At 37.3% G+C, this 72,089-nt stretch overlaps 2 protein-coding genes and 1 pseudogene across 5 annotated transcripts; all 3 read left to right on the top strand.

Moving 5' to 3' along the window:
• Positions 1-3,538: 3,538 nt before the first annotated feature.
• On the top strand, positions 3,539-5,955 carry LOC145795643 (protein FAR1-RELATED SEQUENCE 5-like). The gene is made up of 2 exons (XM_082880490.1): positions 3,539-3,671; positions 5,081-5,955. Exons 1-2 carry the CDS (start codon positions 3,539-3,541, stop codon positions 5,953-5,955), a joined length of 1,008 nt encoding a protein of 335 aa, XP_082736616.1.
• Positions 5,956-15,642: 9,687 nt separating this feature from the next.
• On the top strand, positions 15,643-23,586 carry LOC114308135 (mediator of RNA polymerase II transcription subunit 4 pseudogene; annotated as a pseudogene). Of its 3 annotated transcripts, none has more exons than XR_014335038.1 (4): positions 15,646-16,017; positions 16,113-16,210; positions 19,021-20,333; positions 23,486-23,586. The product of XR_014335038.1 is annotated as a mediator of RNA polymerase II transcription subunit 4 pseudogene, transcript variant X2 (transcript). The 3 variants fall into 3 exon arrangements; XR_014335037.1 differs by lacking the exon at positions 23,486-23,586 and adding an exon at positions 20,553-20,704; XR_014335039.1 differs by lacking the exon at positions 23,486-23,586 and having other exon boundaries at positions 15,643-16,017; positions 19,021-20,704.
• Positions 20,345-26,834, top strand: LOC114308190 (protein REVEILLE 8; the record flags this gene model as incomplete). The annotated part of the gene is made up of 8 exons (XM_082880489.1): positions 20,345-20,374; positions 22,987-23,110; positions 23,207-23,362; positions 23,476-23,601; positions 24,586-24,695; positions 25,742-25,801; positions 26,356-26,430; positions 26,551-26,834. Coding segments are annotated over 8 exons (744 nt in total), but the record flags the coding sequence as incomplete, so codon positions are not given.
• Positions 26,835-72,089: the final 45,255 nt, after the last annotated feature.

Genomic DNA, 72,089 nt, shown 5'->3' with positions numbered 1-72,089 from the left:
AAGGAAAAAGCTTGATGACAAAAGGGTGAAATGTGTTTCTCTCGGGGTTAATGAAGAATCTAAGGCATACAGATTGTATTATCCAATCACTAAGAATATAATTATAAGTCGTGATGTCATTTTTTATGAAGACCATGCACGGGACTGGAATGATACAAGGCAACAACAAATTTTAGTAAATGTTGATGGTGAAGAGACCGAAAAAGGGATTGATCAGTCTAAGAAGTGCTTTCTAATCCTTCTACAAGTGGTTCAAATGATGAACACCCACAAAATGCATTCAGTCCGCAAGTTTAACACCAAAAAAAAAAAAAAGCCAGCTTGGATGATTGACTATGTAAGTGGTGATGAGTTGTCTGATGATGATACCATTGCTTAGTTTGCCTTATTTGCAGATTGCGATTCAATTGCATTCGAAGTTACAGTGAAACACTCAAAATGGTACAAAGCTGTGGATACAAAAGTAAAGGCTATTGAGAAGAATGATACATGGGAGCAGTCTGATCTTCCACAAGGGTAGAAAACCATCGGTGTGAAGTGGGTTTATAAAACCAAATTGAATGAGAAATGAGAAGTAGACAAGTACAAAGCTCGATTAGTCGCAAAAGTTACAAGCAGGAGTTTGGGGTTGATTATAAAGAGGTCTTTACACCCATTGCCAGGCATGATACAATTCGATTGGTAGTATCTTTGGCAGCGCAAAACTCTTGGCCTATTTTCCAATTGGACGTGAAATTTGCCTTTCTTCATGGTGAGCTCCATAAACAAGTGTATGTCGATCAACCTCCTAGTTATGTGTAACAAGGTACTGAGAAGAAGGTGTACAAGTTGAGAAGGATTTATACGGACTGAAACAAGCACCTAGAGCTTGGTACAGTTGTATAGATGCTTATTTTTCCAAGGCAGACTTCCAAAAATGTTCATATGAGCATACTCTTTTCATTAAATCTGGACTCTTAGGGAAACTTCTTATTGTTTGTTTATATGTAGATGATTTGATCTACACAATGAATTATCAAGCCATGTTTGAAGATTTTAAACATTCCATGATAGCTGAATTTGAGATGACGTATGATGCACTATTTTCTTGGCATTGAAATAGTGCAATCTACAACGGGGATTTTCATTACTCAAAAGAAGTATGCTTTGGAGATTCTGTATAGATTTCAGATGATGAATTACAATCAAGTTGGCATCCCAACTGAACCAGAATTGAAGCTAACTAAGGATCTTGAAGGGAAGAAGGTTGATAGCACCTTATTTAAGCAAATTGTTGGAAGTTTGACGTACTTAACAGCCACTAGGCCAGATATTATGTATTCTGTTAGTCTCATTAGCAGATATATGGAATGTCTAACAGAGTATCATCTTCTTGCTGCAAAAAGGGTGTTACGTTACTTGAAAGGCACATTTTTATAAGAAATGAGTAGCTTCAGATCTCATTGGTTTCTGTGATAGTGATTATGCAGGTGATTTAGATGGGAAAAGAAGCATTTTTGGCTATGCTTTTATGATGAGTTCGAGAGTTGTATCATGGTCATCAAAGAAACAGCAAGTTATTACCTTGTCCACAACAGAAGTAGAGTTTATTGCAGCAGTTTCTTGTGCATGTCAAGCTATTTAGTTAAAAAGAATCATTGATGTGTTACACAAGAAACAACAGGGACATCTACAAATTTACTGTGATAACAACTCAACAATCAAACTCTCTAAGAATCTAGTTTTTCATAGAAGAAGCAAACACATAGATGTGAGGTACCACTTCCTTCATGACCTTGCTAAGAATGGAATCATTAAAATGATATATTGTCGAAGTGAAGATCAGATTGCAGATATGTTTACCAAGCCTCTCAAATTGGCTACATCTATGAAGTTGCGTGATTTTCTTGGCGTTTGTTCAATTTGTTCTTTAAACTGATTGCATGAATAGCATTCAGTTTAAGGGAGAGTGTTAAGATATTAGTTTGTTATTTTTAGCTAGCTGAATAATAGTGGTAGACCTATTCTTAAGGGAATAGGTTATTTGTTGACCATTTCTCTAGGAAAATCTCATAAGCTTATGAGCTGTTAGTTATGGATTAGTTGTTGCTTACTTTTAACAAAGTTTGTTTTTTGAATTGTTATTTATTCAGACTTTCAGTCAATAAAGAAAAGTACTTGAGTTATACATATTCTTTCAACTTTTACTTCAGTTTCTTTAACAATTGATTCACTTATTTTTATATAGTGGAATTGTAATTTCAACCTAAATTACGTAGAGTTAGGTTGGGTTAATTCTAATTTATGATTAGTTTGATCTAACTCAAAAACTTAAAACTAATCATAATTAAATTTGTTCTAAACCAAACTGATCTATGCGCATCACTAAACTCAATATTCAAATTTTGATTATATCTAAATTATGTAAAAAAAATTAACAACAATTACCCCGCCCTATTTTAAGAATAATTATCTATTATATAGTGTGTAGTGTTATAGTTGATTTGTTTATTAACACGTGTTATTTTATTATTGGCTAACAATATCATGATATATATTCCAAAAAATTAAATTAAGAAATAAATTCTACTACTGGGAGCCTCGATAGAGCCGATCACACAAATGTAGTGATTTTGTTACCTACGGATTATTTAGGATAAATTACCAATAGGTCCTACTTTTGGGACTTATTACCCATTAAGTTCTATTGATAAATTTATCAAGTGATAAATTAATCAGTCTCTTGTTTTTATGAATAAATTTATAGAGATAAATTTATCAGTATCTTTGTTTTTATGAATAAATTTATAGTGATAAATTTATCAGTCTCTTGTTTTATAGTGATAAATTTATCAGTTAGGATCTGTAGCTAAATAAGTCTAGTTAACAAGACTGATTGGTAAGTGCCCCTATTATTTACACATTTTATTTGTTTAATTTAACTTCGACTTCAGATTAACAAATCAAATTGAATTAAGCCATGAATCAAGTTGGATTATGTGACTTTTCATCCGTCATCCTTTCGAATTTAGGTGATTTGCAAAAAATCAATTTACATCTGTTTGTTAATTAGTAGATTCAGATTGAACGGGTCGTGTCATTTTTTGGGTGGATATGAATCGGTTGGGGGTTTTGGGTTATACTATTTTAGGTATTTTTTAAAGCTATTTTCCAGTATTACTTTACAATTTTTGGCCCAATTCCTTCCCTCCCAATTTTTATAATAAAAATAATGGCCTACCTTTCATATTTCATAAATAGCAACTATAATTATTAAATAAAATCTCATTTTTCAAACACACAAATCATAAAAGCATGACATCATTTTCTTAGGAGCGTTAGTGGATTGGGTTTGGTAGGGTTAGTCCAGATCCTCTTTAGCCAATTCCTCCGGTCAAGGGCTAGGATTTGGCTATATCACTTTGGACAGGATCCGTGGCTCAGATCAGATTAGTTTAAAAAAAAATAAAAAATTTGAATTTCATTAACACTGCAAAACAGAGCTTCCCTCCCATATATCCCATTCACTTTTTTCCTCAATTTTGAGCTTTGGTGAACGATGAATCCATCTTGTGACACCGACACTGGCGAGTCCAAGCCGGCGGTGAACATCGATGGCCTCTCCCTTTGTCCCTTTGTTGGTGAACGACGACTCCATCTCGTGACACTGATGGCGGCGGCGAACATCGACGGTCTCTCCCTTTGTCTTACTCCGAAGATTTTAGCTGTGATTTTAGCCGCGAACCAGAGTTAAGGTAATATGTTTTTTCCTGTTGTTTCCCCCAAATAATCTGCCATTTTCAAAACTTGAACAACGATGTGTGTTTCTTATAGTAAACTGTCATTTTTCTCGTTGTTTTCCCCAAATAATCTGCCATTTTCAGATGTTATTGATCTTGAATTTGTGTGCAAAGTGGTAAATGTAGCCATTCTTGTGTGATTAAACTGGAAAATAATTCCAATGGCAGGAATTTTTTTTTTCTCTTTTGTTTTGAGGTTTTGATCCTCCTATCCAAATATATCATCATTAACCTTTCCAATTAGTAATTAGGAGTGGTTTCTGTGTTAATAGTCAGTAGTCATAGTGGGCAATGTCACTAATAGAAGGGAAAAAAAAACTTATAACAAAGAAGTAATAGTGAAATGGTAGGCTTGTTTCCCCAATTCCAATGGCAGAAATTTTTTTTTTCCCCTTTTGTTTTAAGGTTTTGATCCTTCAATCCAAATATATCATCCTTAACCTTTCTAATTAGTAAGTAGGAGTGGTTTCTGTGTTAGTAGTCAGTAGTCACAATAGGTAATGTCACTTATAATAGGAAGAAAAAAAAAAAAAACCTTATAACAAGGAAGTAATAGTGAAATGGTAGGCTTGTTTCCTTTAAAAAAAAACCTATTATTATAGTGTATTGATATTTCTCCCATTTCATTGCCTTTATTTTTCAGTTGCGTTTTCATATGGATATGGAACCTGACAATGATTGTGGTTGGAAGCCAAAAGAAGGAATGACCTTTGATTCATAAGAAGGTGTGTATGATTTTTATAATGCATATGGAGGAAGAATGAGATTTAGCATAAGAAGAGAATATTGTAAGAAAAACAAGTTTACGAAACAAATTATTTCTAGAAATTTTGTTTGCAACAAGGAGGGATTTCGGAAGGTTGACAAGCAAGACCCATTGACAAAAACCCCTGGAGCTAAAATTAGGATTGGTTGTGAGGCCCAACTTCTTGTTAAATTGGATGTCAGTACTAGGAAATTTGTTGTGACTGATTTCAAAGAAAAACACAACCATGAACTTGTATCTCTTGATTGTGCCCATACGTTTCCATCGCACAAAAAGATATTAGCAACTCAAGCAATTTAGTTAGACTTAGCCTCAGAGTCTGGCCTTCGTTTAGGACAGTCTTTTAAACTCATGGGTAGGGAAGCTAGTGGGAGGCAGTTTCTTGGATTTATGAAATTAGATCAAAAAAATTACTTGAAAACCACAAGGCAAAAAAATTTAGCATGTGGGGAAGTAGGTAATGTGTTGCAATACTTTCAACAAAAATCCTTGGAGAATCCATATTTTTTTTTTTTTTTTTATGCTTTCCAATTAGATAATGTGGGACAAATAACGAATATGTTTTGGGCTAATGCACAAATGATCATGGATTATGCCCAATTTGGTAATGTAGTTACATTTGATACTACCTACAAATCAAACAAAGAGCATAGGCCATTTGCATCTTTTGTGGGATTTAATCATCATAGAGAAACAATTGTTTTTGGTGCTTCTTTGTTGTATGATGAGACTGCCAAAATATTTGTATGGTTATTTCAAACTTTTTGGAGGCTATGTCAAAAAAGGCACAAAAAACTTTGTTTACTGATCAAGATGCTGCAATGGCTAAGGCCATACCCATTGTCATGCCTGACACGAGTCACCGCTTGTGCACTTGGTATGCAAAATGCATTAAGGCTTGTTAATTGCCTCTTTCAAGATAAAGGGGTGGAAGGTGTATTAAATAGATTCATGTTTGATATTGAGGTTGAAAATGAATGGAAAATGAAGTGGAGAGAAATGCTTGATACATATGATGCTCATGATAATCATTGGTTGAAGTTGACTTTTGGGGTGAAGGAAAAATGGGGCTGGCCTTATGTCAGATCAACATGGGCTACGAGAATGAGTACAACACAACTCAGTGAATCTTTTAATGCATTTTTGAAGGATTACCTTCATTTTGATTTTAATTTAAATAAATTCTTCATGCATTTTGAAAGGGTATTTTGTGAGAAGTGGTACAAAGAGTTAAAAGCTGGATATGCTTTATACCATAGGTCGCTAAGGGTGAGAGCGCCATTCATAATGTTAAGTCAAATGGGTGATATGTATACTAAAAATATTTTTGAGAAGTTTCAAGATGAGTGTTTTCTTTCTGTTGAATCAGACATACAAGCAATTGAATACGGTGATGGTTGTAGCCTATGAATAATTGTTGATGCTATTGGGAAAAATTCAAGGAAAGTGAAGATGGAGATGGATGGCTCTTTGGTTTGTAATTGTACAAAGTTTGAAAGGAAATGGATTTTATGCAGTCACTGTTTGAAACGACAGATCTCAGCCGTTGCAAGGAGGATTGCAAGGAGGAGTTGCAAGGAGAGGATCCTGTCTTTTCGAAATTTCAATTAGATTGCATACCCATTCAATTCTATTAGTTATTTTATTTAATATATATATATATAGGAGAAAAAATAAAAAAGAGTAGATAGATAACCAATAAAATTATAAAAATATACCACATAGGATATGTGGCGGACCTGTGATAGTTTTTTTTTTCGTAAGACACTTGTTAGCAAAACCCAAAAGTTAAATAGACAATACAAAGAGTCAATTTATTCTCTTTATTTTTTTACACATTTTTCATAAAAATAAAAAAGAAAAGCTAAAATAATTCAGTTTGCAAATTTACCCTCAAAATATATATGCACATGTACTTGGGCCCTAATTCAAGACTCTACCTGAGCTCAAGAGAGAACACAAGTTTTTCAAGAGAAAGCAAGAAATCCGAAGCCCTTGAAATCGACTCCTTCAAATAGTCTTTATGATGGGGAACAAGAAGATGAAGCACAAAGAAACCCTAAGACGAATCAGATGAAGTCCAAACGCCCTAAACCCCACACACGAACCCTAATACGAAGTAAGCAGATGAACAAGACGAAGCTTCAGATTGCTCAAATCGTCTGAAAATTATCACGCATCTTCAAATCCAGGTTTTTATTTCTCTAAAATCATGTTTCTGATGATGGAAAATCGCTTAAAATTTGCTTCAAATTACTTGAGATTGCTTAAAATTTATTTGAAATTGCTTGGTAATTGTTGTTTTCAATCTTTTTTTTTTTGGGGTGAATTTTTTTAAAAAATATTATTTTTTGTTTGGGAAAGTTTTTGTTAGCAATGGCAGCTCCTTTGGCAGCCCAATGTGGATGCTCTAAAAACCCTAAATTTTTAAGAATTATTGTATTACATAGATCTAGAAGGATTATAAACAAAATTCAATGACCCATCTGAGAAACCTTATAAAATTGAGGAACACCATAGAATGCTAAAACTGTAGAGAAGAGTTTGCACTCAAAATTCAGAGACCCCACTTGAGGAAACCCTAGAATTTGAAGAGTAATTGCACATCTATAATTAGCGCTAGCCAGTGGATCCACCAGCCCGCCAAATCTGGCCGACCCGACCCGGCATCAAATGGGTGAATACGTGGCACCTGGCTGACGGGTGCGGGCCAAGATTTTACATGCTGGCGGGTTTGGGCAGGGTGACGGGTGGCCCGCCGTGCACCCCGACCCGCCGTTTGTCCCCAGATTTTATTTTTTAAAATTATTTTTTCGTACGCGCCCCCCCCGAGTTGGGATCTCCTCCTTGCAATCCTCCTTGCAATGGCTAAGATCAGCCGTTGCAGCATCCAACGGCTGATTTCAATTTCTTTATTTTATTTACTTATTTTTTATGGTCGTTTGATGTTGCAACGGCTAATCTTAGCCGTTGCATTGAGGATTCCAATGAGGAGTTGCAAGGAGAGGATCCCGTCTTTTCGAAATTTCAATTAGATTGCATACCCATTCAATTCTATTAGTTGTTTTATTTAATATATATATATATATATATAGGAGAAAAAATAAAAAAGAGTAGATAGATAACCAATAGAATTATAAAAATATACAACATAGGATATGTGGCGGACCTGTGATAGTTTTTTTTTTCGTAAGACACTTGTTAGCAAAACCCAAAAGTTAAATAGACAATACAAAAAGTCAATTTATTCTCTTTATTTTTTTACACATTTTTCATAAAAATAAAAAAGAAAAGCTAAAAAATTGAGTTTGCAAATTTACCCTCAAAATATATATGCACATAAACTTGGGTCCTAATTCAAGACTCTACCTGAGCTCAAGAGAGAACACAAGTTTTTCAAGAGAAAGCGAGAAACCCGAAGCCTTTGAAATCGACCCCTTCAAGTAGTCTTTATGATGGGGAACATGAAGACGAAGCACAAACAAACCCTAAGACAAATCAGATGAAGTCGAAACCCCTAAACAACACACACGAACCCTAATACGAAGCAAGCAGATGAACAAGACGAAGCTTCAGATTGCTCAAATCATCTGAAAATCCATCACGCATCTTCAAATCCAGGTTTTTATTTCTCTAAAATCATGTTTCTGATGATGGAGAATCGCTTAAAATTTGCTTCAAATTACTTGAGATTGCTTGAAATTTATTTGAAATTGCTTGGTAATTGTTGTTTTCAGTCTTTTTTTTTTGGGTGAATTTTGTTAAAAAATATTATTTTTTGTTTGGGAAAGTTTTTGTTGGCAATGACAGCTCCTTTGGCAGCCTAATGTGGATGCTCTAAAAATCCTAAATTTTTAAAAATTATTGTATTACATAAATCTAGAAGGATTATAAATAAAATTCAATGACCCATTTGAGAAACCTTATAAAATTGAGAAACAACATAGAATGCTAGAATTGTAAGAAAGAGTTTGTACTCAAAATTCAGAGACCCCACTTGAGGAAACCCTATAATTTGAAGAGTAATTGCACATTTATAATTAGCGTTGGTCAGCGGATCCACCGGTCTGCCAAATCTGGCCGACCCGACCCGGGTATCAAATGGGTGAATGCGTGGCACCTGGCGGACGGGTACGGGCCAAGATTTTACATGCTGGCGGGTTTGGGCCGGGTGACGGGTGGCCCGCCGTGCACCCCGACTCGCCGTTTGTCACCAGATTTTGTTTTTTAAAATTATTTTTTTGCACGCCCCCCTCCCCGAGTTGGGATCTCTTACTTGCAATCCTCCTTACAACGGCTAAGATCAGCCGTTGCAACATCCAACGACCATAAAAAATAAATAAAATAATGATATTGAAATCAGCGGTTGGATGTTGCAACGGCTGATCTCAGCCGTTGCAAGGAGGATTATAAGGAGGAATTGCAAGGAGAGGATCCTGTCTTTTCAAAATTTCAATTAGATTGCATACCCTTTCAATTCTATTTGTTGTTTTATTTAATATATATATATATATATATAGGAGAAAAAATAATAAAGAGTATATAGATAACCAATAAAATTATAAAAATATACCACATAGGATATGTTGTGGACCTGTGATAGTTTTTTTTTCGTAAGACATTTGTTAGCAAAACCCAAAAGTTCTATTGACAATACAAAAAGTCAATTTATTCTCTTTATTTTTTTACACATTTTTCATAAAAATAAAAAGGAAAAGCTAAAAAATAAAGTTTGCAAATTTACCCTCAAAATTTATATGCACATGTACTTGGGCCCTAATTCAAGACTCTAACTGAGCTGAAGAGAGAACCCAAGTTTTTCAAGAGAAAGCGAGAAACCCGAAGCTTTTGAAATCGACTCCTTCAAATCGTCTTTATGATGGGGAACATGAAGACAAAGCACAAACAAACCCTAAGACGAATCAGATGAAGTCGAAACCCCCTGAACCCCACATACGAACCCTAATACGAAGCAAGCAGATGAACAAGACGAAGCTTCAGATTGCTCAAATCGTCTGAAAATTCATCACGCATCTTCAAATCCAGTTTTTTATTTCTCTAAAATCATGTTTCTGATGACGGAGATTGCTTGAGATTTATTTGAAATTGCTTGGTAATTGTTGTTTTCAGTCTTTTTTTTTTTGGGTGAATTTTGTTAAAAAATATTATTTTTTGTTTGGGAAAGTTTTTGTTGGGAATGGCAGCACCTTTGGTAGCTCAATGTGGATGCTCTAAAAACCCTAAATTTTTAGGAATTGTTGTATTACATAGATCTAGAAGGATTATAAACAAAATGCAATGACCCATTTAAGAAACCTTATAAAATTGAGGAACAACATAGAATGCTAGAACTGTAGGGAAGAGTTTTCACTCAAAATGCAGAAACCCCACTTGAGGAAACCCTAGAATTTGAAGAGTAATTGCACATCTATAATTAGCACTGGTCAGCGGATCCACCGGGCTGCCAAATCTGGCCGACCCGACCCGACCCGACCTGGCATCAAATGGGTGAATGCGTGACACCTGGCGGACGGGTGCGGGCCAAGATTTTACATGCTGGCGAGTTTGGGCCAGGTGATGGGTGGCCCGTCGTGCGCCCCGACCCGCTGTTTGTCCCCAGATTTTGTTTTTTAAAATTATTTTTTTGTACGCCACCCCCCCGAGTTGGGATCCCCTCATTGCAATCCTCCTTGCAACGGCTGATATCAATCGTTCCAATTTCTTTATTTTATTTATTTATTTTTTATGGCCGTTGGATGTTGCAACGGCTGATCTCAGCCGTTGTGAGGAGGATTGCAAGGAGGAGTTGCAAGGAGAGGATCCTGTCTTTTCAAAATTTCAATTAGATTGCATACCCTTTCATTTCTATTAGTTGTTTTATTTAATATATATATATATATATAGGAGAAAAAACAAAAAAGAGTAGATAGATAACTAATAGAATTATAAAAATATACCACATAGGATATGTGGCGGACCTGTGATAGTTTTTTTTACGTAAGACACTTGTTAGCAAAACCCAAAAGTTAAATAGACAATACAAAAAGTCAATTTATTCTTTTTATTTTTTTACACATTTTTCATAAACATAGAAAAGAAAAGCTAAAAAATTCAGTTTGCAAATTTACCCTCAAAATATATATGCACATGTACTTGGGCCATAATTCAAGACTCTACCTGAGCTCAAAAGAGAACACAAGTTTTTCAAGAGAAAGCGAGAAACCCGAAGTCCTTGAAATCGACTCCTTCAAATTATCTTTATGATGGGGAACATGAAGACGAAACACCAACAAAACCTAAGACGAATCAGATGAAGTCGAAACCCTCTAAACCCTACACACGGACCCTAATACGAAGCAAGCAGATGAATAAGACGAAGTTTCAGATTGCTCAAATCGTCTGAAAATCCATTACCATCTTCAAATCCAGGTTTTTATTTCTTTAAAATCATGTTTCTGATTATGGAGAATCGCTTAAAATTTGCTTCAAATTACTTGAGATTGCTTGAAATTTATTTGAAATTGCTTGGTAATTGTTGTTTTCAGTCTCTTTTTTTTTGGGTGAATTTTTTTAAAAAATATTATTTTTTGTTTGGGAAAGTTTTTGTTGGCAATGGCAGCTCCTTTGGCAGCCAAATGTGGATACTCTAAAAATCCTAAATTTTTAAGAATTGTTGTATTACATAGATCTAGAAGGATTATAAACAAAATTCAATGACCTATTTGAGAAACCTTACCAAATTGATGAACAACATAGAATGCTAGAACTGTAGGGAAGAGTTTGCACTCAAAATTTAGAGACCCCACTTGAGGAAACCCTAGAATTTGAAGAGTAATTGCACACTTATAATTAGCGCTGGTCAGCGGATCCACCGGGCCGCCAAATCTGGCCGTGAATGCGTGGCACCTGGCGGACGGGTACGGGCCAAGATTTTACATGCTGGCAGGTTTGGGCCGGGTGACGGGTGGCCCGCCGTGCACCCCGACCCGCCATTTGTCCCCAGATTTTGTTTTTTAAAATTATTTTTTTGTACGCCCTCCCCGAGTTGGGATCCCCTCCTTGCAATCCTCCTTGCAACGGCCGAGATCAGCCGTTGCAATTTCTTTATTTTATTTATTTATTTTTTATGGCCATTGCATGTTGCAACGGCTGGTCTCAACTATTGGAAGGAGGATTGCAATGAGGAGTTACAAGGAAAGGATCCTGTCTTTTCGAAATTTCAATTAGATTGCATACCCTTTCAATTCTATTAGTTGTTTTATATATATATATATATATATAGGAGAAAAAATAAAAAAGAGTAGATAGATAACCAATAGAATTACAAAAATATACCACATAGGATATGTGGCGGACCTGTGATAGTTTTTTTTTTCGTAAGACACTTGTTAGCAAAACCCAAAAGTTAAATAGACAATACAAAAAGTCAATTTATTTTCTTTATTTTTTTACACATTTTTCATAAAAATAAAAAAGAAAAGCTAAAAAATTGAGTTTGCAAATTTACCCTCAAAATATATATGCACATAAACTTGGGCCCTAATTCAAGACTCTACCTGAGCTCAAGAGAGAACACAAGTTTTTCAAGAGAAAGTGAGAAACCCGAAGCCTTTGAAATTGACTCCTTCAAATCGTCTTTATGATGGGGAACATGAAGACAAAGCACAAACAAATCCTAAAACGAATCAGATGAAGTCAAAACCCCTAAACCCCACACACGAACCCTAATACGAAGCAAGCAGATGAACAAGGCGAAGTTTCAGATTGCTCAAATCGTCCGAAAATCCATCACGCATCTTCAAATCCAGGTTTTTATTTCTCTAAAATCATGTTTCTGATGATGGAGAATCGCTTAAAATTCTTCAAATTACTTGAGATTGCTTGAAATTTATTTGAAATTGCTTGGTAATTGTTGTTTTCAGTCTCTCTTTTTTTTGGGTGAATTTTGTTAAAAAATATATTTTTTTGTTTGGGAAAGTTTTTGTTGGCAATGACAGCTCCTTTGGCAGCCCAATGTGGATGCTCCAAAAACTCTAAATTTTTAGGAATTATTGTATTACATAGATCTAGAAGGATTATAAACAAAATGCAATGACGCATTTGAGAAACCTTATAAAATTAAGGAACAACATAGAACGCTAGAATTGTAGGGAATAGTTCGCACTCAAAATTCAGAGATCCCACTTGAGGAAATCCTAGAATTTGAAGAGTAATTGCACATCTATAATTAGCGTTGGTCAGTGGATCCACCGGCCCGCCAAATCTGGCCGACCCGACCTGACATCAAATGGGTGAATGCGTGGCACTTGGCGAACGGGTGCGGGCCAAGAATTTATATGCTGGCGGGTTTGGGCCGGGTGACGGGTGCCCCGCCGTGCACCCCGACCCGCTGCTTGTCCCCTGATTTTGTTTTTTAAAATTATTTTTTTGTACACCCCCCGAGTTGGGATACCCTCATTGCAATCCTCCTTGCAACGGCTGAGATCAGCCATTGCAATTTATTTATTTATTTATTTATGGCCGTTGGATATTGCAACAGCTGATCTCAGCCGTTGCAAGGAGAGGATCCTGTCTTTTCGAAATTTCAATTAGATTGCATACCATTTCAATTCTATTAGTTGTTTTCTTTAATATATATATATATATATATATAGAAGAAAAAATAAAAAGAGTAGATAGATAACCAATAGAATTATAAAAATATACCACATAGGATATGTTGCGGACCTGTGATAGTTTTTTTTCTGTAAGACAATGGTTAGCAAAACCTAAAAGTTCTATTGACAATACAAAAAGTCAATTTATTCTCTTTATTTTTTTACACATTTTTCATAAAAATAAAAAGGAAAAGCTAAAAAATTGAGTTTGCAAATTTACCCTCAAAATTTATATGCACATGTACTTGGGCCCTAATTCAAGACTCTACCTGAGCTCAAGAGAGAACACAAGTTTTTCAAGAGAAAGCGAGAAACCCGAAGCATTTGAAATCGACTCCTTCAAATCGTCTTTTTGATGGGGAACATGAAGACGAAGCACAAACAAACCCTAAGACGAATCAGATAAAGTCGAAACCCCCTAAGCCCTTGCAATCCTCCTTGTAAGATTTGAGATCAGCCGTTGCAACATCCAACAGTTGATTTCAATTTCTTTATTTTATTTATTTATTTTTTATGGCCGTTGGATGTTGCAACGGCTAATCTCAGCCGTTGCAAGGAGAATTGTAATGAGGAGTTGCAAGGTGAGAATCCCAACTCCCCCTACCCCCGGAATCAGGATCCTCTCTTTGAGGTTTCTACTTGCTGGGCCATTGGGTCCATTTTTAAGCCTAATTTTGATAATCTGAACCGTTTATATTTTAAGATTTTTTGAGTACATTATACAGGTAAAAAATTAAGTTGATTGGATATCAGAAAGTATGTGTTCGGAAAACTAACTAAAAACTATTTTTTTTAAAAAATTTAATAAACAGTTTTCCGAATACATGTTTTCTGATATTCGATCAACTTGATTTTTTACAGGTATGATATACTCAACACATCTTAAAATGTGAACGGTTCGGATTATCAAAATTAGGCCTAATAGTGAGCCCAATGACCCAGCAAGTAGGAAGTCAAGTAGGAACCTCAAGGAGAGGATTCTGATTCCCCCCGAATCAGGATCCTGACTCCCTCCCCGAATCAGGATCCTGACTCCCTCCCCGAATCAGGATCCTCTCCTTGAGGTTCCTACTTGCTGGGCCATTGGGCTCATTTTTAGGTGTAATTTTGATAATCCGAACCGTTCACATTTTAAGATTTTTTTAGTATATCATACATGTAAAAAATTAAGTTGATCGGATATCAGAACATATGTGTTCGGAAAACTAACTAAAAACTTTTTTTTTTTGAATTTAATAAACAGTTTTTCGAATACATATTTTTTGATATTCAATCAACTTGATTTTTCACAGGTATGATATACTCAACAAATCTTAAAATGTAAACGGTTCAGATTATCAAAATTAGGCCTAAAAGTGGGCCCAATGACCCAGCAAGTAGGAACCTCAAGGAGAGGATCCTGATTCCCCCGAATCAGGATCCTGGCTCCCCCGAATCAGGATCCTATCTTTGAGGTTCCTACTTGACTTCTTATTTGCTAGGCCATTAGGCCCATTTTTAGGCCTAATTTTGATAATCCGAACCGTTCACATTTTAAGATTTTTTGAGTACATCATACATGTAAAAAATTAAGTTGATTGGATATCAGAAAGTATGTGTTCGGAAAACTAACTAAAAATTATTCACTATGCTTGGTTATCATTTTTCAAAAATAATTTTTAGAAAATTTTACTTTCGTATTTTTCGTGTTTTTTTTGTTTTTACTGAATTTTTTTAATATTTTGAGCAAATTTTTTTTTATTTTTAGACATACCTAACATAAATATACCTAAAAAGTAAAAAAAATTGTAAAAAACTTTTTAAAAATTCACTAAATACTAAAAATACAAAAAAATACGAGAATTCAATACATTTTTTGTATTTTTATGTATTTATTACTTTTTAAAAATATTTGTTCACAATTTTTTTACTTTTTAGATACATCTAAGTAAGGTGCATCTAAAAAAATAAAAAAAATGTTTAAAATTTTAAAAATATTCACTAAACTAAAAAATTCAGTTTTCAAAAAACTTAATTCAAAAAATTCAAATCAAACACACTTTTTTTTAAAATTTTGATAAACGGTATTTTGAATACATATTTTCTGATATCCGATCAGCTTAATTTTTTATAGATATAATATATTCAATAAATTTTAAAATATAAATAATTTAAATTATCAAAATTAAACTTAAAATTAGACTTAGGCCTCGTTTGGGAACAGGCTAATTTAGTAACTTTTTGGCTATTTGGCTAAAAATGTAGGTACAAAAAACTTGTATGTTTAGGATGACTTTTTGGTTAATTACGAAAAGATGTGCAAAAAGTAGAGAGAAAAGAAAATCTTTAATTTTTTGGTATGAATTATTGACTTTTTGACTAATTTAATAACCTTTTGACTAATTGACTAAAAAAATAAATCTCCAAACGGGCCTTAATAACTCAACAAATAGGAAATAATGTAGGAACCTCGAGGGGAGGATCCCCGCCCTTTTTTTGATCTCATCATAAAAAAGACTCCCCCTCCCTCTTTTCTGATCATATCATGAAAAGACCTAGCCCATTTTCTTCTTCTTCGACAAACATCGTATTCTCTCTCGTATCTCGTCTCTCTATCTCTATCTCTCTTTCTCTCTCTCTACCCAAAACCCTACCCATCTACCGACTGCGACCTTCTCATCGTCCGACGATCTTCTCCATCGGCGATCGAAGATCTGCTTTTTTTTTTTTATTATTATTTTTTTAACTCCCTTTTCTGAGAATCTCAGCTTAAAACCTTAACGGTTAGGGCCTACCCCTTTCTTCGACTGAAAGAGGATCGCTGATCATAGTGGTGGTGAGTTCTGTTTTGTCTTCATCTTTCCTCTTCTTGTCTTCTTCTCCTGAATATCTAATCTGTTTTTTTTTTTAGTTTTTTTTGTTTTGTTGCAGTTCTGAAAGCAAAGTGGCGGTGAGATGAGATTAGAGTGAGGGTTCTACACACACAGAGAGAGAAGCTTACAGAGACTCAGAGAGTTAAAAAACCAGAGGTTTGTGATTTTGATTTTATATCTGTGTTTGTGATTTTATATGTGTCTGTTTGATTTCTATCTGTGTCTGTCTGTGATTTTATATCTGTGTTTGCTCTTCTTCTCTCCTCTTCTTCTCTTCTCCTCTTCTGTTTTTCGTTTCGTCTTTCATCTTATTCTCTTCTCCTGTTCTCTAGTATGTCACTCCACACTGTTCTCCGGTATTGGTTGATGAAATTTGTAATCATATCCAGTCTATTGGTTGATACTCCACGCAAATTGTTGATTACAAACTGGTTGAATACTCTTTAATTTATGGCCAAGCTATGAAACACAATACCCAATTTTTTGTTGAATATTTTGCTCTGGTATGTTAATGTATATGCATTATTATTTACCTCTTAAACTAATTTATGGTATGTTCATGATTTGAGCAATTTGTGTTATAAACTGATTTAGAACTGCTTGGGAAATGAATGCTTTAGGAACTACTTGGGAAATGAATGATTTGGGAACTACTTCAGAAATGAATGATTTTGGAACTGATTTAATAGTATTACAGTGCTTCCATACAAAATTTGTGTTTATAAATTGATTTAGGAACTGAAAATAAAAAGATTCATGACAGTTGCGAGAGGAGGGCATTTGAGATATTCAAAATGAAAATAATAGATTAATTTTTTGACAGCAACCTCTCAGACAGGTTTCTTAGATAGTTCATTGGTTACTTATGCATATTTATCATCTTTTTAATGTTTTAGTCCTTCATGTATTACTTATGTAAGGGCATGTTTGATTGGGTGGATTAGAGCATGGGATTAGGATTATTAATCCGTGGGCCCAATTATCTCATGTTTGTTTTAACATTTTGGTTTAGGATTATTAATCCAATGGATAATTAATCCAACAAATTTGTAGGATTATTAGTAATGAGGTAGGGGTGGGATTATTAATCCAATGGATATTAATCCAATGGATATTAATCCAATTGGATAGTGAATCCTACACTAATTTAATAGGATTATTAATACTTCACTATTAGTCTTTTGAATCAAACATGACCTAATAGTATTATGTAATAGTATTACTTGTTCATGTTTTTTTAATTGTTCATATTAGTCCTTCATGTATTGATTAATAAATACATGTGTTTTTTTTTTTTGTATGTTGAAAATTTGTAAAATTTCAAACCGCCAAACCGATTCGTATCTATCCGCCAATTCGCCAAATCCACATCTGCCGGATTGGCGGACGGATGCGGATTGATTTTCTCCAATCCGCCAATCTGGCGGACAGATGGGATGGTGGATTGGAGGTTTCGTGGCCGCAACCGATCCGCGCCCACCCCCTATCTATAATTGTATTTCAGTAAAAATAATGGTGAGATGAATGTTGATCTGTGCAGGCATTAGTGGGATGTGATGGTTCTTTTTCAAGATTGTAATTTTTTATCCCCCATTTGTAATTGACTGGTTTGCTTTGCTTTGAAAGGACTGAATAATGTAATTTGATGGCTTAGTGTCTATTTTGTTTGCTAGAGCGCGTTGTTTTCTATAACTTCATAAATGTTTTTTCTTGTCCCATTGTCATCTTGAGAATTTTTAAAATTTTGACTCTATATTAAATTTAGTTGTCACTATTGATCACATCATTTGGTGTTATTGCTGCTATTTCAGAATGAAATATAGGTCAGTTTCAATTTGGATTGCTTGGATTTTCAGCTTGGTTGAATAGGTCAAGATCACATTTTATTACAAGATCATGTATAATGTCATAAAAAAGGGTACTTCTTATCTTTGTTTGGTTTTGTTTTCAATATATGTTTTTTGAGAAAAAAAAAAAAACTAGTTTGCTGAAAAAAATGAGAAAATTCAAAAAATCATTATTTTCATATGGTTCTCTATTTTTGGGTGAAAATATATTGTTGCTGTTTATTTTCGTCAAACCAGTTTCTGTTTAAATAATAATAATAATAAAAAAAACGGAAAACATATTGTGAAAAATAAGTGAACAGAATTATTTGTTTCCCTTTTTTGGCTTGAAATGGAGTGTTTGCTTTCAAGGGGTTAACTAATCTGTACATCTTTCAAGATATTTTCACTCCATTATTGCACTAAATATTTTTTTGGTTGAAATAATAGATTAATTTATGGAAGTTCCTCTCTAGGGTTTTATTTTATGTATCATGAAAAAGAGTTATGTCAACCTTTGTACTTATTAGTAGGCTAGTAGTAGCCAACCTTGTTTCTATTTCTGCTTCATGGTCATGAATATATATGTTTTTATCACATTTTTGTAGAAAATAACAGTGCTGTTGTATTTTCTTCCTCTTTTTACCCTCTTTATGTTTGCATTTTAAAATCAATTATGTTGCCTGCATTCTTGTTGAGCCATTTTGTTGTGGCCTCCTGATCAATCTTTTCAACCTATATAGATAGTTTTATTGTGCCAATTATTCAAATGTAGTAACAGTTTAAGAACATATTAGTTAGATGAATTTGAAGATAATTCTATTCACTCTGAAGTAACTGAGTATACTATGAGCTTGTAGCTCTATTTTCATCTCTTTTTTTTTTTGTGTGGATAATTTCATCTTACTGGGTCATTAGTATATTTCTTACAAATGAAGCCTTGTATGTAATGATGATTTTTTTATGTTCCATGTGTATAGGAATTGTATGTGTCTGTTATGTTGCTGGGGAATGTCTGATGGAAAAAGCTCATTTATCTTTTCTACAATTATCATTGTTTTTGTGGGACGTTTTGATGTTTTTCATTAATATTTTCAGGTTGCATTGACCATCCTTTCCTCTTCTTAATTGTTGTTTTAGGTTTCTCTGAAAGGGAGTGGAAATTCAAAATGCTGCAAAATGTCCCACATCAAATTGTACAATCACCAGCCAGACTAGGCCTGCCAAACCCAAATTCACCCTCTTTACAAAACCCTACCCCGCCTAAATCCTCCTCCCAACTCCCACAGCCTCAGCTCCCCAATCAACAATCGAATTTGTCAAAAGCCACGACCACCTCCTCAACTCTTCTTCCTCTACTTCCGCCTCTCTCTAGAGCCCAATGTCTTCTCCTTCAAATGGCCTTCCTTGCATCTCGGCTCTTTGAGGTCTCGCCCAATAGGTCTCATTGGCTTAGTGCATTCCGTGGCTCCCTTCCTACCTTTCTATCATCACAAACCCAATCCACAACATCAGTTCAACCAGACTCCTCGCCTTCCACCACCAGAGAAATCCTCTCCCTTTTTACAACCCTTCAAACTCAGCTCTTCGAATCTGTTGCAGAACTTCAAGAAATTCTTGATCTTCAAGATGCTAAGCAGAAAGTTGCTCGTGAAATCAGGTCAAAAGATTCCGCAATGCTTTCCTTCGCTAACAAACTTAAAGAAGCCGAACGGATTCTTGACATTCTCGTCGATGATTATTCTGATTATCGCCGCCCCAAAAGATCAAAATCAGAAGATGATACGGATGATTCTTGTACCACAACTATTTCTGCTCAGCTGAATTTATCTGACATTCTATCATATGCCCACAGGATAAGCTACACAACATTTGCACCGCCGGAATTTGGTGCTGGGCAGGCACCTTTGCGTGGGGCACTACCACCTGCCCCACAGGAGGAGCAACTGCGCGCTTCTCAGTTGTATGCATTTGCTGATCTCGATGTTGGTTTACCTAAATCAGCAGAAAGCAAGGAGAAAACAATTGAGCCATTCATTGAAGCTCCTCCTGCACAACAGCCAGACTCGAATCCACTTGCTAATCTCACTGGAATTCAGGGTCTGATTCCTCCAAATTTTGTGATTCCATCTGGATGGAAGCCTGGGATGCCTGTGGAATTGCCTAGTGATTTACCGATGATGCCTCCACTTGGCTGGAAGCCTGGTGACCCAATTCCGCTGCCTCCATTGGATACTCTCCCTATTGCTGGTAGAATTGAGGAGCAACAACCACGACCCATTCCTGCTCAAGGAATACCCAAAGTACCTGAACCAATACAAGTTCGGCATGTTCAGCTTGATATTGATGATGATAGTAGTGATTATAGTAGTGACATGGGAAGCTCTGATGATGAAGATTGACAGTTGACCAGGTCTACTTTTGAGTTTTCTGATCTGTTTGAGGTACTTGAGGTAGGCACACTTGGAAGTTGGACTCGTTCTACCCTTGCAAGGTGTAACTAAATGTGCAATGTTTGCATTTTTTAGATCAATTTGCTGTTTAAAATATTTTGTATCTTACTGGGATTCTAGAATTGGAGTTTTTGTTTTGATTTTGGGTTACATAACTTGAATGCCTAAATTATGAGTTATGTGTTGAAGTTCTCATCCTCACTCGAGAAGTCTTCGTAGGTTTCTGTTTCAAGAAAAATATGATGCGAATATTTACTTGGTGTTCGTGACGTCCTATGTTTGATCAAGGTAGTGTAATATTCGATCCAGATTGCTAATATTTGCTTCTTGAAGTTCTAGCTGACAATGAATTGTTTGGTTTATTGATTTTAGGATGTGCTCTCTCGTCTTTGTGTGGTTTTGTTTTCAGTATTTTGAAATTTTAAATAGCAGTGCTTAATAAACCTCGATATCATGGATAACTCATGTATAATTATATGAAGAGGGACCTAATAAAAATCTTTAGTTGCATAGATTTGTTATATGGAAGCTCAAAGGAATGTTTTGTGAAATGATTGAAGTTTCACAAATTTGTTTTCATACTTGGCTTCTGTGGAAATAGAGCATGTTTTATTTTTATTTGTTTACTAGTGGTCTTTCCTACAATGCTGATTTATATGCTTATTTAGGCTTTGTTTTGGGAAGTTGGTTTTTAGTCATTTTTTTTGGTTTGTAGCAAAAGTCAAAAGTTGACTTTTTTGTATTTTTTTTCATTTGAGAAATTGGTTTTTAGCCAATGATGAAATTACAATTTTACCCCTCATGAGTCAAAATGTGTCACATGAGTGAAATTGTAAATATTTTAAACTAAATAGGGGTAGTTTGGTCATTGTATTATGATTTGACATCATCAACAAATATTAATCAAAAAAGCCAAAAGCAATTTTTTTATCAACTTCCCAAATCATTTGGCTAAAAAAAGCCAAAAGCTTGAAAAATTCTATTTCCACACATTTGATTAACTCAGGACACATATTTTTTCTAAATTTTTTTATTACATTTCTATCATTCTATCAAATTAGTAACCCACCCTCCCTTTCTCTCTCGCTCCCTCATTCCGGCCTCAAATCCACCCCTTCCACTCCCTCCTCCCACCCCATCCGCTCCCCAACCACCTCACGGCAGCGCCTCAACTCCCTCCGCCTCGTCCGCACCTCCACCGACGTCGAAACTCTCCCCAAAACCGACACTGCCCTTGTCGAGAAATCGATCAACACAATCCTTTGACTTGTGATTTATTTGAATGGTATCTTCTTTGGCTTGTGATTTATGTTTGTTTTTTTTTTTAATTTTTATTTTATTTTATTATTATTATGGATGATCTAGTCATTATTGAACTTCAATGCTTTTGGCATTTGTGATACAATGGTTTATGATTCATGAAATAGAATTTTGTATGTCATAATGTTTAAATTATAATTTGGGTGAGGTTTTCATGTTAAACTCCTATCCAATTTTTTTTTGAAAGTCACCATATTCGGCATCTGTTCCCGTGCTTATTAGAGAGTTGATTTGAAAGTCACCATATTTGAAAGTCACCATATTTGTTGATCATCCAATCAGTCAGTATAAAAACTGTTTGGATCTCATTTATCAGAATATTGATGAAGCTCATGACTCTTAGAAATGTTTTGGAATCAATTCTTTTTATTTATTTTTTATTTTTTGGGGAGGTTGGGTAATGGGTTAAATTCAATAGAATAGTATGTCTAACTGGCGTCAGCTTTTACTTCAATTTGATTTAAAATATATATTTTTTGGGACTTCCAAATTGGCACTTGGCATTTTCTTACACTAGCATTAGTTCATTTTTGTGCTTTAATGTAATGTGACAGTTTGTAATTTAGTTATTTATTGTACTACCAAGTTTTCTAAATGAATATTAGTTCTGCTCTCTTCTTCTGTTTCTTATTCCCCACACCATGCTTCCCTGCGCTTGCCCTTACTTGGATAGCAAGGCTTGAAGGCCCAGATCCTGTATAAAGGAGGTATAAATGAAAACGAAGAGGAAAACTTGAGATAATCATCTCATTTAAAAAGATCAAAAAAGAAGGCCGGTTAAGGAACCCTTGAGTACCCTTGCATGTTGCCCCTGGTGTAGCTAAGGTGTTTCCTGCCCTTTTTGGATAATAAATTGCTTCAGATGGAAAGGACCAACAAGCTGTGGTAGCCTAGCATTGCATGAGACTTCTAGAAAATGAAGTATAGTTGCCACCATCCTATGTTGTTTGGTTGAGAGTACTTTAGCACTCTTCTTGACACATTGACAGAGTTCCTTTCCCACAACTAGATGGTTCCTAGGTTGAAATTTTTAGTCTAAGAATCAACATGACCAAATGATTTGAAACTGCTTTTGGACCATTTGATTTGTTGAACTGGTCAAATCCCTAAAACTTCTTTACCCTAAAAAAATAGCATCATTTTTTTTCTACTTTTTTGTGGTTGGATTTATTGTTTTTACTGTTGTATTTTGTTCTTCATCATAGCTGGCACAACCACTTGTTTCTTTGTGTTAGCTTCTTTTTTTCTTTTTATAGATAATTCCAATTTGAACATCTGAACAATGTTCAGTACATGCTCTTTGTGTTACTTTGCTAAATAATTTCATTTGTAGATCCGGAGTCATGCCCAGAAATACTTTTTGAAGGTTCAAAAAAATGGGACAATAGCACATGTGCCTCCACCTCGCCCAAAGCGCAAAGCGTCTCATCCTTACCCACAAAAGGCACCGAAAAATGGTTTGTCCCATGATGACAATGAAAATACATTTGGAAGACTTCATTTAAACCTTTTTTCGTTATCCTGACATGCTATTACTTTTAAATTTTTGGTAGTTTTAGTGCCATTGCAAGCTTCCATGGCTAATCCTTCTTCATTGAATTTACTTGCACCTGTATATTCTCCATGGGATGACACTTCGATGCTTATACACACTCCTTTGGGTGGAATCATGCGATCCCAAGATGAATACAATCTTCACAGAGTTGAAGGCATGCTTAAGTTTTTATTTTTATATTTTTTACTTGTTCATAGATATTTATAGTATTCCTTATTTAAGGGAACTTTCTTGCACTTATTATGGCATACAACATTACTGATTCAGTTGATATTAGATCGAAGGGGGTCCCAAGGATTAGTAACAGCAGTATTGGTGCAATTGGAAGCTCAAGTAGAACACCACCAAGTTCTGAGTTACTGAAGCAAGGGAAACAAGATTCTTTGCTTCATGGTAATCTCCTTGATTGTATCTTTCTTTCTAATTTGATGATGGTTTAAAATAGCCAATCATGGTCAAGTTTTAGGCTTACAGCTGTAGGTGGCACAGCTTACTCTCTTCATATTCTGTCCTATGTTTTGCACCTTAGATACTTGATATCTGATTTGCATGTTATTACACTTCTATTGTACTTGGCCTATTTGTATTTTTGTAATGCAGCATGTGTCATAAAGCACTTTTGATTCAGCAAGGCACGATTTTAGGATTTGCCGTGAGATTTTCAGTTCTCAATGACCAATCATCCTGGATTATAGTGGGAAACCATTCAATCCCCAAGAGGTCATCTAAAACATATCATACTCATTGGGTGCTTATTTGGACGTGAATGCACACGAGGGTTGGTTTGGGATGTTCTAAAAAAGTGCACTTTTTGACTTATTGGCTTATATGGGTTGGGGTTGGGGTTGGGTTTGATGTGATGTGTTAGAGAGGTGATGTGATTTAAATAAGATGATGTGACTTAAATAGGATAGTGACTTTTTGACTTTTTGTATTATTTAGTTTATGCCAAACCAACCCTTACTTGTGATACAGTGCATGCCATTAATCACCATTCAGCTACTTGGAGTCGCACGTGATTAATCACTATTCCCCTTAACAACCTACCTAAATTTCAATCGTGAGGGCTGATAAAAACCTAAAATGGTTGTGAAGCAATTATATTTTTCATTTCTAAAACAATTATGAATTTCTCCTTCCTCACCATATTATGTTACATGGACTTGGTTTGGTTGCATATTCAGAAGTTACTTTTTCACAATATTTCATTATTTTGAAGTGGCTAGCAGGCATGCACATACCTGTTCCATATTTGGTTGAAGCAAAGGGTCAGATGCATTTACTTATTCAACAAATACTTGAAATTCATGAATAGAAATCTCATTTGTTGTTCCTCTCATAGGCTTTTGTTTTTCAATTTTAAAAATCGTTTTGCAGGTGTACCAGATTTTGCTGAAGTCTATACCTTTATTGGAAGTGTCTTTGGTCCAGACACTAAAGGTCACATGCAGAAGCTCAAGGGGATGGATCCTATTAACTTTGAAACTGTGAGTTAGTTGAAAATTTACCAGTTTCTATTGTCTACTTTTCAAGCACAAGATGCCTCTTAGTGATATGATGTGTGTTTAAAACTCTTTATTTTTATTTTTATATATATTAAATTACGAGTAATTGGTGATGGAACCTCTACATAAGTGACTGTTGGCTCACAAATATCTTATATGCAGTTGATAAGAACATAACTGATGTATCTATGAGGAGAGGGGGTGTTGAAGAGGACCTAGCTCTTGGTGTTTCATGAAATGGAGATATGCAGTTTGGATTATTGTGTTGTTTCCCCCCTTGCCGAATGTGGCGAAATATATTTTAAACTACTAGCAATATTGTGACATAGGATTTTGGGCTGTAAAGGGACAGTTTGTTGAAAATAGTGTTGCTAAAATGATTGAATGGTCGCATTACATGATCCCTCGATTCCGCTTGGCCTTGTTCTCGCTCCTCTTTATCGCACCCACCCCCCCTCCCTTGTGGGCAGTTCCAGTGGCCCCTGATGGATATCTTATAGCGTGTTGAAACATATCCTGGTTCTATGCTACTAGCCCTTGGTTCTTATAAAGATTAACCTAAGCTATAAGAGCTTTAACATAGTGACTTGTGCCAATTTGTAATACCTTGGCATGGTCATGATTTGATGCCTTTCCCCCCTCCCACTGTCAGGCAAGACATTAGTATTGAGAACAGCTCAATGAGATTCTGTAAAAATACTTTTGCCTTTGCACTGGAAAACCAAAATTCAATGTGGAAGAAGAAGAGAGTGTTGGTTGTTAGCAATGACATCTAAATTTACATGAGATTGAATGTTGTGGAGTTATTTAGTAAGTTTTGGTGGCATGCACTCACTCTTGTTGCTTGTATTTGCACAAAATCGCCTGACAAACTCTGTCGATCTTCAACATGAAATCCTAATCTTCTTGTCAATGTAATGTTCATATATCATGTTGCTGGCTGGGTCAATGCAATGTTCTACATTCTATTAGATGGATAATTTATTGGCAAGTGAAAGTCTTGATTTCTTGGTTCCCTGGATGTGTAGGTTTTGTTGCTGATGAGGAACCTCACCATCAACTTGTCTAGTCCTGATTTCGAGCCCATTGTAAGTTTTCTTTTTCTTCAATACTATGATGGATACTTCATTTGACACAGCTCTTTATTTATGGTGATGAATACATATTGTCATGTTGTCTATAATGCCCATAATTTTTTGGACTTGGCAGAGTTACAATACATTTTATGTTAATATTTTGTTCATTGCTCTTCTATAAAGTTGTAGCTTGCTGTGAACTTGCATTTTGGATGAGTCAAGTCGGAACAAACTTATGCCCTGGTCATTTGCAGGCCTACTAGTTTCTTCTCATGATGTTGGCATTTAAGACAATTTTGTGCAAATGTAATTATACAGGACACCGAATATGTAAAGAATTGGTGTGAGAAAAAAGAAAAGAAAAGAAAACAAAAGAAGAGAAAACAAAAGAAGATTGGCTTGCAAGTGAGTGAAGATACCATATAATTAAACAGGAACCAAATAGAGGATTTCAATATATGCCATTTTACTTTATTTTGTCCACAATCACATTCTTAAAAATTTATGAAACCTCTTAAATAAATTCTGCAGTTTTGACATGTAGATGATTTCATTGGCCGGTGCAGAGAAAGGTCTTGTCATCATATGATGTCAATACCAAAACTGTAGGAATTGCCGCAGGGCTTCTAAGTTGCCATGTAGTAAGTATTCCCCTTTACTCTGCACTACAACCAATCAAAAAATGGGGAAAATTTTCCATTTTATGGTCACTGGGCTAACATCTAACATCAATATCTGTGTTTCTATGTCAACATTTATAGGTGAGAAGACTGACAATTCTCAAGCGGCATGCTCTGAAATATACCGAGTTCAAGGATATATAAAAATGCTGCTACAGCTGGTACAACTGGAGAGAATTACCAGATGAAAAGAAAACATTCTCCATTCTAGTGATCTGGGTGTATGTATTTCTTGTAGGATCAGGTTGTGGCAATATTATCCTTGTTAAATAAATAAATGTCATTCTCAATTTTGTGCAGCATAACTTGTCAAGTCAATGTAGTAGATTGTATGTATTTCTTGTATGATATGAGTCTTTCTCCTAGCTGAATTATGGTGATTTGTATTTTGTTGACTCCATAAAGTGATTATTTTGTTTTTTTCTTTTTTGGTTGGGCTAGAAAAATAATAAAAAATAATAATAATTGTTTTTTTTTTTTTTTTTTTTTTTTAAATCAATCGGTAAGAGAATATTATAATAATTTTACAAATATCAAACACAATTACACCAAAGTAGTTTTGTATTTTATTTTTTAGTTGGGCTAGAAAAATAATAAAAACTACTTTTTTCTAATTTTTATCAGTTGATAGGGGAATGTTACATTTTTACAAATATCAAAGATAGTTGCACTAAACTAAACAATCTAACAGGACACTCCTAGCGGATGAAAACAAATTTCATAATAAAAAAGAGTACAATTTATTTTTGGCAAAGAATAACCATTCAGCCACTTGATTAAAAGTGTACAACAGTGATTCACTGCACGGTATTTTTTTCATAAATTTTTGAGATAATCTAGTTTGGGCTTGCTAACATAGTTGGTTTTAAGGTATTTGAGAATAAGTTAAAAAAAGTTAAAAAGTTAAGGCAAATATTAACTAGTGTTGACTGTGCATTGTGATGTGATGATAAAAAATATTTTGAAAATAATAAAAAAATTAAAAAAAAATGGTTCAAAGCAAGTAGAAAAAATGTTATAAAACTCATGAAAGTTGTATTGAATTCCGCATTTGTTAGTCTTTTTCTTGTGTCTTACAGCAAGGAGTTATCCTGTCTTTTCGAAATTTCAATTAGATTATATGCCTTTCAATTCTATTAGTTGTTTTATTTAATATATATATAGGAGAAAAATGAAAAAGAGTAGATAGATAACCGATCAATGTGTTTGGTTTGAGTTTTTTGGATTAAGTTTTTTGAAAATTAAATTTTTTGGTTTTCGTATTTTTTTATTTTTAGTGAATATTTTTAAAATTTTAAACATTTTTTTTTTTAATTTTTTAGATGCACCTTACTTAGATATATCTAAAAAGTAAAAAATTTGTGAAATATATTTAAAAAAATTAATAAATACATAAAAATAAAAAAATGTACTAAGTTCTTGTATTTTTTTGTAATTTTGATATTTAGTGAATATTTAAAAGGTTTTTTTCACAATTTTTTAACTTTTTAGGTATATTTATGTTAGATATGTCTAAAAATTAAAAAAATTACTTAAGATATTAAAAAAATTCGGTAAAAAGAAAAAAACACGGAAAACAAGAAAGCAGAATTTTATGAAAAGTGTTTTTGAAAAATGATAACCAAGCGAAGAGAATTATAAAAATATAGCACATAGGATATGTGGCGGACCTGTGATAGTTTTTTTTTTGTAAGACACTTGTTATAAAACCCAAAAGTTAAATTGACAATAAAAAAAGTCAATTTATTCTCTTTATTTTTTTATACATTTTTCATAAAAATAAATAAAAAAAAGCTAAAAAATTCAGTTTGCAAATTTACCCTCAAAATATATATGCACATGTACTTGGGTCCTAATTCAAGACTCTACCAGAGCTCAAGAGAGAACACAAGTTTATCAAGAGAAAGCGAGAAACCCGAAGCCCTTGAAATCGACTCTTTCAAATCGTCTTTATGATGGGGAATATGAAGACGAAGCATAAACAAACCCTAAGATGAATCAGATGAAGTCGAAACCCCCTAAACCCCACACACGAACCCTAATACGAAGCAAGCAGATGAACAAAACGAAGTTTCATATTGCTCAAATCGTTTGAAAATCCATCACGCATCTGAAAATCCAAGTTTTTATTTCTCTAAAATCATATTTCTGATGATGGAAAATCGCTTAAAATTTGCTTCAAATTACTTGAGATTGCTTGAAATTTATTTGAAATTGCTTGGTAATTGTTGTTTTCAGTCTTTTTTTTTTTTTTGGTGAATTTTGTTAAAAAATATTATTTTTTGTTTGGGAAAGTTTTTGTTGGCAATGGCAGCTCCTTTGGCAGCCCAATGTGGATGCTCTAAAAATCCTAAATTTTTAGGAATTATTGTATTACATAGATTTAGAAAGATTATAAACAAAATTCAATGATCCATTTGAGAAACCTTATAAAATTGAGGAACAACATAGAATGCTAGAACTGTAGGGAAGAGTTTGCACTCAAAATTCAGAAACCCCACTTGAGGAAACCCAAGAATTTGAAGAGTAATTGCACATCTATAATTAGCACTGGTCAGCGGATCTACCGGCCCGCCAAATCTGGCCGACCCGACTCGGCATCAAATGGGTGAATGCGTGGCACACCTGGCAGACGGGTGCGGGCCAAGATTTTACATGCTGGCGGGTTTGGGCCGGATAACGGGTGGCCCGCCATGCACCCTGTCCCGCCGTTTGTTCCCAGATTTTGTTTTTTAAAATTATTTTTTAGTACGCCCCCCCTCTCGAGTTGGGATCCCCTTCTTGCAATTCTCCTTGCAACGGCTGAGATTAGCCGTTGCAATATCCAATAGCTGATTTCAATTTCTTTATTTTATTTATTTATTTTTTATGGCTGTTGGATTTGCAACGGCTAATCTCAACCGTTGCAAGGAGGATTACAAGGAGGAGCTGCAAGGAGAGGATCCTGTCTATTCGAAATTTCAATTAGATTGTATACCCTTTCAATTCTATTAGTTGTTTTATTTAATATATATATATATATATATATATAGGAGAAAAAAATAAAAAAGTGTAGATAGATAACCAATAGAATTATAAAAATATACCACATAGGATATGTTGCGGACCTGTGATAGCTTTTTTTTCGTGAGACACTTGTTAGCAAAACCCAAAAGTTAAAAAGACAATACAAAAAGTCAATTTATTCTCTTTATTTTTTTACACATTTTTCATAAAAATAAAAAAGAAAAGCTAAAAAATTCAGTTTGCAAATTTACCCTCAAAATATATATGCACATATACTTGGGCCCTAATTCAAGACTCTACCTGAGCTCCAGAGAAAACACGAGTTTTTCAAGAGAAAGCGATAAACCCGAAGCCCTTGAAATCGACTCTTTCAAATCGTCTTTATGATGGGGAACATGAAGACGAAGCACAAACAAACCCTAAGACAAATCAGATGAAGTCGAAACCCCCTAAACCCCACACACGAACCCTAATACGAAGCAGGCAGATGAACAAAACGAAGCTTCAGATTGCTCAAATCGTTTGAAAATCCATCACGCATCTTCAAATCCAAGTTTTTATTTCTCTAAAATCATATTTCTGATGATGGAAAATCGCTTAAAATTTGCTTCAAATTACTTGAGATTGCTTGAAATTTATTTGAAATTGCTTGGTAATTGTTGTTTTCAGTCTTTTTTTTTTTTTGGTGAATTTTGTTAAAAAATATTATTTTTTGTTTGGGAAAGTTTTTGTTGGCAATGGCAGCTCCTTTGGCAGCCCAATGTGGATGCTCTAAAAACCCTAAATTTTTAGGAATTATTGTATTACATAGATTTAGAAGGATTATAAACAAAATTCAATGATCCATTTGAGAAACCTTATAAAATTGAGGAACAACATAGAATGCTAGAACTGTAGGGAAGAGTTTGCACTCAAAATTCAGAAACCCCACTTGAGGAAACCCAAGAATTTGAAGAGTAATTGCACATCTATAATTAGCGCTGGTCAGCGGATCCACCGGCCCGCCAAATCTGTCCGACCCGACCCGGCATCAAATGGGTGAATGCATGGCACTTGGCGGACGGGTGCGGGCCAATATTTTACATGCTAGCGGGTTTGGGCCGGGTGATGTGTGGCCCGCCGTGCACCTCGACCCGCCGTTTGTCCCCAGATTTTGTTTTTTAAAATTATTTTTTTGTACGCGCCCCCCCCCCCGAGTTGGGATCCCCTCCTTACAATTCTCCTTGCAACGGCTGAACATCCAACGGCTGATTTCAATTTCTTTATTTTATTTATTTATTTTTTATGGCCGTTGGATGTTGAAACGGCTAATCTCAGCCGTTGCAAGGAGGATTGCAAGGAGGAGTTGCAAGGAGAGGATCCTGTCTTTTCAATTTCTTTATTTTATTTATTTATTTTTTATGGCCGTTGGATGTGGAAACGGCTAATCTCAGCCGTTGCAAGGAGGATTGCATACTCTTTCAATTCTATTAGTTGTTTTATTTAATATATATATACGAGAAAAAATAAAAAAGAGTAGATAGATAAAAAATAGAATTATAAAAATATACCACATAGGATATGTAGCGGACCTGTGATAGTTTTTTTTTTTTCGTAAGACACTTGTTGGCAAAACCCAAAAGTTAAATAGACAATACAAAAAGTCAATTTATTCTCTTTATTTTTTTACACATTTTTCATAAAAATAAAAAAGAAAAGCTAAAAAATTCAGTTTGCAAATTTACCGTCAGAATATATATGTACATGTACTTGGGCCCTAATTCAAGACTCTACCTAATTCAAGAGAGAACACAAGTTTTTTAAAAGAAAGCAAGAAACCTGAAGCCCTTGAAATCGACTCCTTCAAATAGTCTTTATGATGTTAAAACAAAAGAGGGAAAAAAAATTTCCTGTCATTGGAATTGGAGAAGCAAGCCTACCATTTCACTTTTACTTCCCTGTTATAAGTTTTTTTCCTCCTATTATAAATGACATTGCCCACTGTGACTGTTGACTATTAACACAGAAACCACTCCTAATTATTAATTGGAAAGGTTAATGATGATATATTTGGATAGGAAGATCAAAACCTTAAAACAAAAGAAAAGAAAAAAGAAAATTACTGCCATTGGAATTGTTTTCCTGTTTAATCACACAAGAATGGCTCCATTTCGAGTCCCGGCAGTGGAATTTATGCGTTTTGTTATTGTGTCCAAGTTCTAGTAGTATTTTTAATTTTTTTAAAATAAATCACTAACTAATAATAAAATAACATATGAGTCAGTAAATCGTACATCTCTACGCCTTGTTTGTTTTGGTAAAAAATATTTTTTAAAAAATATTTTTCATATTTTCTCATGTATGGTATAATGAAAAAATGAAAATCTACAAAAAAATATTTTCCATGATCAATGGAAAACAAGCATATTTGGGCAAAAATATAATTTTCACTTTTAAAAGGTGAAAAACGTTTTTTGAACTAAAATTTTACCAATATCACCGCACTACTACCACTATCAATATCACCACGCTCACCGTCCCCGTCACCGTCACCATCACCGCCACCGTCACCCCACCACCACACCACCACCTCCACTTTCACCTTTATTCCACCACCACAACCAAATATAGAAAAATATTTTTTAAAAATAATTTTTTGTAAAAAATAATTTTTCTTAAAAAATATTTTCCACCCAACGGAGTCAACCCTTCATGGGGCACATTATTCACTTGCAAATTAATCTTTCAATAAAAAATAAAAAAAATTATTCCCAACCGTAAGTGGTATGTTAGAAATTAATAACATGACACTTGTGTGATATTGATCAGTTATAGAACTGCATACTAATATTACCCAAAAATGTATAATTTTAATTATAATTAAAAATTATCATAAATTTACCAGAAAACTGCATAACATTTACAGCAAAAATACGTACATACCAAAAAACTGTATAACAATGTACAAATAGTTTAAGAGGTGTGTCCGGAATATTTTCTTAAAAATTTGTTTATGAGCTTAAATTGATTTGTCATTTAAAAAAAAAAAAGATTAATTCTAGGTTTTTACAAAAAAAAAAAAAAAAAATTCACTTTGCTTATTTTTGGTTTTCCAAAAATATTTTTCAGAAAATTTTACTTTCTTATTTTCCGTGTTTTTATTTTTTTTATTTTTACTGATTTTTTTTTTAATTTTTAGACATACCTAACATAAATACACATAAAAGGTATAATTTTTGTGAAAAAATATTTTAAAAATTCACCAAATACCAAAAATATGAAAAAAATAAGAAAATTTAGTATATTTTTTTTATTTTTATGTATTTATTAATTTTTTAAAATATTTTTTCACATTTTTTTTTTACTTTTTAGATACATCTAAGTAAGGCGCATATAAAAAGTAAAAAAAATGCTTAAAATTTAAAAAATATTCACTAAAAACAAAAAATAAAAACTCAGTTTTCAAAAAGTTAAAAGGCAAATTACAGTGGTAGTTCCAATAGTTTACCCATTTTATCATTTTAGTCCATATTATTTCAATTTGATCAATATTGCCTCTGAATTTTATAGATTGTGTCATATTAGTTCAATAAATAACATCAATTAAGTTTGATAGACGAAAAATTAAATGATGTGTTAATTTGGTCATTGTAGTTTACAAGATGAGTCATTTGGTCCATGTTGTTTTGACTTTCCTATAAACTACATGGATCAAATTAACACATTCTATAAACTACATGGACCAAATTGACACATCATTTGATTTTTCGTCCATTAAACTTAATTGTCGTTATTTATTGGACTAATATGACACAATTCATAAAATTCCGATGCAAAGTTGATCAAATTAAAACAACATAGACCAAAATGATAGAAGGGGTAAATTATAGGACCATTTGCATAATTTGCTCAAAATTTAATCCAAAAAACTCAAACCAAACACACACATTAATATTTAATTAGTTTGTTTAATATGTTTCTAGTTTTTGGCATTTTTAATGATTTTTTTGGGTATGCAAAATTATTAGTTTTTTTTTTTTTTTTTTTTTTTTGGGCCAAGATGTAGAGGTTAGTTTGTTAATAAATTAAATTACAACTAAAGAAATTGTCGCTACTCTATCCACTCGAAATCTTATCATTTCTCTCATCACACCATAAGGTGTGACTACAAAGCCACTGGGCTAAATTCAATTCTTATTAGTTGATGTTTGATGAGGACTTTAATGTTGTATAGGAATTTTGTTCAATTCAACTTGGTTTATTAATCTCATATTGGATTTTAATTAAATAAATAAAATGTGTAGCGGAATTGATATTATTTCTAATATGATTGTGGATTCATGCTATACAATACTACACACACTATAAAAAGTCTTGAACATTAGGGATGCAATTCGGACAAATTCAAATAGGTTGAAAGGATGTTCAAATTTAGTCCAAGTTGTGTTAAAAGCTATCTAGGTTCGTCCAGACCTGAATTATAACCCAATGTCGTTTGTCTAAGCCTGACCCGAGTTATGTCTAAATTGCACATAAATTAGATTTTTTTTTTTTGGTTTAGTTAAGTTAATTAATTTGCTAAAATTAGAATCTATTTTTTTTTATAAAATTATTAATAATATCAACCAAATAATTTATATAATATGAAAGAGATAAGAATTGAAGAATCAATATGCCATTACCGTGGTCTTTACAATTTCTGAGTGAGAAAATAAAAATGTAAGCTTTTCTTATTTATATGTATATTTAATATTTATATATCTCATTTGCGTGGTGTCTTTGCCCAAGTTTACCCAAATTTAATTTGGACTATTAAATTTTTGTCCAAACTCACACCAAATTCAAATTCATTTGGTTCAAGCACTAAAAAATTCAGACTGAGCTCAGGTTGTGGGTGATTCTATTTACACCCAAAAAATCATTCAGTACACTCAATTTCTTAGTACTCCCTATTAAATTATTTAGAATTATAATTTACTCTTAATACACTCTATATTTTTTTCACAAATTACCCTTTCACATAAAATCATAATTTATGGTATACTCAAATAATCAACAAATCAATTCAAAAAATTCCTCCATCTCTTCTTAGCTATGGGTCTCTCTCTCCACCCCCTTCTGTATGTATATGTATATATCGTGAAAAATCTTAAATCCCCGAGATATTGAATTGTGATTATCAATTTTAACTAGTAAATAGCAATCCCAATCAAACAATCAAAGACAAATTCATACAACGATTTTACGTGAAAAAACCACAATTGGAACGCTTCCAAGTGTGATAAAAAAAATCATGGACCAAAGCCACAAAACAATCCACTAAGAAAACACAAAGATACACAAGTGTATTCTCAATTATCTAGCGAATCCATGCCCCGAATCGAACCGACCCCTATGTGTCTCTTCCAGCCCCATCTTCACCTCGAAATTGTCATGTCTAACGTTAAATCCACAATGCTGATGTCGAATCCATGACAATGAGTCACTCAAGAATCCACCAAAGTTTCAGGCTCAAGTTCCACGGAATATACCAAAGAACAACTCTCTCTTTTGTGAATAAAAAAAACTAAACAAACTCATTGATATAATCTACTCAATTCATAATTAAACTTTCACAGAAATCAAAGGAAAGAAGCAAAGAAACTCCAGATGAAAACCCTAATACCCAAGAAGAAGATCTGGAAGCCGTATTCTAAAACCTGACTGAATCGCAACTTTTATAGCAAACAGATCTGCGATCTTCGCTCGAGCGCAAGAATGGCAGCTCAAGTGGACTGACTAAAATGTGTGTTTCAGAGCACGAATCTACGCTTGAGCATAGGAAAAGCTGCTCCAGCGGAAAAAAACAAATCCTAGCACTTTTGAAGACAGTTCAAACTTCAGGAATCAAAGATTCTCCGCTCGAGTGCACAAATGACCGCTCGAGCGGTCAACCAACTTTGACTGGCAAACATGATAGGATTAAAATCACAAACTCCTCTGCATAGGCACAATTCGGATTAGATTCACATGTAAAAACTCATAGCTTCACTAAAATGAAAGAACGAATAAAATTACAACTGAAAGGAGATTTGTCAAACGGGATTGCTAAGAGCAAAAACCTAACATATCATATATATCATATATGGATTTCATTTGGGTCTCTTGAACTTAGTTGAGTAAGGTTTATTTTTCATCAAAAGGTTATGCTCTCTCTCCACAGTTGGATACTTGTTTTTTTCTTTTTTTTTTCCTTCTCTCTAGTGGGTTTTCCTAGTTTTTTTCCCTCATGATGATTCTAATGCTTTTTATGGCTTCATCGTTTCTAGATTGTTGTTTTGTGAAGTGGGTTTTCCATTGAGACATCAAAATGTTTCACTCTTTTTTGAAAATCTTATCATAAAGATTAGAGGATGACTGACCAAATTGTTCTAGGGTTATTTTTTGTGGATATAGTGGTGAGTTTTGGTGGGATAAATTGAAGTTTTGGTAAGAGGAAGGAGATGAAGTGAAAATAATTAAAATTTGGAGAAAAAGATGAAGAGACTTGAATATAGGGTGTACCATAAAAGAAAAAAAATATTTTAGGATTTAATGTGTATTGTCCTTATTAGTAAATTAGTATTAGGGTATCGTTGGAACTAAAATTTCAAAATTTTCATGGGGCATACTGAGTTATTATTTGGGTGCAAATAGAATACCCCTCAGGTTGCTCAAGTTGAGCCCGCCCAAGTTGCACTTGCACCCCTATCGAAATGTCAAAAAAAAGAATTTTAGTGACAATTTTGAAAATATCCCTAATACATGTACTTTTATAAACAAAAAAATTTTATACCAGAAAAAATTTTACTTTTTGAGATAAAAAAATTACGCCAAATATTTATTCTCTAAATTGTATCTCTAAAATCTTAATTTGTTGTAATGACTATATAATATATAATTTTTCTTAAAATAGGGCGAGGCAATTGCTGTTCAACTTTTTTTTTTTTTGCACATTTAAGATATAATTAAAAATTGAATATTGTACCATAAGTTTTACTATAACTGTGTTTAGTTTAGAACCAACCAAACCAAACAGAAAATATAGCTTGGTTGAAATTACAATTCCACTATACTAAGAATAAGTAAATCAATTAATAATGAATAGTTAAAATAAACAAATATTTAATATTTTACACAAGTAAACAATAAAATATTATTTAATACAAGCGAACAAATGTGAATATTACAGTGACGTTTAACTCAATCTTAAACACAGCTAATATAAATTAAATTTTGTAACATAGTCAATAAAATAAAATCAACTACTGTAAAGTTCAACACAAGCTTCCAGTGCTTTGTTCACTTCCCTTTGACCAATATGAAATCAACTGCAAATCAAAATAAATAATGGTACTAGACTAACGAAGTGCTTCGATTGAATACTATGGTTTAGCCCTAACTTTTCTTTTGTTTGAGAAATTATTACGTACGATGAAGTCGATCTTAATAATTGTAATAAGTTAATTAAATGGAAAGATATCAATACAAATAGAATTTTATCCTGAGAGTCACGGGGTTTGAGTTCTTTTTTCGAGCAAAAAATGACTGAGAGCTCTAAAAAAGGAGCTCTAGCGAGTTCTAATTGTGGTGGGTTTCACTGTGATGTGATGTTTATGCTCTTTTTTTTTTTACCTTGTCATATCATTTGAGCTCTCTTTAGAGCTCTTTTTTTAGATCTCTCTATCATAGTTGATTATATAATGGGCTAAAAGCCCAAAGAGTTAGAGCGTAGTCCAAGTAGGCTTTTATGACTTGGACTCTACCCTCTAAATTAGTTATTGGGTCAGCTAGGGCTAACACAGAATGGATCAGCCGGGCTTTGTCTAAATGGTTATAACTTATGTGCTATCCCAAACACGGTAAGCTTCACAATTATTTTAGGTAGTGTAAAAAAAGTTTGTTTATTTCACCTATTATGAAAAGATGCATAAAAACTTGAGAAATAATGTGATCTAATAAGCTAATAAATTGACTTTTTCGACACTTCTCAAAAGAGGATTGAGTCTAATCTAGTTTTAAAAGAATTTTTAAATCCAAAGTCGTTCACTTGATACATATGATTTTTTTTTTCTTTTTCTTTTTTATTATTTTTTGGACTTGGGAAGTTATTAAATTCATTGGACCTTTATAATAATTATTTAAATTAAAGTCATTAACAAAATCTAATAATGGGGGCTTTTTAAGAAATGTTTAAATTGACCTTCAAAAAATATTTGAGTTTAATGATATATATATCATAATTTTCTAGCTTGTTCTGTAATAAAATATTAAAAAATTAAAGTTAATATTTTATAAATAGGTTGATCGTGCCTAAATGGGGCTAAAATAATAAAATACTTCAAAAATTAAAATTAATATTTTATAAAATGGTTGGTTATGTGCTTAGATGAGTTTTAAATAAATGGAAGTTACGCGTAGATTCTAATAGATAGACTTATTATTCAATAGGTCATATGATAATTAATAATGTTTTTCATCAAACATAATTAAAAAAGTCACTAATTGTTAATTTTCAGTGATAGTTTAAAAATTTTATCACAAAAAATGTCACCAATTATAAGATTTAGCGACAGTTTAAAAAAAATCATTAGAAAAACGTCACTAATTTTTAACTTTCAGCGACAGTTTGAAAATTGTCACAGAAAAACATTGCTAATTGTAAGTTTTAGTGACAATTTATAAAAATTGTGATAAAAAAAAAATTACTAATTGTCAATTTTTAGCGACATGTGCAAAAAATGTTACAAAATTATTTTTAGCGACTATTTTAGTATGACTTATTTTTAATAGAATTTTATAGGAATTAAATCCAACTATTTTGACCTACTAGTAATTTATCTTTTAAATAAAATAGAAATTAAATTTAGAATAAAAAGTACTAGAAATAGATTTGCCAAAAATCAATTTATTTAATATAATTATAAAATTTTGGCATTTTTAATGGTTTTTGTGGGTATGGGAATTTTTTAGTTGGTGTTTGATGGGAGAAGTGGTATAGGAATTTTGTTCAATTCTATAGAGAAGTGGGAATTTAATAAGTGTCTATCTCACATCGTTCCGTAAGTAAACTACACTCCATTACATAAGTTGACTAATTAATGAGGAGTTGACTGCTTGTTGACTAATATCATCCCTCCGTGAGTAAATCACACTCCACTATATAAGTTAACTAATTAATGGTGGAGTGACTTCTTGTTGACTAATTTCTTCAAATTAGGACAAGGCATGGGGAGTTGACTACTTGTTGACTAATTCCTTCAAATTTGCCCAAGGGATTTTTCTAAGGGAAGAACAAAATCGTAAAGCCTTGTGCTAATTTGAAATAGTTAACCAACTTATATAGTGAAGTGTGGTTTACTTACGGAGTGAAGTGAGATAAACACCCATTGAGCTTCTACAAATTCTATTTGGTTTATCAATCTCAAGTTGAAATTTAATTAAATAAAGTAATAGGTTGTGTAAATAATAATTAATAATTCGCAGTAGCTAATAAAATTTTTCAATACATGGTTGCTCGGATCTCTCTTGAGGGTTCTGGGTTTGAGTCCCGGCAGAGGAATGGAATGTTTTGTCTTTTTGATTTTCGTGGTTTCATATTTAAAAAAATCTTATTAGACCAATTTTTGTTTGTTCTAATAAGTTTTTTTTTTTTTTTTTTTTTTCATATTTTTATTTTACAAAAAAAATATACGCTTTAGATGCATCTAAATACAATTGAAAACCCAAACAACATGTTGCCTTTAGTTATTTCTTTTCATATTTTAGTCAATTTTATAATTTTTGAAAAGTGAAATCAGACAGATTTTTTCCTAATTCAATTTTTTGTAGTATACATGCATTCACTTGTAAATTCCACTTACAATAATATCTATACGTATACTATAGATATACTACATATAAAGTGAAGCCTAAATATGATATAGATGCGATGGATTTTCTATTTTGAAAATACCCATAATAGTTTGAAAACTGTCACTCAAAAAAAAATTATTCTAATTTTTTATTTTCTCAATCACATGCATTTACATACGCATTGCATGTATACCAACCGACCATGATATCTATCTATCTATATATATATATTTCCGGCCATAAGTGGCATTGTTAGAAATTAATCACTTATCACATGTGTTATATTGATATGCTATAATACTGCACACTATATTGATAAGTTGTTTTTGGACGAATTACATTAATGATCTCTATAGTTTGAGATTTGTATCACTTTAATTCTTAACTTTTTAATTGTGATATATTGGATCTTAAATTTTGAAATTTGTTCTAAATAAGGACAATTGAAGAAATCATTACCTAATTTCAAAAACAAAATCGTCAATTTGATAAAATATAAATTAATTTGATAAAAATAAATGTCAAAAAAATATTTTTGAATTTTTAAAATTTATTTCTACTAACTAAAGATAAAATTATATAAAATTGATAAATCTTTTAGACATTTATTTATTTATTTTTGCCAAATTAATTTTTATTATGTATTTGGATAATGATCATGTAATAGATAGTTGTTTTTATTTTTATTAAATTAATTTATATTTTTTCAAAAGTTAAATATGGCGACAATTTTGATATCACTATTACACCAATCTATTAAATCAAAAAATTCAAAACTAAAAATATTTCATATATTAAATATATCAATTACACATTAAAATCTTAACAACCACTCACTACATGATCATTATCCAAACACATAATAAAAATTAATTTGGTAAAATAAATAAATAAATATATGTCTAAAAGATTTATCAATTTTACATAATTTCATATTTGGTGGATAGAAATAATTTTTAAAATTTTAAAAATGTTTGTTTGACATTTATTTTTGTCAAATTAATTTATATTTTATCAAATTGATGATTTTGTCCTTGAAATTAAGTAATAGTATCTTCAATTGTTCTTATTTAAAATAAAATTTAAAATTTAAAGTTAAATATATCATACAAAAATTAAAAATAATACGAATCCCAAACTATGGAGGCGATTAGCGTAATTGCCCCATTGTTCTTAGCTGAGTTTACTACCCATGGCATGTGCTTCGTACTCTTCAAGGTCCCCAATTATGGGCAAAAGCCCAATTAAGTGAATCTAGTTCTGTTAGACATTTATTTTTTATTATGACTTGGACTCTATCATCTGAGCTAATACTAAAGTAATTTGTTAATTTATTATGTTTCTAATTTTTGAAAAATTATATTCTTTATTTTTGGTATTTAAAATTATTAGTTGGTATTTAATGAGGACATTAGTTTGGTTAGAGTTGGGCAAACATCAATTGGACTGGTTAAAATTGAATGGGTTGAATCAATTTGTCATAAAATGGATGATTTCAATGATCTTAGACAAATGCAGATACATATTTTTTCAAAATGCCTAAGTTCAAATGGATGGTAGATGGGAAGCCACCCTACCTAGTGTCCAGATCCTCTCCAGCCAACCTCTCCAACCCTTCCTCCGGTCAAGGGGTAGGATTTGGCCACGTCACTTTGAAGAGGATTTACGACTTAGATCAAATTAGCTTTTAAAAAAAAAATAAAAAAATTGGATTTCATTTCATTACACAGCAAAACAGAGCTTCATTCCCATTCACTTTTTCCCTCCCTCTTCAGCTCTAGTGAACGACGACGCCATCTTGTGACACCGACGGTGGCGAGTCTAAGTCAGCGGCAAACATCGACGGTTTTCCCCTCTCTCCCTCTGTCTTACTTCGAAGATTTCAGCCGCGATTCCTCTTGAGCTTTGGTGAACGACGACTCCATCTCGTGACTTTGACAATGGCGAATCCAAATTGGCGGCGAACATCGACGGTCTCTCTCTCTCTCCCTTTGTCTTACTCTGAAGATTTCAGCCGCGAACCAAAGTTAAGGTAATATGTTTTTTCCCGTTGTTTTCCCAAAATAATCTGCCATTTTCAATTGTGGATCATCGGCATATTGGAGTCATGGGTGATTTTGGGTTAAAATGTTTAGTGAAATGGAGAATGTAGTTGAAGTGATGATGTTCTCAAATGCATCACTTGGTACATGAAACAGGCTATATTTTTGTTGTTTAGTGAAATGTTGGAGGATTACTCATAGTTCCTCCAATTTTTGATGTTCTCATTCTTTCAAAGCTATATTTTTGTTGTTCCTCCAAGCTATATTTTTGATATTTAGTGATGATGTTCTCAAATGCATCACTAGGTACATGAAACAGGCTATATTTTTGTTGTTTAGTGTAATGTTGGTACATGTTCATTTTGTAATTAAAATTTTATATTACTCATACGGAAGATTGGAGGAACTATATACCAAGTGAACTAGTACACGAAATAGGTCGTATAATAGTTAGTGAAATGTTTATATTTCTCATATAGAGATTGGAGGCCATATTTTTGTTGTTTTGCACTTATGGAGTCTATGAATAACAAATACTAACGTTAGAGGAACTATGTACTATTGGAAATAGAACTTCAATGGGCGGAGTTAGGCAAATTATAGGTGACAAAGTAGAAAACTAAGTTATGGATAATATTAAGATGTTATTGATCTTGAATTTGTATGCAAAATGGTAAATGTAGCCATTGTTGTGTGATGTTTTTTTATTTGATATACCTTAAATGGTCTATGTTGCCCCTTTTGGTTGGGCTGTGCACTTTTTTAGTGATGCTTCTATCCGTTTTGCATTCACCGAAGGTAGTTCTTTAGGTTAGAAAAAAAAATCTGAGATTGCAAAAGAAAAAAAGAAGCAAGAACATCTTTTTGATGGGTTAGACTCTCTAGAAAAAGTTGTGGAAATCTAGCTGGGCCATTTGGTGCCTTGATGTGCTTTTCTATGATTGAATGAAGGAAATTTTCCTGAGAGATGTCTTGATGTGCTTTGCTATTTGATATTTTTCGTTGGTCAATGTCAATGTCAAGCACAAATGCAAGTATGGGCAGCATTCATGAAGTTAGATTCAACAACCGCAATTGTTGATGTGGTAGCAAAGCTACGGTTAAGATTTCTCAGTCAACGGATAACCCAAATTGTTTATATTTTGTACTTCCCCATTTATCGAATGGATGGAAGTTCTTTGAGTGGTGGATCACTCCACGTATGCAGCATAATTTGAAGGTGGTCGAGATTGATATTCGTGAAGAACGCATGGATATCTTGTCTACTCTTAGAGAAGTAATTATCTTGAATAGGGAGATCAAAGACATGACTATGAAGAGTAGGAAACAATATAGAGACTTGGCAATGGCGATTGAAAGATTTGGTGATAAATTGAATTACGCCCTTGCTTTTATTGTTCTGTCGGTGGTGGTAGTTGTCATTCTAGTGTATTTGAAATAGTGTATATAATGTAGGGTAGAATGAGTATGACTTGTATTGTAGGTTGAATGTATATTGTATGGTGGACCACTACCATTTTGTTGAAGTGGTAATGAATGTAATGATTTTTTGTTTAATGAAGTGGTAATGATTTTTTTGTTTAAGGGTTGCATGTAATGGCTTGTCATATATGAGTGTTATACCAAATCATAGAGGGTTATGCAAGGAAATATCCCCTTTTATAAATAGTGACCTGCTTTCGTTGTTAAAAAAAGAAGAATTGCCTTACATGGAACAAATTTGATCTGCAAAGTGACCTGCATTCTTTGTAATTACTCATATGGAAGAAATTTGACTTTGCCTCAAATAACAAGAATTGTCTCTTAATAGGCATGCATTGTACACAGAAAATAAAGTACATATTAAATTCTACAAGAATCCTAATGCATTCATCTCCAAATGCTACTCAAATGCCACACAAATTCTATAATAATTGAAATGCACTCATCTTCACATGTTAACTCCAAATGCCCCAAGTTTTACTGCAAATGGACTAGAACATGAACTAAAAACAAAACATTCAGCAGATTGTGAGGCACAAACAGCAGCAAAACATCACAAATAGCAGCATTAGAGGCATCTTCTATGCTTGAAATTTGAAGTGCCTTCCATCTCTTCGTGGCCATCCAAACCTTGAAAAAAAAAAAAAAATTGAAATAAAACAGCAGCATTAGAGGCAACAAATAGCTGCAATTATAGCACAAAAAAACACCGAAACAGTAGCAACAAATAGCAATAATTTCAGCACAAAAAATGAAAAAAAAAAAAACAGCAAAAGAGCACAAATTCCGTACCACTTTCCAGCACAAAATGACAGCAATTTAGCACCATTTTCAGCAGCAACAAATAGCGTTAATTTCAGCACAAAAAATGACCAAAAAACAGTAGCAACACAGCACAAAATAACAGCAATTCAGCACCAAAACAGCAGCAAAACAACACCATTTTCAGCAGCAACAAACAACATTAATTTCAGCACAAAATTCAGCAAAAACAATACCAAAACAGCAGCAAAAGCACCTCACTACACAGCAGCAAATTATTTGTTGGTTGAGAATCTGTATTTGAGGCTTGAGAATCTTGAAACCCAATGTCATACCCACCTTGAAGTAGAGTCATAAATGTTGGTTGAGCACAATATGTCAAATTGTTTACCTACAATGAATTCATATTATATTAGGCTTCATAACAAGATGCAAATGACCATATTATACCCACAAAAAAAAAAAAAAAAAAAACACAGAAAGAAAAACTAATTGACAAAATTTCACTTCCATTATATGTGGGATATATGAATGGAGAAGGAATTGAAGTACCACTTATGGCAAAGGAATGAGGAAGAGGATGGGAAGCAGGAGAAGGGTGAAGAGGAGTAACATTTTCATGAATGTAGACATCTCCTCCAACAGATAATGGAGAAGGTCTCACTGTTGGAGCAGTAATAGGTTTTGATGAACTCACAAATGTAGCACATGATTTCTTTTAATAGTTTGCTTGCAATGCCAGCTCACATGGACCTTTTATCCTCTTTTTGGCCTTACTAGTTGGATGTTTTTTCTTCAATCGTGTTGGAATTTGAACAACATGATTGTTGTCTTCAGAAGCCACTTCCAAGCTTTGAGGTTGATCATCAATATTTACATCTTTTTTGGTACAAAAATGGGCACTTAACTTGCTTTCAACATTTGCACCTAATGCAGCGACTTGTAAACAACAAAAATCATAAGTTTCCTCAGTTTTAGCAGCTTTACATTTTATTGCTCTAAATGCAGCCATCAATGTTTTATACCGTGAAGCTTGTTGGAATTTGACATCTACTTGAATCTCATTCCCCAACTTGTCCTTCACAGCTTTTGTTCTTGCTTGTTTGGTCCACCTTTTCATAATGTATTATAAAGGAATCTCTTTCAGCTTCAATATTTCTCTTATAACCTTTAAACAGTGACTACACAAAATCCCTTTCCTTTCAAACTTTGTACAACTACCGGCCAAAGAGCCATCCATCTCCATCTTCACTTTCCTTGCATTTTCCCCAATAGCATCAATAATTGTGTATGGGTTACAACCATCACTGTATTCAATTGCTTGTATATCTAATTCAACAGAAAGAAAATATTCATCTTAAAACTCCTCAAAAATATTTTTAGTATACACATTACCCATTTGACTTGACATTATGAATGGTGCCCTCACCCTTAGCAACGTTTGGCATAAAGCATATCTAGCTTCTAACTCCTTGCACTGCTTCTCCCAAAGTACCATTTCAAAATGCATGAAGAATTCATTTAAATTAAAATCAGAATGAATATAATTATTCAAAAATGCATTAAAAGATTCACTAAGTTATGTTGTACTCATTCCCACAGACCATGTTGATCTAACATATGGCTAACCCCATTTTTCCTTCACCTCAAAAGTCCACTTCAACCAATGATTATCATGAGCATCATATGTATCAAGCATTTCCCTCCACTTCATTTTCCATTCATTTTCATCCTCAATATCAAACATGAATCTATTTAATACACCTTTCACCCCCTTATCTTGAAAGAGACAATTAACATGCCTTAATGCATTTTGCATCAAATGCCAAGTGCACAAACGGTGACCCATGTCAGGCATGACAATGGGTAAGGCCTTAGCCATTGCAACATCTTGATCGGTAAACAAAGTTTTTGGTGCCTGTTTTGACATAGCCTCTAAAAAAGTTTGAAATAATCGTACAAATGTTTCAGCAGTCTCATCATACAACAAAGCAACACCAAAAACATCTATTTCTCTAGGATGATTAAATCCCACGAAAGATGCAAATGGCCTATGCTCTTTATTTAACTTGTAGGTAGTATCAAATGTAACTACATCACCAAATCGGGCATAATCCATGATCATTTGTGCATCGGCCCAAAACATATTCGTTATTTGCTCCTCATTATCTAACTTGAAAGCATAAAAAAAGAAGAAGGATGGATTTTTTTTTTGCTGAAAGTATTGCAATACATTACCTACTTCGCCATACGCTAAACTTTTTTGCCTTTTGGTTCTCAAGTAATTTTTTTGATCTAATTTCATAAACCCAAGAGACTGCCTCCCACCAGCTTCCCTACCCTTTAGTTCAAAAGACTTCCCTAAACGAAGACCAGACTCTGAGGCTAAGTCTAATTGAATTGCTTGAGTTGTTGATATCTTTCTTTGCGATGGCAATATATGGGCACAATCAAGAGATACAAGTTTATGATTGTGTTTTTCTTTGAAATCAATCACAACAAATTTCCCAGTACTGATATCCAATTTAACAAAAAGTCGGGCCTCACAACTAGTCCTCACTACAACAAAAATAGTCTTTAGAGACAAAAACTAATGATGAATTTTTTTTTGTCACGAAATACGTATCTTTTAATGACGAAAATCATATTTCGTCTCTAAATGTACCATTTTTGGGGACAAAAATAAAAGGGCTGAGCCAATTACTGCTGAAACTACACAAAGCACAGAAAGTGGTTCCAACAGCAGTGAGCTTGAAGTTGGAGCAGCACTGGCATGTCTCCTTTCAGACCCTCCAATCGACTTAGAGAGCTTGGGAGATAACCTAACTATTTCCATGATCGGGGATCAATCGGGTGTGAACCCTTCTAGCAGCATCTTGGATGCATCTGACGCACCATCCCTTGTTTGGCAACTAGAGGAGGGCTACCTATCTAGCAGTTCTGAGTCGGGTAGTAAGCCAGAATCTGATTCCGGTGCTTCTAAGTCTGGGTTCGGTATTCCTGGGGTTGATAACTCGGATGCCAAAGTTTTGTCTAGGTCATCATTTTCTTTTTCTTTTGAGTCGGTTGTAACCGAAGAACTAGATAAGCTAGACCTTTTGAATGAGAATGCCGCTACAGATTCTGAGTATTTCTCTGTGCCTCTTGTTTATTGCATTGATCATGATTTTCAAAATTTTGATGAAAACAATGAGGAAGGAATTCCTCTAGTGTTGAAATTTTTGATTAATCAAGAGGAGGAGAGGTTTGCGAAACCTCTTACTGATGAAATCATTACTATTAATGTGGATACTGAGAAGGATTTGCGTCTGGTCCAGATCGAGTCCACGTTGTCTTCGGAGGAGCGCGAGCACTTAGTCGCTTTATTAACAGATTTCAAAGATGTTTTCGTGTGGTCCTACGAAGGCATGCCTGGAATCGATCTTGAGATTGTATAGCATCGGATCCCTTTCGACCCTGAAGCCCGACCCGTCAAACAGAAGTTGCGGAGAATACACCCGGATTGGGCTTTGAAGCTTAAAGAGAAGTCACCAAGCAGATAGATGCGGGGTTCTTGCTAGTATCTGAGTATCCAACTTGGTTGACCAACATCATTCCAGTGTCGAAGAAAGATGGCAGAATTTGGGTGTGTGTGGACTTCAGAGATCTGAATAGAGCCAGTCCGAAGGGCGACTTTCCTCTACCGCATATCAATGAATTGGTGCACTTCACTGCAAGCCATGCGTTGCTCTCCTTCATGGATAGATTTTCCGGGTATAACCAGATTCTGATGGCACCCGAGGACAGAGAGAAAACTGCTTTCACTACGTTGTGGGGAACCTACTGCTACAAGGTGATGCTGTTTGTGCTAAAGAATGCTGGGGCTACCTATCAAAGGGCTGCAACCACAATTCTGCGTGATATGATCCATAAAGAGGTCGAGGTGTACATGGACGACATGATTGTCAAGTCCAAGGAAAGAGAGGGCCACTACGTCGTCTTGAAGAAATTCTTTCAATGGATCACAGAATACAAACTGAGGTTGAATCTGCAGAAGTGTACTTTCGGCGTAACAGCAGGGAAAATGTTGGGTTTCTTGATCACACAAAGGGGCATGGAGGTAGATCCTTTCAAAATCAAGGCCATCCTAGAAATGCCACCACTAAGGACTGAAAAAGAGGTGTGGGGCTTTCTGGGTAAAGTGCAATTCATAAGACGATTCATTTCTAAATTAACCTAGACTTGTAAACCATTATTTGGTCTCCTAAAGAAAGGAAAGAAGTTTCGATGGGATGATCGATGTCATTTTTTTTTGAGAAGATCAAACAGTGCCTTTAGAACCCACTCGTGTTATCGCCGCCAGAGCTGGGGAAGCCCTTGATTCTCTATCTGTCAATAACGGACACAGCTATGGAATGCATGCTTGCTTAGGAATCTGAGGATAGGGTGGAGAAAGCCATCTACTACTTGAGCAAGAAAATGTTGGATTATGAGACCCGTTACACCCCACTGGAGAAATCTTGTTTGGCCTTGGAATGGGCTACCAGGAAGTTGAGGCACTACTTGTTAGCTCACTCAGTAATTGTGGTTTCGAGATTAGATCCCATCAAATATCTCTTTGAGAAACTAGCACTTGCGGGTAGGCTAGCCCGTTGGTTGCTTTTCCTTTCCAAATTTGATCTGAAGTATGTCACTCGCAAGTCGGTTAAAGGGAGAGCAGTAGCGGAGTTCCTGGCAGATCACCCAGTAGAAGGAAATGAAACAGTGGAATACATGTTCTCAGATGAAGCCATTCTACAAGTTGAGGAAGAGATTTGGACAATGTACTTTGACGGAGCATCTAATCAGTATAGTTATGGGATAAAGGGTGTTGCTAATAGCACCTAACAATTCCTATATACATTTAGCCTTCAAACTCTGGTTTAAAGTATCAAATAACGAAGTAGAATACGAGGCATGTATCATTGGTTTGGAAGCTGCCCTGGAACTAGGGGCAAAAAGGTTGGACGTAATTGGGGACTCGAACCTAGTTGTGTCTCAAGCAAAAAGAGACTGGAAGGTTATAGAGGAAAAAATGAAGATCTATCACCAAACCCTGGACGTTCTGATTCCTAGGTTTGAGAAGCTGACTTTCGCACATCTATTAAGAGAGAACAACATGCTTTATCAACTCTATCTTCTATGATAGACATCCCATTTGGAGGCCGGATGCGTCCGATCATCATTGAACAGAGATATATGCCGGCTAATGAGTCTATCGCCGCAATAGATGAAGTTCAAGATCAAAACCCTTAGTTCTACGACGTCTGGAACTTCTTGCAAAAGGAGGTTTATCCACCAGGGGCAAATGCCAAAGACAAAAGGGCAATACGGCGGATGGCCGTCCAATTTATCATCTGCGGAGGTAAACTGTACAAGAGGGGTCATCTAGGAATGCACAAGTTGTGTGTCGTCGCAGAAGAATCAAAGCACCTAATGGAGACCATTCATGGAGGAGAGTGCGGAGCGCACATGAATAGAGTAATGTTAGCTCAGAAGATTCTCAGGCAAGGTTACTACTAGTCTACTATAGCGGAGGATTGTATCGATTTTGTTCGGCGATGCCACAAATGCCAAATTCATGCCAATCGCATAAATATCCCGCCATCGAAGCCGTACAACATGACTTCACCATGGCCTTTCTCAGTCTGGGGAATCGACGCCATCGGCACAATCACACCAAAAGGATCAAATGGGCATGAATACATTCTGGTGGCAATTGATTACTTCACGAAGTGGGTGGAAGCTCAGTCTTATGCAGTGTTGAAAGTAGTGCATGTGGCTAAGTTTATCCGAAACAACATCATTTGCTGATACGGAGTCTCAAATGAGATCATTTCAGATAATGGCCCCATTTTAAGAAAGAAGTGATTGACTTGTTGGAGAAATACAATGTGGCTTTCCATAAGTTATCTACATATCGGCCGCAAACCAATGGAGCTGTGGAGGTCGCCAACAAGAACATCAAGCATATTTTCCAGAAAATGGTTCAGACCTATAGGGATTGGCTAGACAAATTGCTATTTGCACTCTGGGGATACAGAACTTCAATCCGGACGTCTACAAGGGCGACCCCTTATTCTCTTGTCTATGGTATGAAGGCTGTTTTACCAATTGAAATAGAAGTCCCATCACTGCGAGTTATGGTTGAGTGTCAAATAGTATAGGTGCACTAGAAACAGAGCAGGTTTGAAGAACTCATGTTGTTTGATGAGAAAAGATTGAAAGCATTATACCATGTTCAGGGTTATTAACGCAGGATTGTTAGGGCTTTTAAGAAGAATGTTAAGTCTTGGAATCTCAAAGAAGAGGATTTGGTGCTGAAAGACAATCGAGCTCCCATCCATGACCCTAGGGGCAAGTTCAGACCCAATTAGACTGGTCCTGGTCGAATGGAGCTGTTATTCTCATGGACCTGGATGGCCTAGAATTTTCCCAACCGATCAACATGGACAAGTTGAAGAAATATTATCCTTGAGAGGCTCGCTAGGCTGAAAATAGGGAAGGGTGACCTAGGCAAACGTTAGAGCACAAAAAAATTGGAAATAAAGAAAAATTGAGCTCGCAAGGTTGAAAACCCCAAAGGGCGGTCTTGGCAAAAGTTAATGCGCAAAAGGAAAGTGTTAATACTCGAGTGAACCCGAACTGAACTACGTAAGGCCTAATTCCCATCTTCAGGATACGTAGGCAATTTCATCTTGAAGTTCGACTGTAAACACCTCCAACTCGACTGTCCTATCCATGTGTTTGATCAAGTCATCTTTGCCTATTCTTTACTTGAAAGTTCGGTTGTGATCCTTACTTAAGAAAAGAGCTGGTTACAATGCTGAGCAGTGTTATTCAGTCAAGGGGTAATTTGTTATCTTTGGATTCGAGGTTGTACATCTCGAGGATTGACTTCGTGTGTGTCAAGGAATGATCCTTTTTGAAAATGGTTTTGAAAAGTTTTAATAAAAGTTGATTTTGTTCAAATTTTACCTTTTACAACTTAGACCATTTTTGGAGGAAAATTTTCAATACTCACAACTTCAATTTCATTGATTTCAATACAAAGTTTTCCAACTCTTGATACAAATCAAAGTTACTTTTATTATATTCATAAAACTTGAAAAGTAAGATCAAAGCAATAAACTAGGGGCATAGACGAGTCAGGTGTTCCTGCGTCCCCCGCTTGTACTTGTGGAAGCTTCTGATGCCAAAGTAGGCCCAGTTTGTGCCTCGTCTTCCAGCCAAGTCAGGCACTCGCCAGAAAGTGCGCAGCTGAAACTAGGGACAGGGGCTAGAAGCTCTCTCATCCTCCAAGCATTGAGGTACCAAGCCAAATGTGAACCTTGGATGGGGAATAAAACCGGGTACTCTATCCCCTTATCTGGGCAGGTTTGATCATGTCCAAACTAACGCCTGAACCAGAACGAAAAGTAGAATACACAGTGTGTAAGGCCAATCAGTTCAATGCCAGTTTGCTGAGTCATGCCGTAGCTCATTTTTGTCAGATTAAGCCAGGGGCAACGCCAAGCAATGTCAGCAGCAGACCTGTTGCACATCCAGTGGCACCACCATCCCTTATTCGGGAAATCCACTAGCTGTTGGCGGAAAAAGTATGCTCGGAAAAAGAGAAATTAAAGAATAGAGAGATATATGTTGAGAGGAAAATGAGAAAAGGGTTTTGAGAGGAAAAAAAAAAAAAAAAAACAAAGCATGAATGCCAAGTGATGTAAGAAACACATGTTAAAAAGGGTGGAAAATATTACCTGAAGAAGTAGTGGACTCCCTGCAAATTTGGTAGTCTCTCGCAGATGGAAGGTGTTTAAGCCTATCAAAGTCTCGGCCAATACCAAGCCAATGCAACTCTTGCCCTCTTTTAGGCCTTGCGCCACTTCAATTAGTCGAATGCTTGATCCGCCAAAACTAAGGGCAAGAAGGAAATGAGCCAACATGTACAAACAAAGGGCGTGTTGCCAAAAACCTTGCCAAAGAAGATTACCTCAGTCGCCAACTTCAGAAAATCGATGGATCAAGTTGGGAATATCCAGTTCTCCATTATGAACCAATGATCAAACCTCGTATAAAGTAAGCCCACACATCCGTCACAAACTTGGACGTGGCCGAAACGAGGCTAAGGAATGATTTTCTCATCGCGCGCGGGATTCCATTAGCACTTGAAATTCTTTGATTGTTGCGCATATCTCTTGTCCCTCGAAGCTGAAGACATGTGTAATCGGGTTCCAACATCTAGCCGCAGCATGAAGGAACGGAAAGCAAAGAGAAGTGTAGCTCAAAGAAAAAAAGGGCATTGAGGCTGAAACCCCGAAAATTCACTTTTTCCGAGCCATTCAAAGCAGCTATCCAGTCCTGAAGCTTGTTGGTGAATAATATCTCCATTTTGAGAGTAGAATATCATGAAATTGTGATTTTGCCAGAAAAGCCGCATGGTAGCATTATTTATAGAGTTTGGGAAGGAACTGAGCATGACACCTGGACAACACTGACTGACATCACATTGATGGCCAGCTGTGCATCAGTGATAGCCAACCGTGCATCAGTGAAGCCCGGCCGGGTCTTGATGCTAGCCCGATGCAGATTTGTTGCAGAGAAACTTGACCTTTGTTTGGATGAATTTCAATTGTACTGTTGAGTTTTGTTTTGTTTGTACCAAGTGTTTATTAGCTTTTTTGAGTTGTTTTCATTTCATTTTTCCATTATCGAGTTGTATTTTATGTTTTGATCAGTTGTAAGTCATTATCCGGTTCATGAATCAATTCAAGAGCATGGCATTTACTGTTCCGAAGATTGCAAAAGCAAAGGTATTGCAGTTTATCATATTACGCAAAGAGATCATTCAACAAAACTTGCTTTTCATAACTGGTGGGCCCAACCTCGATCATCATTTTATACAACCAAAATAAAATAAAGTTTTTGAAAAGAAAAACAAAAGGACAATCCGAAGCTAGTTTTATAATTACATAACAAAATGAAAACAAACGCAAAATAAAGAAAAATCATCATCGTCATTAGTAGCCCATCCTCGCTCTCTTCTTCCTCGGCTATAGGGGAGGTGCATCGCTGTCATCACTGGGGCTGCTCGACTACAGGTCCATCTCCTCTCTCTCATCCTTAGGGGTCGTGGAGCCGTCAAAATACTCCTCGAAAGGCGAGCGCTACCTCACTCGATCTCTCCCCCGATTAGCACCTCCTCGGCCTTTCATTGGGCCCCGTCTCCGCCTACTGGCTGTGAAAGGTCCTGCAGACACTGCTGGCACCGACTTAAGCTGAAAAAGATATCAAATATCAGATAAAGTGATCAGAATTGTACAGTATGGCAATGACAGTAGGCTACACATAGAATGTACCTCAATCCCGTGGGCAACTAAGGCAGTCTGCCTCCTCCGTACCATGATGAGTAATCGGTCGATCATCCAAAGGAGCTCGTCACCGTATGCTTAGGGAACTTGCAAAAGAATAGAACCTGAGAAAAGCAGATAAAAGTATTTGAATAGTGAATAGCAATGGTTGAGAATAAGCTAAAGTGCAGTATGGACTAGCATAAAAATGAAAGTGTACTTGCTCCATGCCAGGGGCAAACACAAGTCTGCGGTCCCTCTCCTCGATTGGCTCAAGCGGGATCTGCTCAATCACTCCATCTAGACGCATATACATAATCTTAGTGGGAAGCACAAGCAATCCAGGAATGGAAACAGCGGCAGGGGCACCTCCAATGGACGCGTCGCCAGCCTTAGCAATAGGAGCAGCAACAACCTCTGGTATAGATCGAGCCACGCCTGGAGTAAGAGGTGCTATCACCCGAGTGTGCAAGAAAGTCGTGAAGTCACCGGGCTCATGGTGACGATCGCTGTCCTCACCTATCATCAGGAGGTCGACTTAGGACCATCCTATAAATCATCTACTACCCTCATGCCAACAGGAGGAGGGTGTGGAATATCAAGGTCAGCAACAGCCCGAGTCTGGCGGATGAATCTCTCTCCCAAGTAGAATGCTCAGCCAAAAGGGCCCTCAAACAGGATCCTTATTGTGGAAGCATGCCAGGCAGCGATGTAGGTCACCCTTGACATTTGGGAAATGCCTGCCCAAGGGTGCTAGTCAATCTGAGAAAATTGATGCAGTTTCAGATATCAATGCAATGTCAGAAAATCAGTGCAGTGTCAGATATCAGTGTAGTGTCAGAATGGCAGTGCATGCAGTGTTAGAATTAGTGCAGTGTCAAAAGTCAGTGCAGTATGGGAATGACAATATGGTACAATACAACAGTACAAAAGTATAAAAATAATCATATAATATGAAAAACAGTGCAATACCTGATCTGCCGTGATAATGTCGAAGAAACGGCGAAAATATGGGAAGATGCGATCTACAAGGCGACGTCGCTCGAATCACGAGTTGTAGTAGCGAGAGCGTGGTGCAGACAACTTTATCGGCCTCACTGGAACCGGGGCCAGCGAAGTGAAATATGTGTAAACCCAAAGCTGTAAATCAAAGACAGATAGATGAGATGAGAAAACGGATCAAATGAACAAGAAATGTAACAGTGAACAGAATATAAAGTATATCAGAAAGATGAGCGTAGGATGTACCTCCCAGATCCTCCCGTAGCTGCCAAGTGAATCCACCTTACGGCGGAGACGGAGCTCATATAGCAGTATAGGGTGACCAGACCTGCACCACCCCAGTCGTAATCCGCTACTTGAGGAAGATGCACCAGTGCCCTGAGAATGTATAATCCCATGGTATTTTCCCTGTTTGCAAACAGGGTAGTACATATAAGGAAGCCATGAGTGTACTAGGCAACCTCGTCTGCAATAGCTGGCCGTGTGTCGGAGATGTGCTCTAAGAACCAATTGTAGCACACCATCCCATGGTTGGTAGTGTCCAGGATTGCCTCAAGAAGTTAGAGTTGTGCATCTCTCCACTGAGTCATATTTAGATCGAAAGGGACTAGGCCGCCGACCCCAACCCGCAGACCGGTCAACATCAATAAATCATACAGGGTCAGTGTCATCCCCCCAGTAGAAGAGAAGTGAAATGAGCTAGTGGTGTCCTACCATCTCTCTACCAGGGCCCCGTAAAGCCAAGACTCGGCCCTCAGCTGTATGAGCCCGGAACAAAAGTGCCCAAAGCCAGCAGCATCTACCAAAGTGCAGACCTCTATGGGAAGCCGCTCATACCAATGTTGCGGGCTGGAGATAGAGCCATAGCCATCTATCCTTCTGGAAATCACCTATCAATTGGGAGTTTTATCAGTATATGTGTAGTAGGGATAAGTAATTTGTTCATCAAGTTTAACATTTCAACATGTGCACAAAGTAAAATGAGAGAAAAGTTATGTACCGTGGAAGCATCGGCAGAGATATGCTCCATGGGCTCTCGCAATAGAGTATCCTCATCCAATCCGGGAATGAAGCCCTCAAATCTCAAGATGCTGCCAGGAGGTGGCACATGTGTACGCGGCTGATATGTAGCCACATCAAATGGCCTCTCGGCGAGGGAAAGCAATGTAGCGGCTTCTTCCGCCTCTATGTTTGCGCCAAGGGTAGCACCAACACCTATGATAGGCTCTGGAACGAGAACCTCGTCACTAGCCATGGAAAGTGAAGAAAAAGTGAAGGGGTGAGTGAAAGTAGGTGAAATCCTAGGTTTCAAACCCTAAGAGAGAGAAAGTGAAGAGGGGATGGAAAATCAAAAGAGAATAAGAAAAGTTTGGGCAAAGATGTGAGAAAATAAGGAAAAAACAAAGAGAAAACCCAAACCTTAACCAAAACAATTTTCAATCGGTTCAAAAGGAAGAGGAAAACAAGTTGTTTTAGGAAAATTTTGTGAGGATTGTTGGGTAAACTCAAGAAAAAGAGGAAATCTAGAGAGAATGGAGGTTTAGAGAGAAGAGAAGGGATTTTTGACCTAGATGGTGATCAAAATGGGAGTCTTTTGTGTTTTAAAGAGCCACGGGCGTGGCGTTTTACCAAACTAAACTGTCCTTCATCGCTGTCGAAGTCCGGCCGGCGCTATTGAAGCCTGGCCGTGCATCGCCGAGGCCCCGCCGGCCTTCAGTGATTCAATCTGTTTTTTTTTTTAAATTTTTTTTTAGTGTGTTTTCTGTTTTGTGCATTGCTGATTTATTTTATTTTGTTTCATCATTATTTTAATTTATGAGTTTTAGTCTCGTTTTTTTTAATTTTGATTTTGAGTTTTAAATTTCGATTTTGATTTTTGAGTTTTTGATTACGGGTTTTGATTTAAATCAAATAAGGAGTTGTATGTTAAAAAAAATGAGTGTTAAAATATAAATAACAGAAACATAAAGAAAAAGTGAAAAATTATAAAAGAGTGGAAAAAAAAAGAAAAGAAGAGTTGTTATTATTATTGTGTGAGCACCTTTGTTTTGTTTAAAATTTGTTTGCTTAACTGTATTTGTTCAAATATGTTTGAACTGAATCATAGTTTACTTCATTATTATGTTCTATCATTCCTAGACGATATTGTATGTACGGTTTATTCAGAGGATTTAGGTTAAATCATTTATACCCTTCGAATCGAATCCTTTTACCCCTCTTGGTTAAAAACATTCAGGTGCATCTCGGTATTCACACCACCTCTTCTCCTCTCGTATGAGGCGCGTTAGGATTGATTGCTTCGGTTAAAAACATTCGGGTGCATCCCAGTGTCCACACCACCTCTTCTCCTCTCGCGTGAGACGTGTTAGGATTGATTGCTTAAGTTAAAAACATTCGGGTGCGTCCAGGTGTTCACACCACCTCTTCTCCTCTCATGTGAGGCGTGTTAGGATTGATTGCTTTCGTTAAAACATTCAGGTGCGTCCCGGTGTTCACACCACATTTTCTTCTCTTGCGTGAGACACGTTAGGATTGATTGCTTTGGTTAAAAACATTCCGGTGCATTCCACTGTTCACACCGCCTCTTCTTCTCTTGCATGAGACGCGTTAGGATTGATTGCTTCGGTTAAAAACATTCGGGTGCTTCCCGGTGTTCACACCACCTCTTCTCCTCTCCCGTGAGACGTGCTAGGATTGATTGCTTTGGTTAAAAACATTCGGGTGCATCTTGGTGTTCACACCACCTCTTCTCCTCTCGCGTGAGACGTGTTAGGATTGATTACTTCGGTTAAAAACATTCGGGTGTGTCTTGGTGTTCACAGCACCTCTTCTTCTCTTACGTGAGACGCGTTAGGATTGATTGCTTTGGTTAAAAACATTCGGGTGCGTCCCGGTGTTCACACCACCTCTTCTCCTCTCGCGTAAGATGCGTTAGGATTGATTGCTTCGGTTAAAAACATTCGGGTGTGTCCCGGTGTTCACACCGCGCCTTCTCCTCTTGCGTGAGACACGTTAGGATTGATTGATTCAGTTAAAAACATCCGGGTGCGTCCCAGTGTTCACACCACATCTTCTCTTCTCGCGGGAGACGCGTTAAGATTGATTGCTTTGATTAAAAACATTCGGGTGCGTCCCGATGTTCACACCACCTCTTTTCCTCTCGCGTGAAACATGTTTGGATTGATTGCTTTGGTTAAACACATTTGGATGTGTCCTGGTGTTCACACCACCACTTCTTCTCTCGCATGAGACGCATTAGGATTGATTGCTTTGGTTAAAAACATTCGGGTGCGTTCCGGTGTTCGCACCACCTTTACTCCTCTCGCGTGAGACGCGTTAGGATTGTTTGCTTCGGTTAAAAACATTTGGGTACGACTGGTGTTTACACTGTTCTCTTTCTCCTTCCGCGTGCAACGCGTTAGGATCTTGTCTGGAACCTCTGGTGCTTTCGATGGTTATGTCACTCTTCACCTTTCCTGCGCGTCGCGTAGTTGGGCATTAATTTTCTTACAACCTTTCTGCATGAAATATGGTTTGGCTTGTGATGCTCACGTATGGTGTGTTCATTTACTTACTTCTTTTCATGTTTGGAATTGCTGTGCCTTATTTCAGTTTGTTTAACTGTGGCATTTTCTTTGTATTATATTTGCATTCAAATGTTTCATTTCGCAGCCTCATTGCATGATCATAAGTTATGTTCTTGCATCATGCATATCATTTGCATCTTGTCCCAGAACTACGCTGGTTTGATTCCCTGCAAAGGGATACGTAGGCAGCCTGTGGGGGCAACCATTTTAATTTATGTCTTGCTTTTTTGTCCAAGTCTTGCGGCCTTGTCAAAATGGGTCGTCTCTAGGCTTTGACATTCACTCACGTCATTTTATGACTTCGAGCTCTGTCAAAGAGGGACAATTGTAAACACGCTATTTTTGACCACCCACAAGACTCAGACGCTTGGTTCAATGCACTCGATGATGAAAGTTGAATTATGAATTCGTAGCGATTTGGAATTAATCAAGCTTCCGAAATAGCCTCACATTTTCAACATTTACCTTGTTTGAACGCATGAGTTTCATTTTTGGACCATTTCTCACCCTGAGTTGAGTTTGAACCAAAAAAACAGGGGAGGCCATCAAGGCCCAGCCGTGCATTAGTGGTGGCCGTCTGTGGCTATGCATGGCCGACCGGCTTCCAATGGCGACAAACACTGTTCTGGGCAGGAGGTCGCCAGCTATCCATTTTTGAAGATATTTATCACCTTTTGAGCTCCAATTCTATAAAATCGATGCTTTGGGATTGTTTTGAGAGTTGAACAAAATTCTATAAGTGATATACACACCTTGAGAACTCTTGACTCCTCCTTCTTCCATTGCAAGTTATCTTTGAGCTAACCTAGCTTGCTTACACCACCTTTACACACCATATACAACCTTGTCTTGCCATCCTAAAGCCTTGGTTGATCTTGGAGAAGTGTAATTCAAGCTTGAGAATACATTGAAACCAATTTTGAAACATAAACAACAAGCTTACTTCTTAAAGGGTATAAGCTTGTTTTCTCTTCTCTTGCCTTCATTCTTATCATTTACTTCATAATTCTTGCTGTTTTGGTTTGTTTTGAGGTTGTTTGAAGTGCTTGGAGTTGAATTTGAAGAGTTACCAAAAGGGTAGAGAGAGCTTGCTCTTTCTATACCTTTATTTATAGCTCAAACCATCTCATTTTCACTCATTTCCTTTGGTATGTACACTGATTTTTAGAGATTTTGAAAGGCTAAAAACCATGTTTTGAAGCTTCAAAAATGGAGGGGTTAGCCACCCCTCCTTATCCTTGTTTACTAGCCTTAATTCTCATCTTTATTGTCTAGCTTTTCAGCCATTTTTCTTGCATGTTCTACCTTTGATTTTCATGCATTTAGGGCTATTTTGAGGTTGTCTAGGTCTTTTCAATTGGTTCATGCCTTGTTTAATACACTTGTGGTCTCATGAGTAGGCATACTTCTTGTTTAATATGCTTTCTTTGTTCATTTTCCATTGTTTGAAGCCTAAGTTTACTAATCAATCAATCATTCCATATCTTTCATTTTTTAGAATGGTTTCAACCAATTGAGGTTGTTTAATGCATGTGAAGGAGACCTACATTTAATGACTTAATCTCTTCGGAGATTCATCGTCAATGGTGTAGTCTCTTTCTCATCTTTTAGAAGAACCTCTTGTTTGACATCACTTTTTGTTTAGAGGACTTTAACATCACAATTTGACAAATGGACTAATGAATGGCAATAACTAAAACAATTGGTTTAAAACTTGGATAAACACACTTAAAGAAAATGGCTTAATAACTTGAACTTAGCCGGACGTTATGCCAAGTTTCTTGTGTCAAGGGTCATTAAGCATCAACTCATGGTGTTTTTGATGTCCTTGAAGCGTTTCAACTTTCTTTTTTGAGTTCATTCCATGATAAAAAGAAGGGGTGGCCCATTTGCATTACATTCATTGATTTTTGGTCCAAAATGATATCCGAGATCATCAAGCGATCATATCGCTCATTGATGGCTTTGGAGTCAATCCCAACCTTCTCTTGAGACTTTCTTATGATAGAGAAGGAAAGAAGGACAAACAGAGCTTGAAAATGCTCTATCTGTACTGATTTCACCTCAAAGCACAAAAACAGAGTTTTGCACCAAATCAATGCACGGTTGGCCCTCTGTAGGCCCGGCCGGCCATCAGTAATGCACGACCGGCCCTTGGTGTGTGGCCAGCAGTGCAATTTTGCTGAAACAGAGGCAGTGTCTGAAGGTGAAACAGAGATGGCTTGGACAGATAGAGTAGCTTTGAAGCAATGCACATGCAACCTCCCTTCATCTTCCTTGGTGCTCATATCGATTGTGTTTGGTTGTTTAATTGTTTCATTAGCATAATGAATTGTGTTGTAATATTTAATTAGCCTAATTAGTTGTAGCTAATTATTCGGTGTTGTAATATTTAATTAGCTTAGCCTAGTTAATTTCTTTTAATTAATTAGCTTAAATGGTTAATTAATTATTCATTTCAAGTGTTATAATAATTAGTTAATTAGTTTTAGCTATTCATTTCAAATGTTGTAATAATTAGCCTAATTAGCTTAATTAGCTTAGCTTAGCTTAATTAGTTAGTTAGCTTTATTCATTCGGACTCTCCTTCGTAAGAGCGTGTTGTAATAATGTGTATGTTTTCCAACCTCACGTCTTTCTCCCTTTTATTTACCCGCTTTTGATGGTTTGATTAGGGACATGTTTCGATTAGCATGCCTTATGCTTTATGCTTGCATCAATTCATTCGTATTGCATGGACTAAGGCTCGGTGCATCATTCAAACTGCATTGTCATTTCATTACTTCTTTGAATACGTGCTTAGACCGCATGTTATCAAATCAATTCATATGTCATATTAGTAGCCGAGCCTATTAATTGCATTCTTTGCATGTGATGCACTAGACATATTGTATTGTTAGGAATCACGCATATTTTTCTAACTCATATCTTCTTAGCTTGGAGTATTAGTGAGTTTTTAATCCTTTAGCATACTTGCATGAGTGCGAGTGATTGCCATGAGACTAAATGCTTACTTGATAAATTGCATGAATGCATGTGGATGAAGACTTGTTGTTTGAATTGGAACGATTCAATAAAGTTTAAGTCCACTATGTCTAGTGGCAAATTTACAGATTTAAGCCCACTATGTTTGGTGGCAAATTCACATACTTTAAGCCCACTTGAAGTGGAAAATTCAAACCATTTTCCCAAAACAAACATGAAATTGAATCATTCCAAATTAAACACACTAGTCTATATTTGCTTGTGCGCATCACATAGTAATGCTAGCCTAATAAACTGGAACAAGAACACATAATGTTTATAAAAAATCATATCATGATTAGTAGAGGCCGATCTTTGATCGGGCGAGTGGGGGTGCTCAATTCATTACCTTCCCCTTGTACCTAAGTTCCCGAACCGGGGCAACTTTGGTGATCACAGACACGTAGCCTTTGGTACGAGTCATAAGTTTCCTAAATTTCCTCAAAATAAAATATTTAGGTGGCGACTCTGTATCTGACAAAGCAGTCTAATTTTGACATTTTTTATCTTAAAATCAATTTTTCAAAAGATTTGTCAGATTTGGACTCTTTGGTGTTTATCAATTTCACATTGCACTTGTGAGATTAAATTCAAAACCGCAGGAATCCGAATTATAGGGCTTTCTTTCAAACCTTCCGAAAGAGGGCACGAAAAAGGCGAGCTACAGTTAAAAATCATTAACATGACACTTGTGTGATATTGATCAGTTATAAAACTACATACTAATGTTTTGACAATCAGACTGATGAGTGAATCAGAAAAAAGAGTTAGGTAGATGGGTCAGTAATTCAACCGTCAGGTCAAATTGAATCGAACTGTGACGTCATAAATATATTAAAATTTATATGTTAATATAAAAATATATAATTTTAAAATTATTTCAAATATATATAGAATTTTCTTTATATATTTTTTAAACATCTATCACCAAAGACAAAAAATAAAAATAAAAATAAAATAAAATAATAAGAAAATAACATGGAAGAAAAACTAATACATGACTCAATGTAAGTTCCCAATTAAATTTGATATTTATTTTTCATTTTTTGTACTCTATTTTCTTACTAAAACAAATTTTTATGTGTATTGAGTAAATAAAATTTATTGCATTGAATATCAACAATCCAATTGATTTTATGTTTGAATCCCCTTTGCGAACAACAGGTATTAAAATACCTTCATTTAAAATATTTTAAGATATATATTTTTTACATAAATAAAACTACCAAATATATATGTCTATATGTGTTTTGATATTAATATTGTTTGTGGAAATGTAAATTATACTTGAGTTCGACATAAGAATACGTTTATACAATAAATAATATATATATATATATATATATATATATATATATGTGATACATTGCAAAAGACCTATCGATTTTCAAGATAGTCGAGGTTTAGGGCTGTATTCGGATAGCTTGAAAAAAATTCATCAATAGTTATCCCTTCCTATTTAAACAAATGAATACAATTATGAAAACTATGCATGTATTTTTTGGAGTAGGGACTTTTTTAAATTGGGATTAAAAAGTTCTTTTGACAAAAAAATTTTGGTTTTTTTTTTTATTTTTGTGAGAGAAAAAATGAAATAATTATAATTTGAATGAAATATTTTGTTTTATTAACTTATTTATGAATTGTTTAGAATAATCTCAATAAATATTTTTGTTAATATTTTACGAAAAGATACGTACAAAAATAAAAAAATGACGTGACTTTAAAAAGATAAAAATATATATAATTATATAATGTATCCCAAATAGAGCCTTAACCTATTTTATGTTTTATATTTTTTTAGTCCGAACTGAAACAGCCAAAGGAGCCATATATCTACATTATGATTTTGGTTTTAAGCCCCTTTATAAGTTCAATTGAACACTGTTGTCCCTTAATAATGAGGGCTTTTTAAGAAAGGAAAATGTTTGGTAGCTCAAATTTTTGTAGCTCAAATGGCTCAAATTGTCAAAACGACGTCGTTTTATACTCAAAATCTGTCAAAACGACGTCGTTTTGACAGATTTGAGCCATTTGAGCCACAAAAATTTGAGCTACCTAGCATTGTCGAATTTTCTAGTTTATTCTGTAATAAAATATTAAAAAAATAAAATTAATATTTTATAAATAGGTTGATCGTGCCTAAATGGGGCTGAAATAAAAAAAAAAAATGCTACAAAAATTAAAATTAATATTTTATAAAATGGTTAGCCATGTGGACTGAAACAATCAAACGAACTCGTATATCTACATTATTATTTTGGTTTTAAGTTCCTTTATAATGTCAATTGAACATTGCTGTCCCTTAATAATGGGGGCTCTTCAAGAAATGTTTAAATTGACCTTTTAGAAAATATTTGAGTTTAATCATAAATATACATATATATATATATATATATATATATATATATATATAATTTTCTAGTTTATTCTGTAATAAAATATTAAAAAAATTAAAATTAATATTTTATAAATAGGTTGATCGTGCCTAAATGGGGCTGAAATAAAAATAAAAATAAAAATACTACTGATAATGCAGTTCGTCCCGGGTGGATGGGTCGGGCTGGTCCAAGCTCTTCAAGTTACGATTCAGGCGGATGATTCCACCAGATGACCTGCAAGCAAGTCCAAAAGGGGAACGGGGTAGTCCCCCAGTGAACCCTCCGGCGAGCGAATCAGTAGAGGAAGAAGGAAAAATAGAGAGAGAGAGAGAGATAGAAAAGCTTAACCTTCCTCTTGTCTTCGATTCTTGCTTATATCATTTGGTAATCATTTCACTGTCCCTTGTGACGTGCCCCGTTCCGTCGAAAGCCTGTGCCGTAGCTTACCTTGTTCAGGGTGAGGGGGCTCTGTTCTGACGGGGAGGTATTGTCGTAATAAATGCTGTGATGGGTTGCATTAATGGTGATGTGTTGTGGCAATAATTCTGCAGATCTTTGTCTGCTGATGTGGCCTGTGTTTCACCTGCCATGTGCCCGAATGCCATTGGCCCTCCATGTCCAGATGGCCTCCAGCCGTCCTGGGCTTTGCCAACCGGGTTATGCTATGGGTCCCAAGCGATGGGTTTGGGGTTGTTTGCTGTGGGCCGTAAGCCTTGTGGGCCTATCCATGTCAGTAGTCCCCCATTTCCGAGTGCAGCTTTAGCCCAACGAAGGGAATAGTAATAAGGAAGAGAAGTGCGAACCGAGTGGAGAGGCCGACCGTTAGCCGTGCCGACCGCAAGGGTGGCCAAGCAGGAGGGGTCGACCGTGAGACGTGCCGACCGCGAGGGTGGCTGAGCGGGAGGGGTCGACCGTTAGGCGTGCCGACCGCGAGGGTGGCCGAGCGGGAGGGGTTGACCGTTAGGCGTGCCGACCGCGAGGGTGGCCAAGCGGGAGGGGTCGACTGTGAGGCGTGCCGACCGTGAGGGTGGCCGAGCGGGAGGGGTCGACCGTTAGGCAGGCCGACCAGGACGGCGCGGGGCTCAAAAAGAGGGGGGGTGGTGCCATGTGATGATGTGAAATGGAAAGGACAGGGTAAGGGGAGGGGACAGTGCATCGTGGCCATATACGTGGCAATATCGTGGGGGAAGTGAAGCGTTGGAGCAGAAATGAAACGATAGGTCGCGAGGGGGGTTTTGAAAAGGCGGTTTTGGCGGTTGATTTGAAAGGTTTTGAAACGGGCAAAAATTAATGTGGATCCATGGAATACGGGTAAACCGTGGGTTTTTTGGTATAATTCGTTTCACTTACCTTTTGACAAAAACTCAAGATACCCAAGTGTTAAGTCCTTTATTGCGCACGACACACCTGTGCAACATTTTCTCAACTTCTTTGCTCCTGCGTCAGAAGTGATTCGTAAGCAAACCGTAGAAATGGCCCAAGAAAAAATGGTGAATGTGAGGGTGGACCCTATGGGAGACGATGATGCAGAAGAGCTAGCAGCGCAATATAGGACGGAGGCATGGATGGTGGGGGTGGGGGAACCGGTGGGACAATCGCAGGCGTCGGCCCTGATAGTGGCTCCAAAACTAATAAGCCAGGTAGAGCCGGATCATTGGCACACTAAGGCTGACAAGTCCACAATTACTGTGGCAGATTTGGAGGCTATCAGGGAGAAATACCAAATTCCGGCGGAGGTGGAGTTATTGCTGCCAACGTCAAGGGAAAGGCCGTCTGATGCCAGGCCAGGGAAGTTTTCCCTTTATGAGGAGGCGCTAAAGGGTGGGCTGAGGTTGCCACTGCCCCAAGTGGTGGTTGACGTACTGAACCATCTGGAAGTAGCACCGGGGCAATTGATGCCCAATGCGTGGAAGATTCTGCTGGCTTGTGCTAGTGCGTGGCCCAAGGCGAATGGAGGGGAAGCCATGGCGGTGGACGAGTTCTTTTCTTGTTATAAAGCTTCGGGGCAGCAAAAGACGTGGGTCACCCTACAGGCAGTGATGGGGAGGGGATTGGTGGCGGGGCTGCCGACATCGATCAAGGGGTGGCGGCCACGGTGGTTCTACGTGTCTGACAATGGGGGACGGGGAGTACGAACTATCTGGAAGGTGCCCACTAGATCGATGGAGCCAAGACTGGGAGCAGCGGCGGAAGAGAGGGTGAAGAGGGTGAAGGAGTGGAGGGAGAGAGAGAAGGCCAAATGGGACGAGCTTGTTCAGCCGTCTGCATTGTTTGAGGCAGGTTTGGGACCGCAGCCGAGGGGTGGAGACCTCGACCGAGCCGAATTGGAGGCGAGAAGAGAGGTTCAGGAAGTAGAGGATCAGGCCATACTTGCCAAGGCCATGAAGTTGAAGGAAGCGTGAGGAGACGGACCGCCTCAACCGATCGCGCGGGAGAGGATCCGACCGCGTCCAAGGCCGTTGGGGGGGAAGGACTTAAGTAGTTTTGAGCCATGGCCGCCCCCCATAGATCCTGTAAAAGAACAGGCCAAGAAGGAGGGGGAGGCTCTGAAGAAGAAGAAGAAGAAGAAGAAGAGCAGTGCCCCAGAGGGAGCTGCAGATGAGTCTGGGGGCCAAGAGGGCTAAGGTGGCCCCAGCTGAGGTGGAGGTCCCTGTGGCCAAGGATGCCCCAGAGGTGGTGAGGGGTCACCCTAACAGTGGAGGTTGTGAAGACTGCCCCAACAGTGCAAGTAGGGGCTGAGTTGACTGAGGCTACGCCGAGCGGGAGGGAGCAGACCCAAAAGGGTCCTGCCCCCTAGGAAGGAGGGGTCCGTCTAGCGACGGCAATCTATCATGCGCGCGCGGTAGCTGGAAGGTTGGAGGGAGAAGAGGGCCCAGCCAGGGCGGGGGCAGACCAGTTGGTGAAAATTGTGGAAGAGACTGCCCTGCGCTCGGCATCCGGGTTTAATGAGGCTGACCTGCTGAGGGGGTTGTGCTCCGCCCAAATGGAGGTAACCACCTTGGCAGGGGCCCTTTTAAGGAAAGCAGGAGCGGCCAAGCTAAAAGCTGAGGAGGCCAAGGCCCAGTTGGCCAAGTTGAAGAAGGACAGTGCTGATTGGAAGACTGCCCATACCGAACTGCAAGCAATCAAGTTGGAGCTGGAGGACACACGCCGTAAGGTCGTGTCGCTCGAGTTCCAACTGGCTGGCGAACAGAAAAAGTTGGAAGAGTCTGAAAGAGCCTGCGCCGTTGCGATTGAGCGGCATGAAGAGGCCATGAGCAGCAATGAAGAGCTGGTCAGGCAAAAAGATGAGGCAGATGCCAGAATTGGAGATCTGTTGAAGGGGTTGGAGGATAAGCGCGTGAAAGCAGAGGAGGAGAAGGGAAGGCTGGTGAGGGAGTTGGAAAGTCTGAAGAAGGGAGTGGAGGAGGAGAGGGCGACGGCGGCCGCTGAAAGGGGGGCCCTGCAGAAAGAGCTGGACGAAGAGAGGGCGAAGGCGGCTTCTGAGAGGGAGGCCTACCCTGATCTGTGCGTCGCAGTAGTGGAGCAATACAAAGGGTCTCCCGAATTTCAGATGGCGGTAGATGCCGCAGTCGCCAGGAGTTTGGCTGGGCAAGAATCTGGGATGGTGGGCCCATCAAGGACGACTGTTAGAGGCAGGACAGAGGCAGAGGTGATTGAGAGCTTCCAGCAATCAGACTTCTACAAGCACGAAATGGCTGAGTTCTGGGATAGCGGTTGGAAGATATTCAAACGTAGAGCTGAAGAGCTGTTCCCAGACTTGGACCTGAGTAGTGTAACGATTGGTGAAGATGATGTGGCCCAGACCCCCTTGGACGAGGGTATTGAAGAAGAAGAGCTTGTATCCAGCGAGGAGGAGTGACCAAGGGAGATGAAGAGCCCCCTCTCTGTGTTTGTTTTGTGTTTTGTGTTTTGTGTTTTTTTTTTGTATTATTATAATGAACTTGTGTACACATTGTAGATGAATAAAATTTCGTTTATGTTGTCAATTGACTGTGTTGGCCTGTACTGGCGAAAATGAATTAAATCTTGTCAGAAAAACTGGTCATAAAAATTGTGCAATAAAAATGTGTATGAAAATTAAAAATTGTTAAGTCAAACGTTCCCCCCTGCAGAGCGAGATTGGATTGGTATGAAAATTGAAAGGGTGGTAGTGGTTTATTAAAAAAAAAAAAATTGGATTATGAAATTGTAGAACGTAACTAGACAGTTAGTTGTAAACTTGTAGAGAAGAGATTGGAGAAACAAATTGGATGGGGTGGGAGATAATCTGATTAGTAAATGAAATATGTGAGAGCATCTTTGGAATCTAACTAAGTAAAAACGTGGTTCTGGAATTATGAATAAGCTTCAAAATGTGACTAAGTGTTAAAAATGTGGTCCTGCTTGGCTTTGAAGTGCTCAGTCTGGCTGAGGCTTCGAATGCTTGGTTTGGCCGAGGCTTTGAAGGGCTCAGTCTGGCTGAGGCTTTGAGGTGCTCAGTCTGCCTGAGGCTTTGAGTGCTCGGTCTGGCCGAGGCTTTTAGTGCTCGGTCTGGCCGAGGCTTTGAAGTGCTCAGTCTGGCTGAGGCTTCGAGGTGCTCAGTCTGGCTGAGGCTTTGAGGGCTCAGTTTGGCTGAGGCTTCGAGGTGCTCAGTCTGCCTGAGGCTTTGAGTGCTCGGTCTGGCCGAGGCTTTCAGTGCTCGGTCTGGCCGAGGCTTTGAAGTGCTCAGTTTGGCTGAGGCTTCGAGGTGCTCAGTCTGGCTGAGGCTTTGAGGGCTCAGTTTGGCTGAGGCTTCGAGGTGCTCAGTCTGGCTGAGGCTTCGAGTGCTCGGTCTGGCTGAGGCTTTCAGTGCTCGGTCTGGTCGAGGTTTTGAAGTGCTCAGTCTGGCTGAGGCTTCGAGTGCTCGGTCTGGCCGAGGCTTTCAGTGCTTGGTCTGGCCGAGGCTTTCAGTGCTCAGACTGGCTGAAGCTTTGAAGTGCTGCAAGTGAAAGTGTCATGGGAGTGACATACAGACAGTTTGAATTATAAAAGCTGAGAACTTCAGTCGGAGGTTGCATTATGCCTCAAAGAGGGAAATACAATAATGTTGACAATACAAAAGTGTGAACTTATTGATAGTAACGCTTCAAATGTTCCGCATTCCAGGGATGGGAAAGGTCTCGGCCCTCCATGTCTTGAAGTCTGTAAGTGCCTGGTCGTGGTCGGGCTCTCACAACGTAGGGTCCCTCCCATTTGGCTGCCAGTTTGCCCTCAGTTGGATTCTTTGTGGCGAGAGTCGTTTCTCTCAAGACAAGGTCACCTATAGAGAACTCTCGTGGTCGGACTCTGCGGTTGTAGTGTGTCCTCATTTTTTGCTGGTACGAAGCCAATTTGACGGCAGCAGTCTCTCTGAGCTCTTCAATGAGGTCCAGGTCTGTTCGATGGAGCTCTTCGGTTGAGGCGAGATCCGGATGTAAAACCCTGGGGGTGGGTAGACCGACTTCTACCGGAATAACCGCCTCAGCGCCATATGTTAAGCGAAAGGGGGTTTCCCCAGTGGGAGTGCGAGCAGTGGTTCGGTAAGCCCAGAGTACACTTGGTAGTTCCTTAGCCCAAAGGCCTTTAGCAGCTTCGAGCTTAGTTTTGATGATTTTCAGAAGAGAACGGTTGGTGACCTCAACTTGGCCATTTGCTTGGGGATGACCGGGGGAAGAGAAGCATGGTTGAATTTGGAGATCTGCACAAAATTTTCTGTACTTCGCGTTGTCGAATTGTTTTCCGTTGTCGGAGATGATGGCTTGGGGGATGCCAAATCGGCAAACGATCGATTTCCAGATGAACCTGGTGGTGTTCCGCTCAGTGATTATGGCAAGGGGTTCGGCCTCGACCCACTTGGTGAAGTAATCAATGGCGACAATCGCGAACTTGGTCTGGCCTCGACCGGTGGGATGTGGACCAACCATGTCGATCCCCCATTTGGCAAACGGGTAAGGGCTGCAGAGTGTGATTAACTCTGTAGGAGGAGCATGGGGGATGTTGGCGAAACGTTGACATTTATCGCATTTGAGCACGAAATCGGTCACATCCTGATTAAGAGTTGGCCAAAAATACCCACTACGGAGTATCTTCTGGGCAAGGGACCCACCGCCTGAATGATTACCACAAATTCCCTCGTGGATCTCCTGCATTACATAAGTTGCTTGAGCTGGATTGAGGCACCGTAGATATGGTCGGGAAAAACCGCGCTTGTACAATATACCGTCAACAATGATGTAATTGGATGCTCGGGATCGGACTTTGGCTGCCTGCTGTTGGTCATCTGGGAGTGCCCCTGTGGTCAAGAATAGGAGAATGTCAGATGCCTAGGGGATGGGTTCGTTTTGGATGAATTGTATAGCTTACAGGTTGGGTGAAATGGCCGGGTGGTGTAGATATTCGAGACGGACATCATGGCTGAGATTAGGATGGTCAGCAGAGGCCAACTGAGCCATCTCATCTGCTTTGGAGTTTTTCGCCCGAGGGATGTGCCTGATGTGGAAGGTATTGAAGAGGCGAGCAAGGGGAAGTGCCATATCCCTGTAAGCTCACATTGTGTCTTCCTTGGCGTCGAAGTCCCCGTCATCTGACCGACGACGAGCTGGAAGTCGCTGAATACTCGGAGGAGGCTGACCCCAATGTCCTTGGCAAGGTGGAGTCCCGCTATCAATGCCTCGTACTCGGCCTCATTGTTGCTTGCTTCAAACAAGAAACGGAGGGCACATTTGAAATAGCCGTCCTCGGGGGAGGTGAGGATGAGGTCGGCACCACTTCCTTCTCTTCGAGACGAACCGTCGACATTAAGAGTCCAAGAATGAGGATCTTCTGGCTTTGTTGGGGTTGGTGGGAGTGGAGGGGTAGTGGTCGGGGCCGGATTGGTGAACTCCAGGATGAAGTCAGCTACAGCTTGCCCCTTGATTGCTGTCCAAGGGCGGTAGGAGATGTCGAACTGGCTGAGTTCTACTGACCACTGCATCAATCTGCCTGAGAGTTCTGGTTGCTGCATGACCTTTTTCAGGGGCTGGTCGGTGAGGACCACTATGGAGTGGGCTTGGAAGTATGGGCGGAGTCGTCTGGAGGCAGTGACCAAGGCTAGGGACAGTTTTTCTGATAAGGGGTAGTTCTGTTCCACTCCCCGGAGAGCCCGACTGATGTAATAGACCGGCCGTTGGATTGAGCCATCTTCTCTGAGGAGAGCTGCACTGACTGCGGTGCTCGATACTGCTAAGTAGAGGAAGAGGGGCTCACCCATGATTGCTTGGGAAAGAAGGGGAGGGTTGGCCATGCATTGCTTTAACTGTTGGAAGGCCTCTTCGGATTCAGCTGTCCATTCAAAAGCCTACCGAAGGACTTTGAAGAAGGGTAAGCACTTGTCTGTTGCACGGGAAATGAAGCGGTTGAGGGCCGCCACTCAGCCTGTGAGTCTTTGAACTTCTTTGACCGTCTTAGGCGACTGTATCTCAATCAAGGCCTTCATCTTCTCAGGGTTAGCTTCAATGCCGCGCTGACTGACCATAAAACCCAAAAATTTTCCAGATCCTACGCTGAAGGCGCACTTCTCTGGGTTGAGCTTCATCTGGTATTTGCGCATGGTGGCGAAGGTCTCTCGTAAGTCAGTGAGGTGATCGGAGGAGTGTTTGCTTTTGACTAACATGTCATCGACGTAGACTTCCATATTCCGGCCTATTTGGTGATGGAAAACGGCATTAACCAACCGTTGATAGGTGGCCCCAGCATTCTTCAATCCGAACGGCATTACACAATAGTGGTAGGTACCTCGGTCGGTAATAAATGATGTGTGTTCCCGATCAGATGTGTGCATCAGGATTTGGTTGTACCCAGAGAAGGCATCCATGAAGCTGAGCATTTGATGACCGGCCGTGGCGTCGACCAACAGATCTATGCGGGGAAGGGGGTAGCTCTCTTTGGGGTAAGCTCGGTTCAGGTCAGATTAATCGACACAGAGTCGCCATTTGCCATTGTGTTTGCGGACGAGGACCACGTTGGACAACCATCCAGGGTAGTCCACATTTTTTATGAATTGGGCCTCGAGGAGCTTGTCAACTTCTGCGGCTATAAGAGTGTTGCGCTCCGGATGGAAAATGCGTTGCTTCTGGCGGTAGGGTCGAAAGTGGGGTTCGATGCTGAGGCGGTGGGTTATGAAGGAGGGGTCAATGCCTGGCATGTCAGAATGGGTCCAGGCGAATACATCTCTATGCTCGGTCAGGAGAGCGGTGAGGTCGGCCTTGGCTTGGGAAGGTAGTTGGCTGCCAATTTTGGCGGTTTTGATTGGGTTGGTGGGATCAATGTTAACTTCAACAAGTTCCTCCACGGGTTCACCTCTGACCAGCTCGTCCTCGTCTCGGACGTCAAGCCCTTCGATGATCATGGCCTCTTTTAGCTTGACTTCTTTGAGTGAGGCGACATAACACTCCCTGGCCACGGTCTGTTCTCCTTTGATAGTTCCGATACCGAGATCGGTAGGAAATTTGATGGCAAGGTGATAGGTGGATGTGATGGCTTGGAAGGCGTTTAGGGCTGTGCGGCTAAGGATGATGTTGTAAGCAGAGGGGCAGTCGACCACAAGGAAGGTGAGCAACTTAGTGGTCTGTCTCGGGTGTTCGCCAATGGTGATAGGTAGATCGATGGAGCCGATGGAGGTCACACGGTCGCTGGTGAAACCGACAAGAGGGGTTTGGAGAGGAGACAAGCTTTCCTCCCCAATCTTCAGCTGACGGAAGCAATTGAGGAAGATGATGTCTGAAGAGCTGCCGTTGTCTATGAGGACTCGTCTGACCTTGTAGTTGGAGAGGATGGCGGAAATGACAAGGGGGTCATCATGTGGGTAACGGACTCTTGCACAGTCGGTGTCTGTGAAGGTGATAGGTTCGATCCATTATTTTGACTGTTTGGGAGGTCGGTCCACCGTCGCCACTGCTTTGTCTGAGCCCTGCCTGATTTTTCTGAGCTCTGCCTTCTGAGCCGAGCGGGATGGTCCCCCACAAGCAAGGCCGCCTGAAATGACTCTGATTTCTCCGACTGGTGGAGGGGGATTGCCTGGAGGCCGAGGCTGTGGTGGTGGGCGGTCATGGCCTTGGTTAGGTGGGGCTTGATTGCGGGGTGGTG

This window comes from Camellia sinensis, chromosome 7 (assembly GCF_055761805.1).
Source record: "Camellia sinensis isolate YWXY chromosome 7, ASM5576180v1, whole genome shotgun sequence".
Lineage (NCBI taxonomy): Eukaryota > Viridiplantae > Streptophyta > Magnoliopsida > Ericales > Theaceae > Camellia > Camellia sinensis.
Note: the sequence above shows the minus strand (reverse complement) of the source record. Positions and strands in the feature narration are given on the sequence as shown.

Excerpts from the sequence above, each read along its gene's own strand:
- LOC145795643 (XM_082880490.1), top strand. The coding sequence starts at position 3,539 with ATGAATCCATCTTGTGACACCGACACTGGCGAGTCCAAGCCGGCGGTG. Across the intron at positions 3,672-5,080 it reads GGCGGCGGCGAACATCGACG|ATAATGTGGGACAAATAACG; the intron begins GTCTCTCCCTTT and ends CTTTCCAATTAG.